Genomic DNA, 60,948 nt, shown 5'->3' on the forward strand with positions numbered 1-60,948 from the left:
ATGGAGAAAAGACAATCTCTTCAACAAGTGGTGCTGGGAAAACTGGAGAGCTACATGTAAAAATAAAATTAGAACATTCTCTAGCACCGTATACAAAAATAAATCCCAAATCGATTAAAGATCTAAGACTAGATACTATAAAGTTCCTGGAGGAAAACAGAGGCAGAACACTCTTTAACATAAATCACAGCGACATTTTCTTGGATTTGTCTCCTCGAGTAATGGAAATAAAAGCAAAACAAACAAACAAACAAAACAAAACAAATGGGACCTAGTTAAACTTGAAAGCTTTTGCACAGCGAAGGAAACCATAAACAAAACAAAAAGACAACCTACAGTATGGGAGAAAATATTTGCAAATGATGTGACCGACAAGGGACTAATTTCAAAATGTAGAAACAGCTCATACAGCTTAATGTCAAAAAAAAAAAAAACAACCCAGTCAAAAAATGGGCAGAAGACATAAATAGACATTTTTCCAAAGAAAAAGTCCGGATGGCCAATGGGCACATGAAAAGGTGCTCAGTATTGCTAATTATTAGAGAAATGTAAATCAAAACTACAGTGAGGTATACACCAGTCAGAATGGCCATCATTAAAAAGTCTACAAATGATAAATGCTGGAAAGGGTGTGGAGAAAAGAGAACCCTCCTGTAGTGTTTGTGGGAATGTAAATTGGTGCAGCCACTTTGGAGGACAGTATGGAGGCTCCTTAAAAAACTAAATATGGTTTTACCATATGATCCAGCAATCCCACTCCTGGGCATATATCCGCAGAAAATTCTAATTAGAAAAGACACATACACCCCAATGTTCATAGCAGCACTATTTACAATACCCAAGACACAGAAACAACCTGAATGTCCATCGACAGATGACTGGATAAAGAAGATATGATGTATCTGATAGGGTAGGTCTGTGCTGGACGAGGTGAAAACCACCACTTACATTTCACACAGAGCCAAAATACTAGAATATTCTTAATGTAATTAAGAACCATGTCAACTTCTTGAAATTGCCCAGCAAATCACTACTTCGTTTTCTAATATTAAAATGACAATAAAACAATCTTTAAAATATAATTTAGGTAATAAAAACTAAAAAAAAGAAGATATGGTGTGTGTGTGTGTGTGTGTGTGTATTCCACACACAATGGAATATTTCTCAGCCTTAAAAAATGAAATAATGACATTTGCACCAACATGGATAATCCTAGAGATTATTATATTACATGAAGTAAGTCAGAGAAAGACAAATACCATATCACTTATATGTGGAATCTAAAAAAAAGATACAAATTTTATTTACAAACCAGAAACAGACTCAACGACAGAAAAACTATTGTTACCAAAAGGGAAAGAGGGGTAGGGATAAATATGAGTTTGGAATTAGCCAATACACACTACTATATATGATAGATAAACAACAAGGACCTACTATATAGCACAGGGAACTATATTCAATTTCTTGTAATGAGCTATAATGGGAAAGAATTGGAAAATACATGTGTATGTATGTATATGTGTAACTGAATCACTCTGCTGTACACCTGCAAATAACACTGTAAATCAACTACACTTCAGTAATTTAAAAACATTGAATGCTTAGTGTATTAAAGAAGTGGCAGAATTTAAAAGGTCATGAGGCATTTATAGAAGTAACTTGCAGTATTCATAAGTCAGAATTATAGAGTACAAATAAAAAATACACGACTGGTTAACCATGTCCACTTACTGTGTCCATGAGAACTGCTGTGGGCCTGAGAGCTTTGGGGCCTGGTACCCGTAGCAGGCACAGCGTCAGAAACGACACGCGCATGCGATGCTGCTCCTGGAATGCTGTTGCCCCAGCTCCAGAAACATAAACCCAGTGTTTCTGTAAGAACATAGGTCAAGGATACCATCCCAAGGGATGACTTTATGCAAAAAAAAAAAAAAAAAGCCTAGCACCAAAAACTATAAAATAGTAATGAACCAAAAAACCCATTCGTGATTTGGCTTGTAGACAGCTGAACAATCTGCTTGAGGAACTTGGAGTTACGTGCATGGTCATACCTGTTACACATGGGAATACATGTGATAACATACACGTTACACGTGGGGAGGTCCGGTGACAAGCTGCGGAGGAGATTTTTTGGAACTCCTGAAAGAGATATACCTGCTTGTGCTGCTCAGATGAAAATTCCTACTCCAGCTTATCTGTAAAGTTGAGAACAAAGACTATGGTTTGGGGTTGGCATCCTATCCATTTCAACGTGTGAGCATTGCTCTGCAGGGGCTCCCACAGATAGTTACAGCAATCTTGAGCCAATTCATTTATTTCAGTAACACAGTGTCTTTGAGAATCACATTTGGCAAGACACACACTTGTCCACTTATCCCCAGAAAAATCAATTTCCAGAAATGAGTGTGCTATCTAGAGTACGCTCCTCAAATTGTACAGACTGAGATCTAATAGAAGTTCTCTGACTTCAGAACCGACTAGAGCTTGACATCATTTTTCTAATTAATATTAGCAGCAAAAATGAATAAAAAGCAACAAACAGAACAATGGTATATGATCGTGAAAACTAAATATGGCAACACTGGCATTCCAGAATTCTCAATGTATCAATGCACAGTTATCCTAAAAATAAAAACCATCAAGCAAAGAAAGACTCCCTCCATTTCTGGAGGAAACTTCATGTGAACAGCTGTTTCCCATCATGAGTCACTAAAACTGCATAAAGCTCCTAGTCGACAGTCAAGGCTGTACAATCTGTCCCATATGCAGCAAGAGGCAGATCTGACACTTGTGTCTTGGGAGAAAAGGAAAGATGGTGGTGGTGAGGACAGACACAGAGCGCATGCTTAGCCTGCACGAGGTCCTAGGTTCAATCCCCAGTATCTCCATTAAAAAATTAATAAGCCTAATTACCTGCCCCCCAAAAAAACCTAAAACAAAAAGATGTCATCTTCCAAAGGAGGAATAAACAGAAAAGAAAATTTTAATAATTTAATGATTAAAATATTTTTTATTTTCAACTTTGTTTTTGAAACTTTTTAAGTTCTAACATCAAACATGCTTATATAGCTATGCTGTTACACCGTAGTGGTTTATTTGTCTATTGATTTGTCTATCAGCCAGCTACACTGAATTTGCTGAGTTTGGTACCACTGCCTTATATCAACCTCTACTTGATTAATATAATCTCTTATATTTCAATATACTATTTTTAAAAAGGCTTACACCCCCAACTAAGGAGGAGTTTCCTGCTGGGAGGGACTGTGGATTGTCCCTTCTTGTCTCTACTCAATAGAAACACAGTGAGTGTTGAAAAGTGTACACCTCTCTCCTTTGAGAGACATTCTCCTGATCAGGCGTGGCTCTTCCTTCACACACCTCCAGTCCCTTGGTCCTTCAAACTTCATTCCAGACCTAGAACAAGAGAGGAGAGAAGACAGTATCTGGTCAGTGAACACACTCTTAGTGCCCGGCCTGCCAGCCCCTGCGGAGGGCACGGAGCTCTAACCCGGACCCAGTGCCTGCACGCAAGAGCACTCCCCCTGGGGAATTAGAGACGTACTCAGACGATCAAGCAAGTCATGACTGAGAAAGGAGAGAATGACTAACGCAACTGGGGCCAAGGGGTTTAGAAGTAGTTACTGATCAGCTCCTGAAGGCTGAGTAGTTGTCCTCTAAGAAAACTACCCATTTCAGAGCGAAACAGACCCACCTGGGCAAAGACTCTGAAGTGTGAAAAAGAGGATGAGCAAGTTGTCTTAACCAGAGCACAGGGAAAGGAGCTGGAGGCAGGCTTAGACCAACTCTGGGAACTCATGGGGCAAAAGCAGTGAAGTCACTTGAGAACCGTGAACGGGGGAGCAGCAAGTCACACTGTTTCAGGAAGATCACTGGCTGCTATGAGAAGAAAGGATTGGAAATGCGGGCTGAGCAGCAGGGTCTGTAAGAAGGCTGCTGCAATGCAGTAAATTAAGGCACATATTAAGGCTAAAGGGATGTCCCAGAGATGCCAAGATGGTGGAATGGAACTGCTGCCTAGGGGAGGGCGCATAGGCCCCGTGCCCACAAACTGCTCTCTGCAGAAGTGTTTGGAAGAGGCTCAGGATGGCCCTGGGAAAGGATCAGAGTGCCACACCTCCTCCTCTGTCAGGCCCACACCTGCATCCTGGAACTTCCTGGCCTCTCCAGCTGGGCCACCCTGGATTCTGGAGCCTATGCAGCTTCAGTGGAAGCCACTGAGTAGCTTTCTGTGGCCCAGATCAGACCCACCGAGGGTCCCATCCAGATGTGTGGCCGTCCGAGCCCTGGGAGAAATAACCATCCCCTCTGAGCCCAGGTTCTCACTCCCACAGCCCTCACTCGGCCAAGATCAAAGTTTCTCAGCCCTTAGGAAGTCTTTTTGGCTGGTAGGAATGTAAAGTTGATATTTTGCAATAATCAAACCAGGTAAGAAGATTTATGCATTATTTTCAGTAGTTCCCAGTTCAAAACCCAACTGAGAGCTTCTTACTTCCCTAATATAGAATCACAACACATAATATGACCTGCACAGTAAGTGCTCCCCACCTTTGCGGATCTCTCTGCTAGATCCTTGTCTTCAGGGTGACCCTGTGAGGCAGGGCTTATTGACCTCATTTTACTTAACTGGCAAACTAGAACCTGGAGAAACTGGTGCTATCAGAGAGGAAGAGGCACCCCCCTTTCACAGTCTGCTGGGGGACCACCTGGTGGCCCTCCGCCAACGCACTCACTGTGATAACTTTCCTTACTGGTAAAAATGAGGATAACAACCCTGTGTTTCACTTGATACATTTAAAATTATAATTACAGAATTCAGATCAGGGGCTGTTTATTAGTCTTTTCATGACATGATATAATAATGTATTTTAAAAGTAAAGAAATTTAATTTTCTCAACAAACTAACTGAGAGTACACTAAATGTCAAGCCATACACTAGGGGTATACACACGGTGATTATACAGTGATGACAAATTCCCTGCTCACAGGGGTAAGTGGGGTACGGGGTGGGGAGAGAAGACATTAAACAGACGTGCTGCGCCATCATTTTGTTAACAGTTGTGCTGAGGCCGAGCACAGAGGAGAGAGAAGAGCTCAGGCGCCTGTGACACCCGCGGAAGCGCAGGTCAGACTGACGCACTCCAGCAGGCACTTAGGGAGCACAGCCAGCTGCGGAGTTCGACTGGCTGGGAAGAAACAGCCCTGAGTCTGCAGTGGGAGGTTCCCCTCACGGAGAATGTGGCTCTCCAGGCAGGCCCCAGAGGGGAAATTCCAGAATATTCCAGAAGAGGTGGGATCCCTAAACCAACCTTTGGGGGTAAATCCTGTACACAGGCTCCCAGCGCAGGCCAACCACGCAGGAGGCCTGGACGCACAGATAGACGGAAGGACGGAGGGGCAAGAGGCTTTCAGAGAGACCCCTCCGAAGACCGCCGAGGTCACCGCCCCAGCGGCCAAGAGCGTCCTCGGAGGATCACGGATTCAGGGCGGCCCGACGCCCCCTCCCAGATTTGGGAAACCGAGGTGCTGAGGGCAGGGCAGGGCCGGGCCGCGGCCACCCCAGCGACTCCGAACCCGGCGCGGCCTCCCGCCCGGGCCAGGAAGCGCTGCCTTGTCCACCTGGTTGGCGCAGAGCAAGTGTCGAGCCTCCAGTAAGACGCGCAGCAGCTCCTGCGAGCCCAGCTGCGGCTCCGCGCTGCCTGCTGCCCGCCGCCCAGCCGCGCGGTCCCGCGCCGCCCTGCCCGCTGCGCTGCGGACCTGCTCGCCGCCTCCTCGCGGCCTCTCCATGGTGACGGCGCGCCGGGTGCTTCTTGGCCCTCGCCCTTGCCCTGACACCAGCCCAGACCCTTGCCCATCCCGTTACACTGACATTCCTCCTCGCTCTGACCTTTGCCTTTGCACTGACCCTCACGCTAGACTTTGTGATGCCCCTGAACTCCACACTAAATGAGCCCCTGCGCTGGTGCTGGCCCTTATCCAGACTCTGACTCTCTTCCTCAGCCTCGCCCTAATCATCACCATTGACCTCATTAGCATCTGACATCTACGGTACCCTGTTCCTACGCTCACCTAACCTTGACACACCCTAACACACACTTCACCCTGAACTTCGCCCTGGCTGACCCCCACTTCACGATTGCCTTCTCAATGACCCTCAGCCTCCCTTTTACCCTGGCACTGGCCCCCAACACCTGGCCCTAAACCTGGTGCCTCCCTTGTCATGGCCACTGCCCTGGCTTTCAGCCTAGCCTTGGTCCTGATCCTTGACCTCACTCTGGACTTGGTTGTGGCCCCGGTCAAAATCACACCATAGTGTGAGGGTGAGGATCATGATCAAGTTCATTGTCAGCAGGTCAGGGTCAGGACAAGGGTAAGATCAGGGACAGAGTGATGAAGATCAGAACCAGAGGGTGAGTATCCAAGTCAGGGTAAATTTCTGTGTCAGGTTAAGGGTCAAGATAAAAGAATTGTCAAGGCCATGGTGTCAGAATCAGGTTCGAGGACAAGATCGGTGTGAGGGCAATTTTAGGTCCAGGGTTGGGTTCGAGATCAAGGTCAAGGTCAATGTGAGAGTCAGGGTCAGGGTCTGGTTGAGAATCCATTAGAGAGGATCAGTGAGAGGATGAATTTCAGGGTAAGGATGATGGTTATCATCAAGGTGAAGGTAAGATTGAAAGTTGGATTCAGGTTGACAGTGAATATCCAGTTCTAAGTCAAGGATTCAGTGTCTGCGAGGATGAGGGTGATGATCAGGATTAGGGTCAGTGTCAGGTTCAGGATCAAGATTAATGTGCGTCAGGGTCAGGGTGAGCATGATGTTCATTGTTAAGTTCAAGGTCAATTATAAGTCAAGTTGGGGTTCCTTTTCTATTACTCCTGGAAGGAATTAAGTCCTCCTCTGCCACCCTCCTCCTCCTCCACCTCTCCCTCCCTCATCGTGTTATTTTGGCCCAAGCTGCGTAATTCAGGATATTCGTTCCATCTCAAAGTTTGTGCCCTCAATCACATCTGCAAAGTCCCTTCTGTGTGCATGCAAAGTACTTACAGGCTAGGTAGGACATGGGCCTCTTTGGTGGGGCATTATTCTGCCTATCACAGAGGGTCAGAATTTGATTCACGGTCAAGTTCAAGGCTAAGTTCAATGTGACACTGAGTCAAGGTGATGGTCATCATTAAGGTGATTAACCTGAGAACGAGGGTCAACATAATAATGAAGATCAATGTCAGTGTGAAGCCCAATTTCAGGGTCAGGGTCTAGGTCAGGTTCAGTGTCATGATGGGATTAGGGTGTCAGTGATGACAGCCACAAAGTGTGAGTCCAGGTTCTGTGTGAGGCTCAGGGTTAGGATGAGGATCCAGGTCAGAGTGAAATTGAATTCTAGGTCAAGATCAGTGTCAGGGTCATGGTCAGGCTTGTCATGCAGACTATCTTCGGTTTCAGCTTGAGTGTACAGGGTAGTTCAGCATCAGGCTCAAGTTCAAGGGCAGGGGGGGTCAGCATGATGGTCCTTGTCAAGGTGCAGATTGAGTCTAGGGGCAAAGTGAGGTTGACAGTCGGGATCAGATTGAGGGTGGTGTCTCATTCAAGATAGTGTTCTGAGTCATGATCAGTGTGAGAGAAGTTGTCATTGTCAAGAGTAAGTCAGGACCAGGGTGAGTGTGAGGGACATGTTAATGGTCAGCATCAGAAACCAGGTCATAATGAGCATCAAAGTAAGAGGAATGTCCATTGGAGGGTCAGTGTTAAGGTGAAGATGAGGGCCAAGTTCATGGACAAGGTGAAGTTCCAGGTAGAGCGGGATTGGAGTCAATGCCAAGATCAAAGCCAGGTATGGGTGGGGAAGGGACTGCCAAAGAACTGAGTGAGGGTGAGAGTGAGTGTATATGTCAGGGTGATAGGATCAGGTTAAGTATTAGGTTTAGGTTGAGTGTCAGGTTGAGTGTAAGGCTCAAGGTCAAGGTGAGGGTGGGGTAAGGTTAGGATCTTTGAGAGTGGAACTGGCTGAGGGTCAGTGGTCAGGGTGTGGGAGCAAACTCACATTCATGTGGAGGTCAGAGATACCAGAAAACTGAGCTAGACTGAAGCTTGGAGTCTACAGATGTGGCTGGACCAACAGGCAGAGACCAGATCCTTAAAACATCTTTAAAGACATGAGACACTCAGACTTTTCGTTGGAAGCAACAGCTGGACTTTACTGTGCTTTGCCCTCTAAGAGCTTGGAGAGCAGGGACTGGCAGTGCTAGTCACCTCTGTGACCCCAGTGCTTACAGAAGTTTAACCGCAAAATGAATACATTAAAATACTGAAGCACAAAACGAATACTTTAAGAATAAAAGACTGCTAATAATAGATTGATCTCATTCATCTGTTTTTATCTATCTGTGAACCAGTACCACACTGTCCTGTTTATTATAGCCTGATGGTGAGTCCTGGTACCTGATCGAGTAAGTCCTTTCACAGTTTTCCTCCTTTCCTTCTGCTTCTGTTTCTGCCTCCTCCTCTCAACGCTTTCATTTCCACATCTGTTTTAGAACCGGCTTACCAAATTATTAAATAAGAAAAAAAAGAGCCAGTTCAGACTGTACTGGGATTTACCGAATTAAGATGAGTTCTGGGAATGTCTGTCTCCTTATCTGCCCGGTGTCTCTGAGGAGGGAAGCGGCCCGTGTGGCCCTGGCTCACCCTTACCCTGAGGGAGATGTGGGTAAACCAGCGTGAGGTGTGGAGGGTCACTTACTGGGTCCCCAACCTGAGCCACCCCGGGCCTTGACTTCCGCCACCTCACCTCTACGTGGGCGCTCCGGCACATGAAGCACCCAGGAAGCCCCCCAGACTAAAGTCGCCATGAATGGGGACACTTTCCCAGTGACCACAGAGAAGCAGGGGCCGGGTGTGTCTCCTCGGCCATTTCCGTCAGTAGAAACAGGAAAGGGGCGCACACCAGGCAGAGCTGCTTAGGGCTTTAGTAATGAATCTCAAAATTGAACTAGTGTTTAATGTCTCTGAGAACAAAATCAAACCAGACTTTCCTTCCCACTGGGGTTTCCGACATGAGGACACCGTACACTCAGGGCTCCCCCAGGACCACCCCTGACCAGGAAGGCAGCCGCCAGAGAACCAGCACCATGGCGGGCGCGGCAGCGGGACGCGCTGCCTCCTCCTGATGGATCCGTCAGCAGCACCCGGCGGGGGGCCGACCGCACAGGGAACTGGGTGACCTCATCGCCTGGCTGGGGACAGGACCAGGCATGGAGTAGGCCCGCTGTGGCTGAATGAGGCTGGAGCAGAGGAACAGGAGACCTGAGTTGTCCAGGGTTGGAGGCACACAGGCGGGGCCTGGCCCAGCATCTCTGCCCTCTGGGATGAAGGGGTGAATCAGCTCCGGGTTCACCAGCGCCTCCTCAAGAGGCCGGTCCACATGGAAGTCATGGACATCGGGGGGCTGGGTGGGCCTTGGGGGCAGGTCCCCCTGGGCGCTGGGGAATCTGCAGCTCTGTGGGGCGGGCAGGCAGGGGAGCTGTGGAGAACTGGTGCAGGAGGGCCTGAGGGTAGCAAGCAAGGGACAGCAAAAGGAGACCCGTCCCATCCCCTCCCCGTCCCAGCTCACCTCCCTCCAAGTGTGGTTTCTGCACCTACATCAGTAGCTCGGTGTTACTGCACTGTCAAGTGTGTGCAAATCCTCGGGGCCGTGGCAGTGAGCACACGGAGGGCGGCCATGGTGGGGCTGGCAGTGGTGTCTTCAGATGACCCGTACTTCTAGGGACAGCTGCTGTTAGGAGAGGCTCGTGTGACTCCGTACTGACTTTCGCTTTTAAGCTGGAGGAAGAACTTCAAATAGTGAAGACGGAATTTATCCCCTTGTGGAATGTGGAAAGCTCCCAGTTCTTTCAGGAATATATATCCCCCCGGCGTCTGTGACATGGCATTAATTTGGCACAAATATGCCTTATAGTCATAGACCGGCTGTCTTCTTTCCTCTGTAGATAATACTTGTTTTTAAAGAAACTGTAAATTGTGTTTATTTAAGTAGCGAAATGAACCCAGTGTAGCTTCTTTGCCCAGTAAAATATCCATTGTGCCACGTTTCTTGCATGACAAATCATGAAAACTCCTCTAAAGGTCTTCTTTTAAACACCAATTTGATATCTGCTTTATTGTAACTTTTCCAAAACATGCTCTTTAGAAGTAGAAATCCTAAACACCCTCAGAGTATGGGTTTATAGCAAGCCACTGACATAAGCCATTTTCTGATGTTTGTTTTTGAAATGATTGTTAGCACCTGGAGTTGTCTTAAGAAAAGACCATTAGTATTCTTTTTGTTTCCCATTTGAGAGACCATTTTTATGGTAACTAAAAAATGGCAGGTTGACAGTTTGGGGAACTGGAAGAAACCATAAATAAAACTGTATCGACTGTAGTAAATTGTACACATCTCCTTTTCCATCGTGTGTGAATTCTCCACACCACAGACATTAACAAAGGCTGAGCTAAGGCAGAAGCTCTGATGCTCCAGGTCCTTCCTGCCTCCTCGCTCTCCTCTACCTTAGTTTTGATCTGAAAGAAAGTGTAATGAGTGGCTGAATTGTTCCTCCTTCAGTTCTGGGGGTTCCTACCAAAACTGACAAGTCTGTCTGCCATCTAGGTGGTTATGTTTATAATGTGGACACCTGCTGTGTATGAACTAAATTGGAACCACAAGCTTATTCCATGTACTACCTCCCATAATTTGCATTATGTTGTTCAATTTCCAGCTGCTACAGGCAATAAAAATAGTGTCTCCTGACTACAGAATAATGTCAGTTCACATTAAGCGTATAAGTTGAGTGATTTAGCAACCAAAATCCTAGTTTACTAGGGTCTTATGGTTCTGATTTTTCTTGGTGACACTGAGAACAATGAAAGTTTCTAGAACCATGATTTAAGAAGCAAACTGTCAAACAGTCTAAGAGAAACAAAACACCTTTTGTGACTATGAAACAGTCTGATTTAAGAGGAGTACATATTCTAAGTAACAGTGATATTACTGTGTAGAAAATTATTAGATTAATTCTATTACAATTTGGCATAATGATTTCCAACCTTGATTTGAAGTGTTGAAAAGCAGAATTAATTCTAAGCCATTTAAATTTTAAAATCAGTACCTGTGGCCACTATATATAAAAATAGATTAAAAAAAACAAATTTCTTCTGTATAGCACAGCAAACTATATTCAATATCTTGTTATATAACCTTTAATGAAACAGAATGTGAAAATGAATATATGTATGTACATGCATGACTCGGACATTGTGCTGTACACCAGAAATGGACACATTGTAACTGACTGTACTTCAATAAAAAATTAAAAATAACTACCCAAATAAACAAAATCAGTGCCTGCCATATAACACTTCGAGGAAACAGTGAAATTCAAAATTTAAAGAAGAAATATTAGGTATAGGACTGGAAAGTACTATGAAGGTTGCTAATGCCGTCTCTATACATTAGATGAAATTTGATAATAATATACACCGAACACTAATATTTATCAGTATGTAACATTTCTCTTGTGCTTATTGCTTAACATCTGTAGCTTATACTTGGCATCTTCAGGTGCACACACTCAGATTTGTATCTTGAATTTCAGATTGGATGTATCCAGTGGCCTACGTAACATCTCCACCAGGGTGTCTAATGGGTACCTCAGCCTTAATATGTCCAAAGTAGAATTCCTGATTCACCGCCACCACATCCAACACCCAAATCTTCTCCTCCCCCATCTTCCCTACATCATGCTGAAAACCCAGAGGGAGCATGTTAGTTTGATTCCCCCTCCTCCCACACTCGGTTCATGAAGTTCTGCTAGTGTAACCTCCACAATGGATCTTAATTCCAGCCACGTCATGTTTACTGCTACCATCCAGCGGGAAGCCACCATCATCTGTCTCCCAAGACCCCAGAAGCCTCCCCGAGGCTGGGCCTTCTCTACACAGCAGCCATAATGGTCCTTTAAAACCTTAGGTCATTACATTCCTTTGCTTAAAACCCTTTAATGGCACCTAATTACACTTGGACTCTCATCCAGGAGCACAGGCCCCCAGGACCAGGCTCTGCAGAGTAAAGAACAGCTCTCAGCTCCCAAGGGCCTGCTGACTTTTCTCCTGCCCCGTCCGGGTCCTGGGAGCCTCAGGCCAGGAAGAGAGGTGCCGACATCCCGGAACAGCTTCCATCTGTCAGGGACCCTGAGGAAGGAAGGCAGGTGCCTGGGGCTGAGCAGAGCAATGGCCTTGGGAAGCCAATGAGGGAGCTAAATGGGGGCACTGCTCCATGGGGTGGGGGCGGCTGGCCCTGGCCTGGGAAGGAGGAGGAGAGGGGCACCCGGCCCACCACCTGCACCCCTGGGTCTGATGGCAGGGGGCCCCCGGCATGTGCACAGCAGCGGGGGCGGACACAGCCCGAGAAGGGGCCTGTGTGGGGCCCCGCGGGCCCCGACCTGGAGCTGGACGTCCCCAGTGACGGCGGGAGCAGCAGCAAGTCTGAGAGCTGGCTGTCCCCCACTGCCTCTGACCGCAAAAGCGAGGAGAAGAGGGCCCGGAAGAAGACCAAGGCCCCCCCGGGACGCCGGCACAGGTGGCCCTCCCGGCGCGGCAGCGGACAGGCCTGCAGGCACCAACCACTGCAGGGAGCCCACGCCCGGTGCCCACCTGGACGGCCAGGAGGAGGGCGAGCGGGACGGCCTCTGCAGGCTGGGCAGCAGCTGAGCTGACAGGAAGGAGGCCAGGACGGAGCTGTACAGCAGCCGGCAGCCTGGCATCACGGTGGGCGATTCCCTGGACCAGAGCGTGGGGGAAGAGGAGGACGCTGAGGACGACGACCACCTAGGCACCTGGAGGAGATCCTGGCCCATATGCACTCCGACCACTACACCAAGAATGACCGCTTGCTCCGCGGGGAGGCCTGGGAGCCCCCGACATCTGGAAGATCGTGCCTGAGCTCAGGAGCAGGGTGCTGGCCACCATCGCCATCATCTTCAGTGGGCTGCATGGACTTCCGGTGAAGACACAGGAGCACTACCACCCACGGCGCTCAGCGCGCATCCTCACCCAGCTGGTGCCAGACCTGGACACCCCCGACAGGGCCACCCACCTGATCGCGGCGCGGGCCGGCAGCAGAAGGTGCGCCAGGCACAGGGGTGCACGCAGCAGAACGTGGTCAACCCCGACTGGCTGTGGAGCTGCCTGGAGCGGTGGGACAAGGTGGAGGAGCAGCTGTTCCCGCTGAGGGACGACCACGGCAGGGCGCAGAGGGAGGACCGCCCAGCAGCCTTTCCCGACAGGCAGGGTGCGCTTCCCACCGCTCTGTTCCACCCAACGCCCGTCTATCCCAGGGCCTCACCCAGGCCCCGAGGCTTGGGTCTACGACGCTAGCACAGGCAAGCTTATTTGGAAGGGCCCGGGGCCCCAGCTCCCTGCCCGTCCACGCAGAGCTCTCCTCCTCCAAATGGCCTAAACTCTGCACAAGCGGGCGCACCAGCCATGGGAGGGTACAAAAATATTAAAAGCAGCAAGCCTTTCCATCCCTGCCAGAGAAAACTACCTTATAGAGAGAGCCAGTCACCACCTCCGGGGCTTGTGCAAAGTACCCTCCTTCAGGCACAGAACTGAGCACTTGCACATCATCCTGCGTGGATCCCCGCAGGTGCCATCAGGTGTCATCCCGGCTCCGTAGGTGGGCTGCCTACAGCGCCCAGAAGACTCAGCCCTGCGTCCGGCGGCTGACAAACCAGGGCTGTACCTGAGATTCCCTGTCTTCCTCCAACGGTGATGCCTTCCTCCTGCTTCACCCAGCTAGCTTCCCAGGGCGACACACAAATACTGTCACTATTTCATTCCCACATTAAGTCCACCTCCAACAGTCCCTAACTAACATCTGGAGTAAGTGTGATAAATCTCCTGTAAGACCAGCCCAAACACACAAGTCGCTGTTTGTGATGTCTAAAGAATTTAAATGCTGGGGGAGGGTGTTGCTCAGAGGCAGAGCGCATGCTTAGCATGCATGAGGTCATGGGTTCGATCCCGAGTATTTTCGTTAAATAAAAAAATAAATAAGTAAACCTAATTATCTTCCTTCTCTCCAAAAAAACAAAGAATTTAAATGTTAACACAATAAAATAAAAAATATTAATGCATCTAATATAGGAACATTTGTCCAAAAAAAAGTGGATGCAAAATGAAGTCTCCCAAAATTGGTGCATCTAATAGTGTAAAAACTACACATCTGGGCCATGCAGAATAGGCATGTCAAAAAGCCTAAGTGAAAAAGCCAGAAATACACACAAGACACTAACATTTTAAGTAACTCACGAGACGGGAGGATGTAGCTCAGTGGTGGAGCACATGCTTAGCATGCACCTGGTCCTGGGTTCCATCCCCAGTACCTCCATCAAATAAATAAACCTAATTACCCAACACCTTCCAAAAAAAAAAAAAGAAAAGAAAGAAAGAAAGAAAAAAAGGAAAGAAAAAAGAAAGAAAACAAAGTAACTTACTAGAAATACCTGAAGTCTGACCAACACGTCCTCCTGGATGAGGTTTACTGAGAAGTAGGTGCTGAAAACGCAGCAGCAAATGCGGTGGCGCAGATCTTCCACGACTGTGCTGCTCAGTCTAGACGTGACGATACCCGACGGGCAACACCTTTCAATCTGGCGACTGAGAAGCGATGTTTCTATGGAAGGGAGCAGAGGATGCAAAGCTCACACGCCCAGGTGAGCTGCAGCTGGCTTCCTCCCCCTGGGTGTCAGGTGTACGTGCAGTGAGCACACCTCAGCCAGAGCTAATAAGCAGCGGAGCTCAGAAGACACAGAAGACAGAAGGATACCCTTTGCTCTACAAATGTGCTCCTAAGAGCTGCGGGGAAGGGCCCAAAATGATAGAAAACTCCTTTACAAATCCTCGAAAGAAAAAACAACTGTGTTACTATTTTTGGTCCAAAGTTGCATTTCAGACATAAACATGACACTTTTCTTAAAGACAAGATCCACCCGAATTTCTGCATCTGCCTCACAAGTCTGCCTTCAGACCTATTCAAGGGAGCACCCGGGTGGGCCATGTGGGAGACGCCCAGGGCTCAGAAATCACAGGAAGGAAGAGCAGGGTGGGTACAAACAGGACAGGTCAGAGTAAGAGGTGGGCCAGGAACACAGGAGCAAGGACAGGGGCAGAGGATCCGATTCCAGCTGCAGGATCCGACGTCATCTGAGCAAACGGAGAAAGCAGAAGGGGCAATTAGAAGAGCAGTAAATGTTCTGGCTCCAGGGGCAGAATGCAAAGGACCAAGGGCAGCGAGTTCAAGACAGGACAAGGAAGTGGGGGGCCGCAGTGGACACGGTGTAGGTGATGGGGTGTCGGGCTGCTGCAACTAGATTCTGCAACACTGAGCCACCGAGGTTTCACTAGGAAAGTGACATCCTGTTTGTGTCTGATAAAGGTAACTCTGAAGTCAGTGTGAAGGCAGATAAGAGGGCACGAGAAACATCAGATCAGAGCCTGCCAGCCAGGGACAGCCCCAGCGCCAGGGGAAAGAGGCCTGACCTGCGGTACTGAGAACGGAAGGAGGAAGGGAGTTAGTGGAGGAAAAGAGCCAGCTCTGAGCCTGGTCCTGGACCCACCGTCAGAGCAGCTCCCCGACACCAGCCCCGTCCCGGCCAGGAGGGCAGGGCCAGGGGCCCACACTGGCCCTGCCACTGAGGCGGCGAGCCCGGGCCCTCCGCACAGCACCGGGCCGTGGACGGGCATTCTGCTCCGTTTCTTTGATTCCTGAGGTAAGAGCAGGTTTGCGGAGAACCTCTCTCAGCTGCACCTGCCCCCGGGGTTCAATCCAGGAATAACAGCGGTGGAGTGAGGACGGGAGCAGGAGACGTTAGGAGTTCAACTCACGTGCACAGCGTGGCTGAGAAGGAGCAGGGGGAGCCCCGGTGCCCGGCGCGCTCCCGGCCACACAAGGGGCAGGTGGGTGCGCAGGGGCCTCGCCTGTGGTCCCCCTCCTCTTTCCGCTCCACGCCCTGGTAACCGTATCGCAATAGGAGACACAGGCCCAGAGTCTGGGTTTTGTGCCATATAGGATGGTGCAAAAGACAGCAATGAAACACAGTATAAATGCTGACTTATTTCCCAAGTATGAAACTCAGAACCATAATCAAAGTGTGTGACTCAGACAAGAGTTCACTAACTGAAAAATCTTCATAGCTCTCTACTTTCCAGTATAAATGGTTTTCCAACATTAGAATTACTCTGAAATCTGTTTCAGGTCTTATTTTGGGCAAACTGCAGTTTCTCCAACCTGTTTTCCCAAGGAATAAAGCACGTGAAATGTCTCCAAAATCTCTTACATCTTTAGACTATTTTTCAACAATTGCATCAGCTAAGTCAACACACTGAGTCTCCTTCAACCACAAACCCTTCAAAACCTTAAGGTAAGAAGTAAACGGTACAGTTGGCCTCCGCAAGGGATCGGGCACGTTATCTGTGCTATGAAAAGCGCCTGGATCACAGCATCCTGTTGGTGAGAAAGCTGTGGACACATTTTCTCTATTTTCCAAAAGTGTTTAAGGTGCTGTGTCCCTCCATGTTTCAATTTTTGTTTTGTTTTCCAAAGAGGTACATCTTCATTACACACCTGCCGTGGAGCCAGCTCCTCCCTGTGGGCCAGAGGGACCGAAAGGAAAGAGGAAGGTTCAGGAGGCAGCGTGTGAGGCCGGTCTAGAGAGCGCTGCCCAACAGAAAAGTGCTGCCCGGGAGTCACCCGTGTAATTTAGAATGTTCCACCAGTCCCACACATTAGGATGGAAAGAACTTGAAAGATCAGTACTCGTAAGGTATTTACTCCAGTGTAGTGCAAATATTATCACTTCAACATAAAACCAACTAAAAAAGCACTGAAGTATTTATATTAGTTTTCCCACACAGTCTTCAAAAGCCTTTGTCATTTTGTGCAGATAGCACATCTCAACGCGGGCAAGTGATTTTCACTGAAAATAACGTGATGTGCACTCAAGACTCATAAAAAGGCAGAGTTGAAAAGGTAAACTCATGGCCAGCTTACTCCAAACATACAAGTTTTCTAATAGCTGAATCAGGTCTCAGTTTTTAAATCTGAATTTTAGTTACTCAAAGTAAAAACTCAGCGTCTCAGCTACACTGGACGCATTTCAAGTGTTCATCAGGCCGACGTGGCAAGTGGTTGCCAGGCTGCACGGCACAGGTGCGGGCAGGTAAGATGGACGGTCTCTCTCCACACCCAGGAGACAGAACAAGCAGGAGAGCGGGAGAGCCGGCCCCTCCCTCGTGAGAACAGGACCTTGTTACAGAACAAGGACAGGAGCCCAGCGTTGTCTCTCCGCCAGCGACGCCGGCGGGCCTGGGCACAGCCTCCTTGGTGAAGGAAGGCAGCTGACCTCAGGAAAGCACTTCTCTGAGATACATGCTTTTTCGCCTTAGAACTTTTTACCTTTTAATTCCAAAGCACTCAGTGTCCATTTTTTCACTTGATCATTAATTCACTCTGCAACATGAACACTGCTCTTGTCACTACTCCCAGTTACCAAACTGGGCAGAGTTTCAGCTGCCGGCTTTATTCGAACAGTCACAACTGACGTTGTCTCGGAGCAATTCCCAAGCTCTCTTCACTACCACCAACTGCACTGAAGTAATTCACTTTCTTTCAGATCATTATACTGAAGATCAGAACGTGTAATTATCAAGCAAAGAAACCCAACCATCAGATTAGGCATAAAAAAAATAGGAAAAGGGTTTTTTTTAGTTAGTATGTACTAAAAAGCTATGCAAGGAACTAGCTCTAAAGCTTCCTCTTTTGAAAGCTCACTGCGTGCCCAGTAAATTCTGGTGTCCCCAGCTGTGGGGGGCAGGCTGCCCCACACCAGAATATTACTTGCCACTGCTCTGGACTTGGGTGTCTGAGGCAACCCTCCAGGGCTCTCTTTCCTCTCCGTGTGAAAAATAAACCAGGAGCCAAGTTCACAGACAGCAAAGCTGTGTTACATAAAGGAGCAGTCATTTTTCAGTATCTAACAAACGCCTCCCAGAAACCACCTCGCATTTCCGCTCTCTGTGAAGGGCCCTGAAGCGCAGGCTGACGTTTTCTCAGTAGACGGGGTCTGGCTACCTCAGCCCTTGTCCAGGTCGGCGTCTGTTTATACTCTTGACTCTGACTCTTACCTCCTCCTGATCAGTCCCTTCAAAAATAACCCTCACCATTCTTTTATTTACTCCCACTTTTAACGGTTGTCTTACAAATTAAACAAATGAACCTATGATCCACAGAATGTGGCCATGACACGACTAGTTTAAAAAGAAAATGAACTTGCCTTGGTGATGTCCGCTTCCATCTACCTGCCTGCTAAGGAGGGCAAGAGTCTGCTCTTCCCCCTAAAGCCTGTCCTTGGTGATTTTCAGAGCATTTTCTCAACAACCAAACACATTTTTGAGACGACCCCAGCACTACACCTCACTATTGTAATATGAAAACCAATCATCCTCCCGTTAAAATATTTACCTAAGAAGCTGTTGTATGAGTTGAACCAGAGGCAAACACTGTTTTCCAGAAGATTCATAGATTCCTGTACTAATAAGATCTTCTGTGAAATGTCGAGGCATTCGCTTCCTGTTCATCAATTTCTTTTTCCTTCTGTGCTGCTTTTTTGGCTTCAATAGCCTGTAATTCAAGAAACAGGAAACAGAAACTGGTTACCAGCTGTCTTAGCAGCAGGTGTGACGGCACCCTGCACTGAGCCCTAATCCCACAGCCTGGCTGTGCACCGACTCAACACCGCTGGTGACACAAGCCCACACCCACCCATCACTCACTGCTCAGTTCCTAAACAATTTGTCCTACAAACCCAGTGTCCAAGCGGCCAGTGCCGATGGTCTGCAGCCTCCTTCAGTGAAGTTCCTAAACTCTCTACCCCTGCTGTGATCACCGAGGCGGGGTCTATCTGTTTTGTAAACAAGAAGCAATAACCCTCAAACTAAGAGGAAATGTGCCTAAGCCAGGTGTCTGATACACGACGGCCACCATACAGAAAGAGTTCTTACAGCTTGACGACTGAAAGGTAAATAACCTGATTAAGAAATAAACAGAAAAGAATTGAATAGATCTACCATGAAAGAAGACATGCAAATGGCTAACAAGCACACGAAGAGATGCTAAGCACCACTAGTCATCAAGGAAAGCACGCCTGCTAGGACAGCTGTCATTAAAAACAAGATGAACAGCAGCATGCGTTGGCAAGGATGCAGAGAAGCTGGAACCCTCACACAGTGCTACTGGGAATGTGAAACGGTACAGCCACTTTAGGAAACAGTCTGGCCACTCCTCGAAACATGAAACACAGAGTCACCATAAAACTCAGCAACTCCACCCCAGGCACATCAACATGGATGCTACAACCTGGCCGAACTTTGAAAACACAAAGGGCCACATACAGTACAAATCCACTTACATGAAATGTCCAGAACAGGGAAACCCCTAGAGACAGAAAGCAGGCTGGTGGCTGTCAGTGGCTGCGAGGAGTGGGAATGGGGACTGACTGTTAAAGGGCACAGAGTTTCTTTTAGGAGTGATGAAAATGTTCTGAAATTAGACAGTGGTGATGATGGTTGCACTACTCTGTGAATATATAAGAAAAATCATTAACTCACACACTTTAAAAGACAAAACTTTATAGTAGGTGAATAATATCTTGATAAGGCTATTATTTTTTTTAAATTTAAAGGAGGTTGCCAATCAACGCAATCAATATTCCTGAGACCTACCAAGCATCGTTCTAGTCATCAAATTTACTCTGAAAAAGCAAACAAGGTCTTTCCTGCTCGGCTTTATTTTCTAATGGCAAAAGCCAGACCAGTCTAGACTCACAGACATAGAAAAAAAACTTACGGTTACCAGAGGGGGAAGGGAGTGGGAAGGGATAAATTGGGAGTTCGAGATTTGCAGATACTAACTAATTAATATAAAATAGATAAACAACAAGTTCATATTGTTAGCACAGGGAACTATATTCAATCTCATAGCAACCTATGGTAAAAAAGAATATGAAAATGAATATATGTACGTTCATGTATGACTGAAGCAGTATGCTGTACGCAGACACTGACACAACATTGTAAATCAGCTATACTTCAATTTAAAAAAGAAAGCCAGAACTGCCTAAATACAACAGCCCTCCCCACCCTGAGGGGTGTGGGCATGCAGACCATGACTGATGGCAGGACTGGAGCCGTGCCACCCACTCTAAAGGGTAAGAGGGCAACATGGATCACTTTAAGAATGTGTGTGCTTTTGACCCAATTTCATTTCTAGAACTCCTTCCTAATGATCATTCTTATACTCAATGACTTATAATCTACAAGAATATAGTTAAAATTATTTATGGTATTAAAAATATCTAAAACCTAAATGATCAACAATAGAAAATTATTTAAAGAAAAAAGAAGAAGAAAAAGTGATTCCCCTTCTATACGACAGTCTTCCCCAAAGCAACCGAACAAACGGACTTAGCAGCGGAACAGTCAACACAAAAGACACGGCGACCTGTGAGTGAAAAGGACGCAGGTCACTGGGACCAGCTCTGGCACCACAGGCAGTATCGTCAGCAAACGTCTGCACTTTTGAAATTCTGGAAGACTGTGCACCAAAAATATTAACAATGATTATTCTTAAGTGATGAGGGGTTTTGTTTATGCCTTTCTGTAGCTTGGAGACATTCTTGGCTTCAAATACATGGCCTTCTGAGGAGAGAGGAGAGAGAGGAGAGAGGCCCCTTAATTTTTAGGCACCCTGATTATGATCTGAGGGATCACATATCTCTACAGCCCTCCCCCCCCCCCAAGTCCCGCTCTGCAGCAGGAAGCACAGAATAAACATACGTGCTAACCAAACTAACAGGTTCTAAAAATACTGCTTGGATCGCGTCAAGGTTACCATCCAGCCCACGTGAGGACAGTCTCTGCCCATTTGCTGTCACTGACCCAGCAGGCGAGCTGTCACACAGAGCCACATGGGGTGCAGGAAGATGGCAGAGGTTGGAGTCAGCAAACCTGCCACTCACCAGTCAGGACACCTCAGCAAATCGGTGGTGCTCCTGTCCACATCTGTAAAATGGAATTTTGAGACAACTTTTCCCACTCGACACAGTGGACTAGGTTAAAAGAGAAAAAAAGTAAAGTAACCAGCACAGGTCCCTGAAAAATAACAGGGTACACAGAGAATGGCTGTTGCTACCAACATCATTACGTATATGATTTCCTCTGATTGTTTTTCAATTTAATCAAAGTGTATTTTCAAAAATATTTCTAATACACTCACTCCGTCTAATTTTAGCAGCGTAAGTTTTTAAATTGAAAACTATTACAACAATGAAAGTAATAAAAGAGGCTATGATGGCCAATTAGCACATGCAAATACAAACAAACGCCCCACCCTACCCCCGGAGGAGCCAAAGCTAAGAAGATGCCCAATGTTGATGAGGTCGAGGGCTGGAACGCTCACACAGGCTGGTTCCAATGTAAATGGCACAGCCACTTTGGGAAGCTGTAACCACACGCTCACCCTAGGATCCGGCAAATTGGAATTCAAAGTATTTACCCAAGAGAAAAACTTGCATTTGCAAAATACACAGCATGATCATAGCAATTTCATGGAGTTAAAATCATCTAATGTCTATCAACAGGAGAATGGACAGACCAGCAGTGCCATAACCATACAGAGGAACACTGCTCAGCAGCAGAAACAACACACCCAACACAGATGAATCTGAAAGTCATTATCAAGGCAAAATAAAGCTGACATGAACGAGTATATACTGTATGATTCCGTTTATGTGACATTCAGAACTGGCAAAACTGACATCATCTGAGGGAGGCAGGACAGTGTCCTGATTTCAAATGCAAGGGGGCACAAAGGCACTTTCTGGGGAGATAGAAACAATGCATATTATGATCAGGGTATCTGTCAAATTCATTAAATAGACACTTGAAGCAGGTGCATTTTATCGTATTAGTAACAATATTTTTTAAAGCTATGTAAGATAAAAGTTTTAATTACAGAAATATTTGGACGTTACTAAAAGTCTTGCTTGTGTTTCAGTTTTTAATAATTCTGGCAAAAGGCTGTTATTTTCTCACGAGTACGAGCACAGCGCACGGCGTTTCCATCTCAGCTCACTGGCAGGTAAGCTCACCTCTGTCAGCTCGCGAGCCTGGATTTCTGCAGTGACGGCTGCGTTGAAGGCAGACTCTAAGCCTCCATCAGCCATCAAGCTGCCCCGAGACTGATCATGAATCACCGACCTGGACTGATGTTAACTTCGTTGCTGGAAAGTGGAAAACGGAAAGTGTTTTTGCCAATGTGAGGTAAGCCCCCTCCCCTCCTGGCAGCCTCTCCAGTGCGCACCTGCCCGGCCCAGCCCAGCCCAGCCCAGCCCAGCCCGCCGCGCCCCTGCTCTGAGCCCGAGCCCACCGCGCAGGGCAGGAGGGCGCAGAGCACCCGGGCCGCCGCTCGGCGGTGGGCAGCAGCGCCGACCAGCCGCCCTGCGGCGCAGCCTGGGCGGCTGCCTGCACGGTGCCCAGCACGCCCGCGCTGCTGGCCAGGGCCCCCACCGCCTGCTTCAGGCTGTTGAGGAGGGCACTGCCCAGACCTAAGCCAAGGAACTCCGGGTCAACCTGGTGACTAGTGGCAGCATGCAACCGAAAGGAGAGAAACAGTTTTCACTTAGAAGCCCTAAGAATGAGTGCTTTGCACATCTTATTAAAGATGAAATAGTATTTCAAATTGAGTTTTATTCAAACAATAAGGGAAAAACCTCCCAGCACACATACTATTTTTAACTAGATTAAAACACATTTACCCACAGTAGGTGAGAATCCACAGTAAGGTATTTTGTAAGAGGAATTTTGTAAACCCAACAACAAGTCTGCACATGGAAAAGCTCCAAGATCAACAAAGATGTTAACCCACGTGGGAACAGCAACCTCCACCCGCCCCCCAACCATCTGCACCAAACAGAAATAGTGACTATAATGTAACCAAAGAGCTGCTTACAAGTTCTACAGCCAGGCTGCGGGTACACGAGGAAATGCCTCCAGGGCCAGACCAGAGCTCACACAGACAGGCGACGGGAGCCCAGGGGTTCTGGGCTCTGAGAGCAGATGGAAGCCTTTCGGGACACAAAATGCCACGTCAGCCCACTGAACCTGAGCTTCCTGCAGAAGGTGGGAAGGCCCCCTGCCTGTCAGCCACCAGGCCTGAGGCCAGCACCACTGCCCACACAAGGCTCTGGGCACAAAGAAACCCCACAGGAAATCAGAGACCCGGCCTGCCTTGTGAACAGGTGTGAAATCAAATTTATACCACCCAGGGGGGTGGGGCAGAGCTCCGTGGTAAAGCGCATCCTTAGCGTGTGCAAGGTCCTGGGTTCGCTCCCCAGTACCTCCAGTAAAATGAAAAAAAGTGTATACCCACCATCCAGGAATGGGTATCACAAGTCAAGAACTGAACAATAAAACTCACCTAGAGCCCAAGGAACTCGTGGAACCTCAGGGACACAGATACTAACTGCCCTCTAAGGACATCTCCACAGCCAAGGGCAACGGGATACCCCACAAACCCTCTCCTCAAAGTGGCCTCACGGTCAGAACAAGCCACACTAGGTCACCATGAGGGAGAGGTCCAGACAGCTTAAGAGGCAAAACACATGCCCCAAAAGATGGCAGCAATAAAAAAATCTTGGAATGAATCCATAAAGGAAGTAAATGTTCTTACAGCTCAAGGAAGAAACCCAGAAGATAAGACTATAATGAGCAAAATGAAAGCCTTGGAAGACACCAAAAATATAAATTCTGACAATGAAAAAAACAGATACAAGAGTAAAAACCTCAACGCAGATGTGTGAAGAGCCTGGGCCCCAGGTTCCAGCCCTAAACCCTGGGTACTGGGTACCTCACCTGGGTGATGTTCCTAAACTCTGTGCCCCCATCTGTGCAGCACAGTGAAGGCTCTGCCCCCAGACGGCTGGTCCAGGGATCTGATTAGTCAGTATGGGCGAAGCAGTGATCACGGAAGTGTATTAAATGGACAATTCAAAAACATGGGACATTTAGCTAAAGGAAGGATTTGTGAATTGAAGAGGAGAATTGAGTCATCCACCCAGAAGGCAGAACAGGAAGATTAAAAATGTGAGCAGTAAAAAAGATAGAGAGACTTTAACATACCAAGTAAGTTGTGATACTTGGGAAAATAAAATGAGAAAGTTCAACTTACATTTAGTAGGACTTTTTCCAAGGGGAAAAGAAGAAAGAAAAGGAGAGAACAATCTCAGAACTTAAAGATGTGTAAACTCAGGTTGAATGAGGGTCATAATCTCAAGTTATTCATACAAAAATAAATCCTGACCTAGACATAATGTATTACAATCATAAAACAAAGATAAAAATCTGAAAGGCTACCAAAGAGAAAGACAAATTAGCTACAAAGAAACATGATTGCACTAATATTTCTCATTGTCAGCAATAAAGGTCAGAAGACAACAGAACATGTGTCTGTAGACAAAGTGCTGATAAAATAACACACATCCCGGGGGATACTGACTGGTACACATAACACAGACAAACAGGTTTACACTGCAGAGCACAGTGAGATACACTCCATACCCCGCAGTAGCTTACAGTGAAAAAGAATATGGAAATGAACGTACGTATGTTCATGTACGACTGAAGTGTTGTGCTGTACACCAGAAACTGACACAACATTGTAAAGTGACTATACCTCAGTAAAAGATAGATAAATAACATATTCCCTAAAAAGCTAAGCCCCATTAAATTATCTTAAATAGTGTTGAAGCAAACAGAATTTTCAGACAAAACTCATAGACCTTAACGAAGAAACTTACTGAAGGAGGTACCCAGGAGGGAGGGGTTACAAGTAGAAATGACAAAACAAATTGGTTTAAAAAAAAAAAAAGGACTATGTATCTGAGTGAGTATGGTCTCTTACTAAATAATGATTGTGATGATAATGATTAACTGAAGGAGAGTTTAAAATTATTACTATATTTTACCAATCCTAAGAGGTATTTTTTCATGTCTTAACAACTCCAAAATCAGAATGTTATCTATATGTTGCAATTGGGGGCATTTTTCTTTTAAAAAGACACACAAAAAAATAGCGTGCCTTGGATGTAATGTGATACACCTACTGGACAATTAAAACACTGAAGGTGAAAGGGGAGCTGAAGTTCAATGCATCCTATAACCCTTACATTTTCTCAGGAAGAGAAGTACTAATTAACAACACTTTGTGGAATTAACAAATACTTAATTTTTATGACATGATTTATGTCCAGAAATCACACTTTAAAACTTAGGAATAATTAAAGGGACTTGAAAGGAAAAAAATTTAGAAACTTGATTAGAAGAGAAACAAATACAATAATGAACTTAAACTAAATTCAAATACATTAGTAGTCACTGTAATTGTAAAAGATTAAACTCACATACAGAATAAAGACTCTCAGATTGGGTTCTTTTTAAGAATTGAGCTTTAGAGTCAATTTTTTAAAAGACACAACTAAAACAGAGACCTAGGAAGACAGGATAAAGCAACGGAAAAACATACGGCATCAGACAAATACGGACCGGATGGAATGGAGCCTGGGACGGACACAAGGTCTCCTCCACGGCACTGAGCCCAACAGCAATGTCCCTACAAAGCCACGGGAAGCGACAAACAGCTGAGCGGACCCACGGCAGGGACACGACACCCCTGTGTCCTGCTGAATGAGTGCCTGTAGAAAACCTCTGGGGAAGGGAGGGACTCTCCAAACTTCTGCCAGCTTCATTTTGCAACTGAACATTACATTCAGTTCTGCACTTTTTGGAAGCCAAGGCCAAAAAGGAGGACATGATGGGTCACACGGAAACTCTTGGATTATAAACGGGGAAATTACCTTGTTGAGAAAAACTGTTCTCTTGACATTAAGTCATAAGGCTGTATTACAAAGACAAACATGATGATCAAAGATTTCAGCTATAACATGTTACTATAAATACAAAACCCTAAAACGTCCACACAAAAACTACTAGAGCTGATTGATGAATTCAGTAAGGTAGCAGGTTACAAGATCAACGTTCAAAAATCAGTTGCATTTCTTTACACTAACGATGAATCAACAGAAAAAGAAAGTAAAGAAATAATCCCCTTTAAAATAGCACCCAAAGTAATAAAATACTTAGGAATAAAACTAATCAAGGAGGTGAAAGAATTATACACAGAAAACTATAAACCATTGATGAAGGAAATTAAAGAAGACTTAAAAAATGGAAAGATATCCCATACTCTTGGATTGGAAGAATCAATATTGTTAAAAAGGTCACACTGCCCAAGGCAATCTATAGATTTAATGCAACCCCTATCAAATTACCCAGGACATACTTCACAGAACTAGAACAAATCATAATAAAATTTATATGGAACCATCAAAGACCTAGAATTGCCAAAGCATTACTGAAGAGAAAGAAAGAGGCTGGAGGAATAACTCTTCCAGACTTCAGACAATACTACAGAGCTACAGTCATCAAGACAGCATGGTATTGGTACAAAAACAGACATATGGACCAATGGAACAGAATAGAGAGCCCAGAAATGAACCCACAAACTTTTGGTCAACTAATCTTCGACAAAGGAGGCAAGAATATACAACGAAATAAAGACAGTCTCTTCATCAAATGGTGTTGGGAAAACTGGACAGCATGTAAAACAAGCTAGAACACTCCCTTACACCATATACAAAAATGAACTCAAAATGGATCAAAGACTTAAACATAAGACAAGATACATACAATAAACCTCCTAGAGGAAAATATAGGCAAAACATTATCTGACGTACATCTCAAAAATTTTCTCTTAGAAGAAATAAAAAGCAAGAATAAACAAATGGGACCTAATGAAACTTACAAGCTTCTGCACAGCAAAGGAAACCGTAAATAAAACAAAAAGACAACCTACGTCTGGGAGAAAATCTTTGCAAATGAAACTGACAAAGGCTTCATCTCCAGAATATATAAACAGCTCATATGACTTAATAAGAAACAACCAAACAACCCAATCCAAAGATGGGCAAAAGACCTGAACAAGCAATTCTCCAAGGAAGACATACAAATGATCAATAAACACATGAAAAAATGCTCAATATCACTATCAGCGAAATGCAAATCAAAACTACAATGAGGTATCACCTCACACCAGTCAGAATGGCCATCATTCAAAAAGCCACAAATGACAAATGCTGCAGAGGCTGTGGAGAAAAGGGAACCCTCTTACACTGCTGGTGGGAATGTAGTTTGGTGCAGCCACTGTGGAAAACAGTATGGAGATTCCTCAAAAGACTAGGAATAGACTTACCATATGACCCAGGAATCCCGCTCCTGGGCATATATCCAGAAGGAACCCTACTTCAAGATGACACCTGCACCCCAATGTTCATAGCAGCATTATTTACAATAGCCAAGACATGGAGACAGCCTAAATGTCCATCAACGGATGACTGGATAAAGAAGAGGTGGTATATTTATGCAATGGAGTACTACTCAGCCATAAAAACCGACAACATAATGCCATTTGCAGCAACATGGATGCTCCTGGAAAATGTCATTCTAAGTGAAGTAAGCCAGAAAGAGAAAGAAAAATACCATATGAGATCGCGCATATGTGGAATCTAAAAAAAAAAACAAAACAAAACAGCAAACAAAGCATAAGTACAAAACAGAAATAGACTCACAGACATAGAATACAAACTTGTGGTTGCCAAGGGGGCGGGAGGTGGGAAGAGAGAGACTGGGATTTCAAAATGTAGAATAGATAAACAAGATTATATTGCATAGCACAGGGAAATATATACAGGATCTTACGGTAGCTCACAGAAAAAAAAATGTGACAATGAATATATGTATGTTCATGTATAACTGAAAAATTGTGCTCTACACTGTAATTTGACACATTGTAAAATGATTATAAATCAATAAAAAATGTTAAAAAATTAAATGTTACAATTTTTTGGTGTCACTCTTATTAGGAAGAATACAGTGACTTCACAGGCCTCTCTGAGGAGCCCCTCCTCTCTTGTCTATCTCAGTTTAGCAGTTTGATCTCCTGGTGTGATTTTCACTGCATGCGCTTTCTTCCCTGTGTACAGTCTTAGCCCATGTCCACAGATGGTATTTCCTCCTTAGTCTGAGAAAAATGAATCCCCCCATAGATACTTATTCAGTGAGTGAATGTGGGTAACGCTACTCTAGAATGGTGACCACCTCCCCTTAGGGAACCCTTCCCTTTTTTTCATCGGAGTTAAATTGACAAAACAAATAAATGGCTTAAAACAGAGAAGTTTCACTAGCAGGTAAACTCTCCTGTTTTTCATAGGCCTTCTGATGATTTAAAGCCCACAGAACTGTTAATGTTTTCTATAACTTTATAAATTCTATGTATGAATTAACCCAATTGCTGATCCTTTCAAACCTATGGCCAACCTATGATAACATGGGTCAGTATCTGTAATTCCTATGATTACTTTTCTTTACTATTGTTATAAACTTTTGTCTCCCAAGATCTACTGGCTAGATTTTAGCAGGTTCAATGTGTTCTTAGAAGGGTTAATACATAAAATCCTGGAAATTAACAGCAATAAGCTTTCAAAGACATAGTTGCCATTTCTGCCATTTCTGGGATTTATTTATTTATTTAATTTGTATCTGGTGGCATTTGAGGGCTGAAACCCACACAAGGCAGGAGAGAAATGCAGACAGGAGGACTTGTATCTATGCAGAAACTTCTGGACTGCAGACAACTAATGACAGCATCTTGGGGAGAGTGGCTGCCCACCAAAGAGGACCTGGAGAAAGAAAATATCATGAGAACATTCATGAGAGTAGAAAGGAGTCCAAGATGTGGGGAACTGCTGGGCAGCACTAACTCCCTTCCAGCTGGCGACCAGGAACGTTGACTGGCACCGAGGCTGGTGCCGAGACCCTTGTCCCTTTCCCACATGAGTGTCAGGGAGCTTGCCTGCAGCCCGTGGGAGTGTGGGTTGGCCGCTACTCCACTGAGACCCACTCACTCCCCTCCCCATATTCCCTAACTCCTGTCCTAGGCCTAGAAGCTGGCGAGAGACAGAAGGGTCACTCCTTCCTTCCCTTGGGGCTCAATCCTGTGGACAGAAGCTGGCTCTGGCAGGGCCTGGGTAGCAAGGACTGCCACAAGGAAAGTCTTGAGTACTCTGTGGCTGAGGAACGTAGCTGGACCCCGGGCAGTCACGATGCATGGCCATCTGGTTGGTCTGAGCGCGGACTGAGGCTTATAATCCAAAAGTCCCCCTGATGTGGGGTCAGGTGGCAAGAAGGACAGAGAAAGACAAAACCCAAGGGGGGCCGGGGGGGCCAGGGCCCAAGAGCTTATGACTGTCCACTTACTTGTAGGTGCCCTCAAGTTGGAAGCCACTCTCTTTATCAGCTCTCTCTTTTACTCAGAATCATTTAAGCATTATTATACACTTACAAGTACATATATGTTTTTATATACATGGAATAGGTAACTGTTTGAGGACAATTGCTTACTGGACAATTATTTTCTAGAAGAGTGAAGTATGGAAAATAACAGATTAATTTACAAGATAAAAACTATGCACGGACATAAAGGGTGAATATAGGTTTTCATAATCAAAAACAGTATCTTCACCCCTCTCTTCCTGCCCAGGTGTTCACCATAGGGCAAAAAAAGATCAATAAAGGACAGAGCTGCAGGGCGCTGTTTCCTAGACTGTAGGGGAGAGAAAGGACGGGAAACCAACAGGCACTTTGGTACATTGGCTACAGTGCCTTCCTGTGTCTGTGACGGCCCCAAAGCCCTGCGTGGTTCTCCCACTGTCTGTCTGTCTGTCTGTCTGTCTGTCTGTCTGTCTGTCTAATGGAGGAGGAGTGTAGTCTGTCTATCTCTTGTAGCAGGAGGAGGAGCCTAGTGCGTCTATTTTTCTATCAAATGCGGGCGGAAGAGAAGTCTAGTATGTCTGTCTATTTGTCTCTGTCTATCTATCTAAAGGAGGAGTTGTTTAGTGTGTCTGTCTACCTAATTGAGGAGGAGGAGGAGGCTAGTGCATTTGTCTGTCTATGTTTCAGGCACAGCAAGTCAGGCACAGAGGACAGACACCCACACTCGGACACAGCGAGTCGGGAAAGAGGAAGAACACACCCCACGCTGAGACACAGCGCGTCAGGGAAAGATGACAAGGATACCCCACACTCACACACAGCGAGGCAGGGACAGAGGATAGAGACCCCCGACACTCAGACACTCTGTCCTGGGAAGGTCCCACAGAGTCCCACTCATTTCAAAAGGACTTACCCAAAATATATAAAGAATTTATACAAATCACACAAAAAAATGACACAAAATTATGTTTTTTTAATGAGCAGATTTGAAGAGGCACCTCATAGCAGAAGATACTCAAAAGACCAATTAACTTCTGGAAGCCAAAATGGGAAACCAGTGCAGATATAAGAATGATTAACATTAAAAAGACTGAAAATTGAAAAAAAAGAAGAAATGGGGGAGTAAGACTATACATTCATATTTGCCAAATGAGAAACCAGTAACAAGGGTTACGTGCAGTGTGCAAGGAAGAAGGAATGGATGGGAAGAGGGGTGAGGAGAGGTTTCTCAGTGCAGTTTTCACGCTGTTTTGATTTTTGAATCACGCCGATGCATTTTCTATCAAGAATAAGAACAAGACATATTTAGAAGATGAAATGGGGACAAAAGGGGCAGTGGTGGAGAGGTTGCCCAGTTCCCCCTTTCTACCATTAACTCGCCACCTCCACCCCACCAACAACTTCATGGATCTCTCAGGTTGTTTTTCAATCTGAAGTTAACTGGGATAAACCTAACCCTCCAATAGCTCTCTCTTTACATGGATTCACTTAATATTCCTAAAAACCTAATCATGTAGACTCTATCATTAACATCCTCGTTTTTCAAAAGAGCAGAGCTGTGAGAGGTAAAGTCACCGACCTAAGATCTCATGCAGCCAGGAAATCGAATTCGAACCCATTGTCTATCAAATCCTGGCTCTCCCAATATCCCTCTACAAATATCTTTGAACACATGTTCTATCATTTTTTTCACCTCTTTTGGCTACATCATTAGAAGTGGGTGCACTGGGGTCAAGGATCTTGCACTTTTAATGTTTTCTTTTCTTTTAATTAAAGAATGCCAAAATGTCATTATGTAAATTTGCATTATTTTACATTTCCACCATAAGGGCGTGAGAATGCCTGTATCTTCATACGATGGGCAATACAGAGCAGCAGCAAAATTTAATCTTCTCCTTAAGCTACCTGACGAAATATGGTTTATCACTATTGTTTTCATTAGCTGCTTGGCACTGAAAAGCTCAGCGACCCTCTGGGGGACCCACCGGCCCAACGCAAGGGAGCTCCCCGGCGCCTCTGCGCCGTCCGCGCCCGCCTGGGGAGCGCGCCGGCCGCCGCGCGCCGCCCTCCTCTGGGCCTAATCGGGTTCCCAGGCGCAGTGCGCACGCGCGCGCTTCGCCCCAGGCGTCCAGCTTTGTGCCTGATCGCTGTCTCCACGGCCGCGTCCGGGGGGCAGCTTTTAACCCGGGCTGGTCTTCGGGGAAGAGCAGCGTGTCCCCCGGACCCAGCGCGCCTCTGGGCCTCAGCGGCGAGAGGGCCCGGGGCGGGGGGCCTGCGGGTGTCGGGCGGCGCGTCGGGCAGCCCACGCGGGCGGGGCGGGCCCCCCGCTCGGGCCTGGGCGTCGGTCGCCGGTGGGGCCGGAGCCCGGCGCGGAGCCCGGCGCGGAGCCCCTGGCAGGACAGGTACGGAGGCGGCGACGCTGGCAACCGTCTCCTCCCCACCCCGTGTCGGCGAGGCTCCCGGCGGTGCACTGGGGGCTCGGCGCGCGGCGGGGCGCGGCCGGGAGCCGGGGGCGCGGGGCGGGGGCGGCGCGTATGGGGGGCCGCGGCGGGGGTGGGCGCCCGCCTGCGTCTGGGCCGGTCCCACCCGCCCGAGCGCCCTAGCCTGGCGGTGTTCTCCCGGGGTCGGAGTGCTTGTGCCTCCCAGTTCTTCCGAAACTGCCAGGGTTCCTCTCCATTCCTGGGAGCGTCCGAGGCACCCCTGAACCCACTTCGAGCTACAGGTTTCCTGTGGGGCACATGGTTGAGAAGTTGTGTCACACGGAAAAAAAAAACAAAAAACCCCAAAACAACATAACAAAAACACAGCCCAAATAGATTCAAGCATGGGGGCCTGGATGTGCGTTTAGTGTGTCTGTTTCCCACCCACTCCTGGGGCCCGCCTTACCTGGAAGGATGACCCTTGGGAAGTCGTCTTGCGCATCCTCCCAACGAAATCACTCAGACGAGGAACTCCGCTGTTGTTAAAGAGGCGGTCACGTGGAAACTTGCCTTCATTTTTACAGTGAGCAGAGCAGCACGCCCATACTGACGAGTTACGAATGCATGTGCTTAAGGTCCTGAGAGTCGAGGAGCTCTGAGGTGGAGACTGACACTTTACCTGACTGACTGCCAAAGCCCAAGCCACGGGACGTTAAGGATAGTAGTTAACGGTAACTGTTTTCAAAAGGCGTTTTGTGCTCAAATATGTTTAGAAACTTCATGGTTAGGGTTTTCTCTACCATAGAATGTGCCAGTTTTCAATATGCTAATGATATTTACCTTGAACTTCCCACTGGAAGTAAACAGTATGGAGAGTTTCCCAGATTTGAATGGAAAATCTTGGGCACTGTTTCCGTTTAACATATGAAACGGTTTGGGAAATGGAGTTCCAGCATCGAAACTAAAGGTTTGGAAGGGTGTAGTGTAGGTCAGTGCTTTTTGAACTTTAGTGGCGCATGCATCTGGCCGAGGGGAGGAGGGGGGGTTTCTTGTTCAATAAAATACAGATTTGGTTCCCAGGTGACGCTGAAGCTGCTGATCCGTGGACCACACACACTTTGAGCAGCAAGGATGTGGATCACTGGATTGAAGGAGACCGTGCTCTGCGCCCTGCTCTCCACAGCAAACTGGGCTGCTTCTGAGTGATCGCTTCCCTGTCCGGGCCTATAAAATAGCAGACTGGACTAGAAGATCTCTAAGATTCCTTTCAGATCTAACATGCTGTGGTTCTAGTCTGGTTACCCCTGTGACAGTTGAGTTCCATCTAAAATATCCTTGCCCAGTGGCTGGTCTGGACTTGCACGTTTCTAATAGTGGGGAAATTACTGCATGCATATAAGGCGTCCATCCCGTTTCATCTTGGAATCTCTCAGTAAGGAACTTTTTTGTTTTGTTGAAATACGTCTCTGCAGCTTCCATACTGTTGGTCCGAGGTTATCTGTTAGAATGCAACAGAAAAGGAAAATGCAATCCTCTTTTAAATAGGTGACTCTTAAAGCGTGAGATGACGGTGTTTCTCCCTAGTTTCCCCAGACTGCATTATCCTTTACTCTTCCATGATGTTGTTCCAGATCCCTCTCTTAAATTCAGCCCTTCTGCGGTGCGGTGTAGTGGGGCTGTAGCTGGACTTTGAAAGGTGGGTGGGGCTTGCAAAACTGGGGAAAGCATCCTGAGCAGCAGACAGTGGTGCAGAGATGACACTGCATTTGTCAGATCCAGGATTGTTTGATTAAAGTAAGAAATGGTAAGATTTCTTACAGTGAGATTGTAAGGTTACTTACAATGAAAGACTTTGGGCAAAGCAGTATTTTAGAGTGTGTGGTTGTCTTACTATGGTGGGCAATGTGGTTGGAAATGGAGAAGCAGCAAGGCAGGGGGCCAGGTCTGTTTCATCGATCAGTAAAGAGAACTTAACGTTGATGGTAACAGTAATGCCTTATATTTATGTGTGAGATTTTACAGATTACAGAAGGCAGTCTTTTCTTGGGAGGTGGGCAGAGCAGCTGTGACCCCGTTTTATAGAGGAGGCACCAAAGAGGGTAAATGATTTGCCTTAATTTGCAAAGCTGTTGAGTGGCTGACCAAAGTGATGACAGTGGTGATGGAGGAGGAAGTAAGGATGCGGGAGAAATACCGAGAAAGAAGTGATAAGTTGGGCCTGATTGACCAGGAGGGTACAAAGGAAAAGAAGTGGTCAGGGAGGAGTCAGACTAGTTGGGAAAATCGTAAGGCAAAATTGCCAGCTGCTGTGGGTTGCACTCTGCTGGCTGTCCCATTCGCTGGTGGCCGCCTGGAGTTACAGGTTGGGAGGGACCGCGGTGGAGGACTCCTCGGGTGTTCAGCCTGCCTACAGCCGGGGGTGCTGTGTGGGGCTGGGGCTGTCTGTCCCACACCAAGGGCGTGGGAACTGGACCTTCAGTGTCCCCTGAGGAGGTGAGTGCTGAGCAGTTACCCGATTCAAATCTTAGGGTCCTTGCCATCCTGGAGACACTGAATTTGGTTTTATATAATTTTTCTTTAGAGGTTCTGGCTAGTTCTGGTCACCCTTGGCTGATGGACAGATGGGCTGTCCAGTCTGACCTCCCTGAGCGCCTGCTTGTCCACTGAGGGCGTCACTGAAGCAGCGACTGGGCCCTTGTCCCTCCCAGAGCCTCACTAAAGCTCTTTTCCCAGAAGATCTGCACTTCTCCTACGGCCTCGCGGTCTCCCTGTGCTCCTTTGACCCTGGACGCGTGTGAACTTGAGTTTTAGTGTCGCTACCACCTTCCAGTCCCTGGCGCTGTCCCTGCCTTTGTGGTTTCTTAGGTGCCTCTGTGGGGACGACGGAGCGACATGTGCGGGACTTCATGTCCCTCCCGGCGTCTCTGGGAAGCCTGTCAGAGCCAGCCTGTGCCCCAGCGCCTGGCGCGGTGCACATCCAGGCTTCTGCTCAGCGTCGAGGGCTGTCTGTGCTCAGTGCTTAGGAGACTGCGATGAGTAAAATCTGTCTGCCCTGGAAGAATTGATGATAATGAGACAACGTTTTAAATACACTGTGATACTGTAGTGGAGGTTTTTCCAAAGCGCTACGGGAGGGCAGAGCGGGGAGTGACTAGCCCCACGTGGAGACGTCAAAGGAATCTTTGGGAAAGAGGTGATAACTGAGTCGAGCCTTGAAGATGAAGAGAGAATGGACCTGGTGACGCTTGCAACATTCGCAGAAGCCTAAGGGAGGTAGATTCAGGTGGCTGGAATGTAAGAGAACTTTGGGATCAAAGGAGAGGCGACTGATGAGACTAGATTCATAAGGAGGCCAGGTTTTTAACGGCCTGTAGTTTATGCTAAGATTCAGTTTTGTGGGAGGGAAGCCACTGGAGGTTTTCAGGCAGGGAGGTGATGTGATTGTATTTTGGGAAGCCAGTTGTGGAACTAGGCTGAAAGGGGAGAGTCTGGATCAGGGACGTCAGGAAACTCTTGTAGTAACCTAGGCTTGGCTGAAGGCTGAGTTAAAGATTAGGTCAGTGGGGGTGGGAAGGAGGGTACGAGTCAGAGAGACTGCAGAGACAGAGTTAACCTGACGCAACGACTCGTTGAGAACAGGAGACAGGGAGTTGTTGAGGATGACTCGGTTTTCTATTTTGGGTGGGTGGAGGTGCCAGTGGTAAAGGGGGAATATAGAAGAGGAATGTTTTTTTCTCTTTTTTCTTTGGGGGGGGTAATTGGGTTTATTTATTTTTATATTTGGAGGAGGGACTGGGGATTGAACCTAGGACCTCCTGCATGTTAAGCACGCACTCTACCACTTGAGCTATACCCTCGCCTCTAGAAGAGGAATGTTTTTGAGGGGGGAAGATAGCACGTGTTTTGGATCGTGTTGAATTTGGGGGCTCTTTGGCACTTAGCAGACAGGTGGAAATGTGGGTCTGGTTCAGAGGAGAGTCTGTGCCCTGGGGGTGGCAGGTGGAAGTGGTAGTCGGTGCTGTTGGAATGGATGAGCCCAGCCACGCTCCTCGAAGGCTGAGGATGCCAGAGGAGAGGAGAGGGACTGGTGGGCAAGGTGAGACAGAATGTTGTCCAGGGAGCGACAGAGGAAAAAGTTGCAGGAAGAGAATCAGCAGCCTCTGTTACTAGTGGGAGGTCAGGCAGGATGAGCTTGGAAAATGTACCTTGAGACTGGGCAATGAGGAGATTGTGGTCACCAGGGCGCTTTTTATGTTTTTTAGCGTGAGCAGCTTCTTTGGAGTCATAAGGACAGGAGCCAGGTGGATTGAAGAGTGGACAGGAAGTGAGGATGTGGAAGATGCCCTCACTTTGAGGTTTTTGGCGGGGAAGGAAGGAAGGAAGGGAGATGGTGGCAGCTTGTGGAGGAGTAGCAGAGACTAGAGACAGATTTTCCTGGACTAGAAGCCTTGAGCATGGGTTATCTGATGATGTGTAAGAGCCAGTAGGGAGGTGGCATTTGAAGGCACAGAGGAAAAGGTGATGGCTGAATCAGGTCCTTAGAGGAGGGGCGAGGGTTGCCTCTGAAAAGAAGGGGACATCGTTTCCTTGAAGAGCAGTGACAGAAGAAAGGAGAGAACGTGGGGAGAAAGAGGCGGTGATGGATGCATCTAAAATTGCAAAGGAATTCTCATCGATAGGCTCAGTTTTCCTTCTCAGCAAGTTTACCTGCTGAGGGGTGGGGACCCTGGTGGGGGCTCGAGCAGAAAAGGGACTTGAAAGTGGGGAGGGAGGCTTGAAACAGCTCCCCAGAGAGGAGAGGGGACGAGCGCAGACCCGAGACGGGCTCCGGGAACGCTGATTCCCTCTGACCTTGAACCCTGCACTGTAGCCTTCTCTTTCCTCTTCCTGATCGTAATCGTGGCTGGCAGTTAGTAAGTGCTTGACTCCAGGCACTCTTCTGAGTGCTTCCCAGGCATTTTCCCGTGATTCTGACAACAATCCTGTTAGAAGGGTGTTGCTATTATCCCTGTTTTACAGAAGAGGGAATTGAGAGGATGACTTACTTACGCTTAGTGGTACTTACGTCCGATGAGTCTCTAAGCTCTGCAGAAATGGCATTCCTTCCACTGAGGCCTCAGAGAAAGGCAGAAATCTAATCCCAACTTCCAGTTTCTGGACCTTGAGGGGCTGCAGTTTAGGGCTGCTGAGGAGAGCATGTTACCAGGCCAGTCTGTGGGTGTGATGGTGGCCTGGGTGAGCAGGGTGGTGGGGTCAGATGGTGGCCTGGGTGAGTGGGGTGGTGGGGTCAGATGGTGGCCTGGGTGAGCGGGGTGGTGGGGTTAACGTTGCTCTTGTATTTTTACAGCTACGTAGGGAACTCTGAAATCCTTGTGTGGTTTCCCAGCAACCTGACTAGAAAGACAAGTGATGGATATTGATTTGTTAGGTACTGCAGGCTGAGAAAATAATTTTTTCTGCCAGCTGTGGGACAGGGCAGACTCATAACCTTATATAATAGCATAGATTATTAATACTCACCTTTTATGTTTTCGCCATTGGTGTGATAGGTAGAATTTGTAGGTAAGGCGCACGCCTGGCTTGAGCGGAAGGGGAGAATGGTGAGATGGCATGGGTGGAAAATGGACTTACCTTCTCCTGCTGCAGCCGCTGGAGCATCGTTTCTGTGTCCTTCCTCTTGAGGTTGCCATGGATACGCCTTTGCGTGGTGACTTGAAGAGATTGATTTCCATGATGATCAGATGATGACGTGGATTTAAAAAGAGAAAGGACAGAATGCCCTGCTTCTGCGGAGTGGCCCGTGAGCTGCCCTGACGGCAGAGCCCAGCACAGCCGAGGTGGCCGTGGCTTTGTTGGCTGCTTAGCTTTTGCTGAAGTTGTGAAATGGTGCATCTCTCTCTTTAGGGCGCAGGCTCAGGGTTCCCTGTCTGCAGGGTCCTAGTGCCAGGGACTTGCTGGTTGATTCATGGGGAGGAAGCAGCAGGAACTTTGCATAGGCAGTTGAGGAGGACTCCTGCCAGCTCTGGGAGGGTTGCAGTTCCTGCATACAGGGCTGCCTGCGCTCAAGGGCCTGTTGCCTTCCTGCAAAAGCTCCTTCATTGAGGAAAAGGAGTAGCTTTCCTTCCTGGCTCTTGGAGGTCTGGGCCCTGTGGAGGTGGACCTGGCAATTAGTGGGTACTCCTGGGGGGAGGGGGGTACCGTGGGAGGGGGTAGCCCTGTATTCAGATTAGGAGTGGGCTGCAGATATTTCTGGGGATAATGGGGAGCTGGAGAGGTAAGGAAAGTCCATGTAGGGTCTGAGTTCTGTCTGTCTGAGACCTGCAAGGCAGATGCTGGAACAGGACCTGGGAACCAAGGGCTCTGTGTGCGTCTTCTCTGGGTTCCTGGGCACACCTGGCATCCAGCCTTCCAAGCTTCCAGTCCCTGAGTGTCTGTTCTCCTCTCCTTTCCTCACTCCTGGGGGACTCAAGTTCACGCTTATCCCTTCCCTATTGGTGCCTTTAGAGATGTACAACTTCACCCTAGTTTTAAGAAAATCTGTATCTTGCTCATTAGCATTGTGTTTCATTTTATCTCTTCGCAACCAAATCAGAATACCCAGCGCCTATGCAGTTCAGTTCAAGTTCAAGTGTGCGGTCCCTGCTTTCAGACTGCCTGGATTTCAAACCTCTACGAGTGGGATCTGAGAAAGCAAACAGCTGGGTTATCCCAGGATCAAGGTTAAATGAGGTGAAGCAAGAGGAAGTCAAGGGCTCCAAGGTTGCCGGGTACCAGTTAAAGCAAGAAACGGTGCAAGCTGGGTGCGGAGGGGCTGGTCCTCCTTACTCGTTGCGCCTCGATTCCCGATAATCCGCTGGTTTTCCTGTCATTTCTGAAACTTGCTCCGAGACTGCTGGTAACCTGTTTACCAGACAGAGACTCTTCCCTTCTCTCTTCCCATTTTCCTAGACTTTGTAGCAGTATTCAGTATCACTGAGGAGGAAACCAGAAGTCCAGGGGGTATCTGTCTTCCGGCTGAGGGAACGTGGAACTCGGCGTTGTCCTGTGTGACGAGGGGTGGGGCCCGGCGGTGCTGTTGCAGGGCCGCCTCCCTCCCTGCGCAGCTTAGTCAGATGCACCCCCGCCGCTGACCGGCCGTGAGGCTTGGGTGAGGCGTTTGGCCTCTGAGACTCAGTTCCGTCGCCTGTAGGACGCAGGTAGTGGGACCGGTGTTGTCCGCATCACAGGTTCACCTTGGAAGGAGGGCGTGAGATGCATGTGTTAGTGGCCACGGTTACAGCTGCCCCGGAGAAGATGCTAAGGACAAGATGATTATCTCTCTGCTAACACGCTCAGTTTCCAATTCTGTTATCAATCATTCTTCCATTCCTCCTGCTAGAAAACGCCCAAGTTTTACTCATTCCTTCACTTCCTCATGCATTCATTCACCCACCTATTTATGCATGAAACATGTGTTTGTACTGTTACCAGCGTCCCCTCTCAGCAATGAGAAGACCATGTCTGTAATTTGTTGAGCACGTACCCTGTGGTAGGCGCTGTGCTAAGTACTCCGGTCTTATTTATTTAATCCTCACAACATCCCTGTGAGGTCAGCTTTACTTCCCCCGTTTTTTGTCAGATGGGGTAACTGGTGCTCTGAAAATACCTCCCCCGGAGTTGATGTGCAGGTGAGGAACTAGGAGAAGCAGAGCTGTATCCAGGTCTGTCACCTTCAGAGCCCGGACAGGCTCACCGCTGCTTTCCCCATGTCTGATCCAACGTGGGGCTTTCTCCAGGCTCTTTTGTACTGTCCCTGAATTGGTCCATTTCCTCTTCTCTGTCTCCGTCTCTCTCAGGAACCGGGTTTAGACCATCCTCACCCCTTGCTCTGTTGCCGCGGCCTCCGTCCTGTGCGTCCCTGTCTTCACCAAGTCGCTCCCGCCTCTGCTCCGCCTCGTTCTCTGCCACCTGCTGATCCTCCTCAAGGAGCTTTCATCATGCAAGTCTCCTGCTCAGGGGGGTCTGGCTCCCCGCTGTTACCGGAGCCAGTTCATCTCTGGCTGGTGTTAAACTCCCTGACTGTCCATACTTACCTTCTGATACAGCTCAGTGTTGACGCGCTAGGCCATTCAAGAAATGTTTGACTCCCTGCACTGAGAGTGACGAGAGCGTGAAGAGGACAGGTTGTGGGCTCCGGTTTGAAAGGCTCCTAGTCTGATAGGAGAACTCATCTAGAATTCTTCACTTCAGCCCAGCCAGTCATCTTTCATTTTCCCCAGGCAAGCAGAGTCCTGTGTCGCTACTCACACTGCGCCCACAGTTTGCAGTGTCGCAGGCCTTCCTGCTCCACAGAGCCACGGAAGCAACTTGTAATTCAAGGCATAGTCGGGTTTTCCTTTTCTTTCCAGCTCACCTTCTTCTTCTCTGTGATTCCTTATAATGTTTATTGTTGAGACATTTTATTTAAGACCTATTCACCACTTCTTATCCAGCGAGGTAGTTCTCTGTACTCCAGCAGCCTCTGCACGTGTTACAGAGCGCTTTGACGTGTGTTCTCTTATTTGAGCCTCACAACGTACGGCAGGTGCTGGTCGCGTTTTCACAGGGGAGGAAACAGCCTGCACGGACTTAGGTGGCTGTATATGCTTGTGTGGCTAGTGAGTTGTGCTGTGGCTCTTCGATCTGAGCCCTTTTGAATCTTTGAAGGCTGTGTGGCCCCGAGGAAGAGCGCGGCTTTGGGAACCTAGAAGCATGTGACCCAGTGAGCAGACTGGAAAGCCCAGGGGGTTCTGGTTCAGGCTTTGCTTGCGGTTTTGGCTTCACCTCTTGCCTTCTGTGTAGCTTCAGGGAAGTTGCTCAGTTGTCTAAGCCTCAGCTTCTCTGTCAGCACTGGTCCCGGCCTGCCTCTCTGTGGGGGATGGAGGTGTCCAAACCTGAGGACGACGTTGCCAGCTCCCTGGCTTTGAGTTCTTACTCTGCACTGTCCGAAATGTTTCACGTGGATTATCTCAGCTAATCCTCGCAGCAGCTCTCAGAAAGGTTCTCTGCTTGTTCCCAACTAACAGGTGAGGACATTGAGGCCCAGAGATAGGAAGTGACTGGACCGAGTTTATGTAGCTACCATATGCTGAAGCCAGGAATCGAACAGAAGCAGCCCCCGTCTAGAACCGGAACTGCGGCGCTAAACAAGTCTTCTTGAAGGTCCTCTGTAGACTGTAAAGTGCTGTGCTCCTGCGGAAGCCCAGACTGCAGGGAGCTGCGCGGCCCTGCCCACCCGTGTAATGGGGATAGAAGGGAGGGGACAACATGGAGCTTTTGCAGGGGAGGAGAAGAATGGTTTCTTAGGGAGTCTGGCCAGGATTGGAGATGTGGAGAGGGGTTTGGGAGCCGTGTATCTGGCCGTTGGCTATCACTCTACTGTTAGGCTCTCTGGCCTGCCTTAGCAAGAGGGTGGAATGGAGGAAGACCCTGCTCGGCCAGTGAAGCCCAGTGCAGACAAGACAGGTACTTCAGGCCCAGGGCATCTACATCCACGCTGCGCCCAGTGGAGCCAGAGGTCAGCGCCCTGGACAACCCTGTTGGCTACTTCGGGGCAGGGACCCTGAACTGCTGGCTTACAGCCTATGCTAGATGGGTACATGAATGCAGTGGTCTGGGGTACAGAGCCCTCTGGAGACCTCTCACTAGGCTGTATCATCTTACTAAATTAAACATTTTAAATGATAAAAGGAACCCATGGTTATTTTTAAATACATTTTGTGCAATATAGAAAATCAGCTTTTTCATGGTTTCTGTTCAGGAGATGCCTGGGCAGCAAGGCCAGGAGCGCAGGGCGCAGGGGCCAGTGCTGTGGGGGCTGGGGTACGTGACTTGCTGTGTGTGTGGGTGTGACATTGCCGCCATTGCTGCCCTTCCTTTGCTGTGTATTGGGCAGGGGTCCTGGCTCCTCTGGCCCAGGGTACGATTGAAATCCAGACCCTAGTCAGGTGGGTCTGGCCCGGAGGCCAGAAGTTAGAAAGGGGAGGGAGAAAGGAGAGTGAGATACCCTGTTCTGGCCGTGTGCAGGCCCTGTTTTGAAGTGCCACTTGATGCTTGTGGGTCTGCTGAGGTCTCGGATCCTGGGGGCGGGGGTGGGGGTGGCAGGGATGGTGAGGGCGTGCAGACTAGGAGGACCGCCAGGGCTGTGCTCCCGGCCCTAGGACGGTGGGCCCAGTCCCGCATTCCCTGTCCCTCTTGTCCTGGCCCCGGTGGAGCAGGGGGGCATTAGGACCCAGAGGCCAGCGCGGCTCCTGACAAGTCTAGAGCAGCACTAGCGCAGAGTGAGACTCATCAGCTGGCGGCAGGACTCCTGTGTCTGGGTTCAGGAATCCTCCGGCAGCAGGGGCTCTGGCTGCTCAGCCCCCATCTCTGTCCCCATCCCTCCCCCAGCGGGCCACCCAGTGAGGTCCATGGACTGGGGAGGGCCATGCCTGCCGGCTCCTGCGCTTGTCCATGAGGGCCCGGAGCCCTGACCCTCCTGCCTAGCTTTCTGCCTTTTCTCTCTGTCGCTGGCCACCTGGGGGAGGGGGTGGAGGCCAGGGGAGCAACATGGCCCAGAGCAAGAGGCACGTGTACAGCCGGGTAAGTGGCCCTGGTCTGGGAGGGCCCTGGAGAAGGCCTGGGTGCCTGTGGACATTGCTGTGGGGGCTGGGAGACAGGCTGGGGCCACTCGCAGCCCCGCTGGTGCTGGACCGCACAGGCTGCCCTTCCCAGCGCTGGGCCCTCGGTGGATACTGGCAAGGCATGACTGCTGACTCTGATTGGAGCTCGGGCCAGAGGTTCCTGCGGGTGGCCAGACCGTCCTGGGGATTCCGAGTGGGGTCGGTGGGCTGGAATGGCCTTGCAGTGAAGCCTTTCTTCCGAGCAGCTTTGTTGTGTGTCACTTGCTCTCCCGCTCTTCTGGCCGAGGCTGAATCCGGAGTGTCCACCCAGTGTGTCCACCCGGGTCTGGGAGGCTGGTTAGGGTTAGGAGGTTGGGGAGAGTCTCTGAGTCTGAGGCCAGCCCTGATGTTACGGTCAGTTTCTTTTATTGTCGGGTCCATGAGAGCCACTCTGCTGTCTCAGGTATGATTTGGGGTCCCGGAGCCCCTGGGAATGTTAGCATCAGCTTCCCAGATGAGCTCTTTGGGGGAGAACGTTGGGGAGTGACTGGCTCTGGCCAGGTTCCCTATGTAGCCAAGTGGGGCGTCAGAAGGGAACCCTGTGGCGTCTTCAGGGCCTTGCTGCCACTTCATGCCTCATTCACCTGTTTGCAAGGCCCCTGGTTCTTGGAGCTGGTATTGCTAAAAATGGCTTAGGTGTGATTTTCTTCTAAACCCTGGGCCTGTTTGGGACCTAATTTCATGTTGTCCTGTCATCACGGGTGTGTCAGAAGCTGAGAGGTTCCCAAGGACAGCGTTCAGTCAGTCCTGCGCTTGTCCATCCGAGGGGTGATAAGGCATCCGTTTGGCCCAGTGGGCGGAGTCTGGGGACAGATCCGAGGTACCTGCCTTACCTGGCCTTCAGTTTTGTTTCCATAGCAGCAACCAGAGTGAAGACTCTCCAGAGCTGTGGGTAGAGAGTTGGTAGCCCAGGCTCAGGCCGGGAAGAAGGGAGTCAAATGGCTGAATGGGCTCCCTGAGGCGTCTGGGAGTGTGACGGGGGGGCGTGGGGGTGGGGGTGGGGGTGGGGAGTCAGCCCAGGTAGGAGTGGTGGTGACCTGAGGGCTAGAAGGGGAGGCGGTTGTGTGCCGCTGAAAGGGAGAGGCCTTAGAGAGCCACCTGAACCTCAGGGAAGACAGGCAGCAGGGGGGAGGGGAGCAGGGTTCTGTGGGGTCGCTCATGGACTCGCCTGGCCCATGAGTCAGGGCACTGTGCTGTGGGGAGCCTGGTCTAAACCACGTTATTTGCTTGAGCAGTTCCTCTCCTGGGGGCGGTGTTCCTGAGGGAGCAGCCATGTGGGGTGACACTTACAGATCTATCAGTGAATTCTGATTTATTGTTAAATTTAAGTATAAACTTAAAAAAATTTCTGGCAGATTCCAGAGGAGTCTAGAGAAATTTTAGAACACATCACTGACATTTGTCAAAGGGGAATTTGACAGGGGGGACTTCACCGTGAGAAATGGGGTTCAGGCCAGGGTCCTGACTGGGGCCTTTCTTACCATCAGGATGACACCTCTGACCTGAGGCTTTTAACCCTGCACGTTTGCATGTGTCTTTCAGACTCCCAGTGGCAGCAGAATGAGTGCGGAGGCAAGCGCCCGGCCCCTGCGAGTGGGCTCCCGTGTGGAGGTGATTGGGAAAGGCCACCGGGGCACCGTGGCCTATGTTGGAGCCACACTCTTTGCCACTGGCAAATGGGTAGGCGTGATCCTGGATGAAGCAAAGGGCAAGAATGATGGAACTGTCCAAGGCAGAAAGTACTTCACTTGTGATGAAGGACATGGCATCTTTGTGCGCCAGTCCCAGGTGCTCACCTCCTTTGTGTGTGTGTGTGTGTGTGTGTGTACACGTGTGCAGGAACGCACGTGGGCGTGGACCCATGCTCTGTTGCATGCACAGCTGCTGTGCTGGGGCTCCCGAGTCCTGGGTATGAGCTTAAGTCTCTGGATGGGAGAGTGGGAGGTAGTGGGGGAGGGAAGACTGAGAGCCATCCTTAGGGAGACTGCCCTGTACCCCAGGCTTGCTTAGGACCTGGGCAGGGGCCCCTGTTCCGTCCACCCATCCGTGATCTGGCTATAGTGAGTCTGTTCTGTGGCCTCAGATCCAGGTGTTTGAAGATGGAGCAGACACTACTTCCCCAGAGACACCCGATTCTTCTGCCTCGAAGGTCCTCAGGAGAGGTGAGCGCCACCTGCTTGCATTGCTCCTCACACCCGCGAGCCCCCAGGACTTCTCCCCCGAGCAGGGGCCGCGGTGGATCCTGAGATTCTCCACCAGCGCCGTGTGCCCTTGTTACACCCTGCCTGCCCGGCCGCGGTGCTCTGTGCCCCTGCGCCTCAGTGCACACACTGTGTTTCTGTTTGCATTCTGCAGAGGGAGCTGACTCAAACGCAAAGACCAGCAAACCGGTAAGTGGTTGGGGGTGGGCGTGGGGAGCAAGAGGGAGAAAGCGGGAAAGGAGGAAGAGGGGAGGGAGACCCCATCCTAGGCAGGGAGAAGCAGTAGGTGAGTAAACGGAGTTAGCCTTCCAGCCTCCATTCTCCCTGCGAAGGAAGCTTTCTGGGCGTGAGTTGCTGCCTTAGCGCTAGAGGCGGTAGCAGAGCAAAGCTGTTAGGGCCCAGAAGTTCTGGATCCATTGGAACTGAGGCTCAGGGGCCTAAGGAGGCCAGGTCTGACCCTAGTAGTGTCAGCTTCCTGCCTTTTGGTCCCCAAGGCTGCCGACACCTGAAGGCTGTAGGGTAGGGGGAAGGTAGGGACTGGAGGAGTAAGGCGCGCTCGTATTCACAGGTGAATGGAAGGGAGCCGGGCCCTCTGCCACCTGTTGTAGGCTGTGTGCGGAGGGCCCGCTGTAGCTCCCCTCTGCTGCTCTGTCCAGGGTGTGTGAGGTGGGGCTCCAGACTCTCCAGCTTCCCTGGGCCAGGTAGTGGACCTCCTGGAAGCTGATCCTTGAGAGACCCCTCTTCTCACTTAACCCTGGACTTGACAGTGACCTGACTCCCCCCACACCTGTGTGTGCCTGAATTGGTCCTAACACCTGTACCCAGGATGTCTGGCCAGCCAGCGCCGTGTGACCTTCACTCTGTTCTCTAACTCTGCCCTTTCCTACTCCTCATGCAGCGGGGACTGAAGCCTAAGAAGGTGGTGTGTTTACTGTTTGTGCCTGGGTGGGTGAGGGCCATGAGCCCCCTCCCCAGCTGTCCTGCATGTCCCTGGGCTGCTGCATGCCTGTGCGTGCGTGTGCGTGTGCGTGTGCCCTTGGGACTGGGGTGGCCAGAGGACATGGCAGCCTGGCTTTCAGAATTCCTCTGAGGGGTGCAGGGTCCTCAGGCTCAATGTCTAGGCCCAGGTAGCACTGACTGGGGGTGATCCTCACCCGTCCTCACACCCCTGCCCCCGCCTCCGGACTTCTAGTCAGAGATGCCGAGCATTCGACCGGAAACAGCAGCTGCATGGAGTAGAGCGTTTACTGGGTTGCAGTGGCTTCTCACTTAGCCTGAACTGAGGGGTAGTGGCAGGGGAGACCGGGGGTTCGGGAGTGGGGGACGTAGGAAGTGAGGAGGTTGGGTCAGGAGGCGGGCGGTCAGGGAACAGAGCACAGGGGTAGCAGTCCTGAGCTCAGAAGCCTGCGCTGTGCCTGCCTCTGGGTGGGGCTGCCGTGACCGCCCCGCCCTCCCTGCATCGTCCGTCCTCTGGGGCCGCGCCCACCCGCCTCCCCCGCCGCCCCCGCCCCGCAGCCTTCCGCGGCCAGCATCAGAGTGCGGCTCAGCCCTGCCGCTCCCGCTCCCGAGGCTCTGGCCTAAGTCGCTGCCATGACCACTTCACACCAGCGCCTGCCCTGGGGGCTGTCCCCAGGCTGTCCCCCCCGCATGTGCCTGTCTGACCTGTACGCCCTGTGCTGTGTGTGTGTTTCTGTGGTTTCCGCGTCGCCAGCCTGTTTCTGGCCCTTCTGACCTTGCATGGGGAGCTGCTAGGTTGAGGCAGTGGGGTGGGGAGGAGATGTATTTTGACGTCTGTTTGGTGGCGGGTCCTCACTTGGGAGTCTTGCCTTGGAGGAGACAATATGCTGGGGTCCTGGCTCAGGACGGAACAGGGATGTAAGAAGGAAAATACCGCCCTTAAGGATGCTGGACCCGCTGCAGACACTTGGCTTTTCCCCTTGATTGTTGTCTCCTGGCTGCGGGTCCCATCTTACCGCAGGCCCCCGAAGAGAGCAGAGCAGGGACCTGCAGTCTGGGGTCTGTGGAGGAGTTCTGGCCGCAGTCCCACCTGGCCCTGGGTGGGGCCTGAGCCGTGCCCGAATCTCGGGGTTTCGGCAGCTGCCTGGGGAAATGTGGCAAAGCCCGGCCTAGGCTCCCTTGCTGCGCCTTGGCTCCCGGTGGGTGCAGAGTGCCAGCCAAGTAGTCCAGGCCCCCACTCGGTCTCCCTCCGCAGTGCTTCTCTCACAGGGAGCAGGGAGCTGCACCAGAACAAAAAAAGGGCTTTTAAAGGGGGAGGGCGGGAGAGAAACCAGACGTCTCTGCAAGGTGCGCAGCCCTTTCTAGAAGCCCGTTACAGACAGACGCAGCCCTGCCTACAACCAGGGGAGAGTTGGGAGAGGAGCCAGACACTGTCATTAGCGCTGCCGCTGCCCAGATGGAATGTTCCCCAGGGTTTCATATGTGCCCTGCAGAGCTGGTGTCATCACAGGAGGGGTGCTCTGGGCGCCCGCACCTCCTGAGCCACCATTAGGGTGTTGTCTGTGTGTATAAGAGACAGAAATGGAGATGATGGGGTTGTGGGCAGAGGGGAGTGAGGGCATGAGAGAGGCTGATGAAGCAGCGAGGCCCGGTGTCCCTGTCCAGTGATACCCTGGTCCCAGAGAGGTCATCGCAGAAATGGGATGGCCCCCAGCCCAGTTTCTTGGAGCAAATTCTTGGGGGTGGGATCTCGGGAAGGGGAGGGAGGAGCCAGAACCAGTTCTTTGGAGGAGGAAGCAGGGCGGGTTCAGGGAGGACTTTGTCCAGTCATGAGGAGGAGGAGGAGCCAGCAGAGCCTGGCGGTTGCTAGGTGACCGAGGAGCAGTGACTCCACCCACAGTGGAGAAGAGGAGGGTGGGTGCATGACGTCAGGCGGAGCTGGTGCTGCGGCCACTGAGGCTGCCATCAGCCTAAGCTGGCGAACTAGGCCGGGTGCCTCTCCGGTGCCTGCCGGAGCCTGGCTGTCCCCACCGCTCACCTGTGGGGGCTTCTGCATCTGAGCTGCAGCCCTTGGCCAGCTGGGGAGCTGCCGGGCCGGGAAGCTGAGGCTGCATTGTTGGGATTTGATGCACTAATCTCCTGTCTCCGCCGCCTTTCCCTCTGTTCGGTCTCTTTCCCTCCCTCCCTCCCTCCTTGCCTCCGTCTGTCCTTCCTCTGTTTCCTCCCCTGGCTCTCTCTGGTTTTCTGCAATGATGAGACAGGCACCGACAGCCCGAAAGGTACTCTTGCTCGCTCTGGTCCTGCTGCCGGGTTGCCAGCGTGATGGTGGCAGCAGGCTGCTGGGGTGGGGGTGGGGGCTGGTTGCCTTCCTCTGTCTACCTGGTCGGGGGAGGAGGACGGGGATGCAGGTGGGGGCAGGGAGGGGCGTGTGTCGCTGCCGTGCCCCGTGCCCTGGGCGTCTGCTGACCTGCCTCCTTTTGGCTCTGAATCTCTGTTCCGGGCCTTGTACCCAGTGGCCTCACAGGTTTGGGCTTCACGCATCTTTTGCTGTGAACTGGCTCTGGGAGCGATTCCTGTGAGAGGATCTGGGGAAGCAGGTCCACATGTTCATGCCTCTAGCAGGCCTGCCTCACCCGACCTTTGCTAGAATGACCCTTGGTTGCACTGCCAGCATCCCACCCTCGCTGGGGTTTGTACCAAGGGGCTTTGCCTAGAGTAGCTTTTGACACACAGCTATGGGGGTCACCCAGGGTAGTAGAGGGCGGGGTTAGTCTCCTGGGGAGACCTAGAAGCAGGGCCCAAGGGAAATCTTGTTTTTGCCAGATCTGTGAGACTCTGGGTGGCAAGATCACCGTTTGGGTGTTGGAGTTAATCATCTGTTTCCCACTTTGCAGTGACCTGAGGGGTTTCTGGCTTTGGCTCCGGGCAGTGGTTTCCCAGTGCTGCTGCCCGCCCCCACCTCCTTTCTTGCAGGCGGGTGGGGTTACTTTGCTGAGCTCTGAGCTTCTGGCTAATGCAACATTCATGGTGCTGACACCTGAGCCCTCTGCCCTGGGCTGGGGACTGCTGCGGGAACTGGTCCCGGGGAGGGGGTTGGGGGGCGGGAGGACAGCAGCGCTCCTCTGCCTCGGGGACTTGATCTCCCTCTGCAGGTTCCTGTCCCTCACGTCACATGGGATTTCTAGGGAGTCCTCTGTGGAGTCTGGCACTGGAAGAAAGGGGCTGACCTGGGAAGGTCCTTGGGAGTGGTGGGCGGGTGGGGCTCTGGGCTGGAGTGGGAGAAGGTGTTGCAGAAGGCTGGTCTCTGGAGACCTTCTCTGCCAGCTGCTGCCCTTGGTCTCCTGTGGTTCAGCTTAGGAGACAGGGACTTCTGGGGTTTCCAGGGTGTCTGAAGGGGTGAGGTCTGCAAGGGTAGGACAGAAGCGGGGAAAGGAGCCAGTGGGGAATCGGAGTTCTGAGTTCCTGGAGTAGGACACAGAGATTCACTGGAGGAAGGGGATGGGGTGGGGAGGGAGGGAGCGGGGGGACCGCTAGCCGTGGCCTCATTCCTGTTGCTGCTCCTGCTCTCATTGCTGTCCCTTTTGCTGTCTGTCTGTCTTCCATTGTCCTTTCTTTCCTGACTACTTCTCCTCTGGCTCCTGTTGCCTGTCCAGACCACAACTCGGCGGCCCAAGGTGAGAAAAAGCAGGCCTCTGTACAAGCCACTGCTGAGTGTACACACATTTTAGGCGTGTGCGTGTGTGTGGGCAGGTGTACAGGCAAGTGAAAGTTGGTCACAGTGCATCCTGGCTTCTCTTTTCAGGGGAGTGAGGGGACCGAGGGTAATGACAGGCCCCTCCTGAGAAAATGACTCTTGGCTCTCAGAGGGGGTAGCTTGAATGCAGAAGAGAAGTTAGAGTGGTTGTGGTTAATCCAGGCAGGCTTTCTCGAAGAAGGGCATTTTGACCAGCTTTTGGGTGTGTGTTTGGGGGGCAGGGGGATTGGAAGAGAGGTGAAAAGAACTTGGCTGTGTCAGTGTCAGGGAATGAGGAGGTGGGTGTGTCTGTGAAAGGCTTTGGGTGGCGGGGGGCAGTCTGGCTAGCGCGCAGTCTCTGAGTGTCAGCCCAGCTGGAGAGCCTGGAGGCTCAGCCCTGCGAGGAAGAGCACGGGCAGGCCTGCCTGCTCGGGGCCTCACTCCACGGGGCCGGGGGAGCGTCCTCTGATTGGAGCCCCTGTGTGTTGGGAGAGGGAGGTGACAGGTGGGTTGACTGTACTGACCTTGTTTTGGGGGGAGCCATGGATTGCAACTTTTACCCTCGCCCTTTTACCTGCCGGCTCCCCTGAAGTAGACCAAGGGAAGGAGAGTCAGCTTCATTTAAAGAGCGGGGAGGGCCTCACAGGGGCGGAGAGCCTCGTACCCCCACTTCTAGCCCAGCCGTCTTTGGGAACGTGAACGTTAGAGATCAGCCTGTTCTTTCTCTCTGGGAAGGACACTGAGGCACTTTTCCCCCTGGGGGAGGAGGGCACAGGCCCAGAGCAACGATAGGATAGTGTTAAGAAGTCGCTAGAATGATCACAAGTGGGTCACAGAGGGGAGGTCTGGGAGTGAGGGATTCCGCCCCAAGGGGATAGTGCCAGAGCTGGGAGGAACGTGGGGTCAGTGCCAAGGGAGGAGCCTTATAATCTTATGTGTCCTTCCATCCCTTCCTCTCCCGCCACCGCCCCCTCGCCCCGGTCCTGTGTCACTGTCTCTGGCTGTGTCATTTTCCGTCTGCCCTCCGCTCTCTCTGTTCTCATTGTGCTCTGATACTCTCTGCCTTTATCCTCCTCTGTCTCTTCTCTCACCATGTCTCATATTCCGTCTCTCTCTCTTTACCACCCCTGCCCCCTGCTCTTTCTGGTCTGCCCCTACCCTCTCCGATAGCCCACCCGCCCAGCCAGTTCCGGGGCGGCCGGGGCCAGTAGCTCCCTGGGCCCCTCCGGATCAGCATCCGCAGGCGAGCTGAGCAGCAGCGAGCCCAGCACCCCGGCCCAGACCCCGCTGGCGGCCCCCATCATCCCCACACCGGCCCTCACCTCTCCCGGAGCAGCCCCCCCGCTTCCTTCCCCCTCTAAGGTAAGGACTGGGGTCAGCGTGAAGAAGAACCAAGACACAAAGGGGCCTGTCACCCTGGCAGGAGCTTAGACGTTTCCCAGGGCTGGGGGAGGCCCAGAACTTGGGTCAGAAGGGTGGGGACAGCACATAGGCCTCTCGTCACTGACCAAGCTCCCCTTTCCTCTCTGCCCCTCTCCCACACTTGCCCCGTACGCGTTGGGCTTCCCTCGGATGTTCGTATGCCACTTCCATTGACCCTGCGCCTGGAATGACGGCTACATACGTTTCTTTCCGCTCAGCCTCGGTGGGGAAGGTGGGGTGGCTGTGCATAGACCAAGGGGTCTCTCCTTTGCAGGAGGAGGAGGGGCTGAGGGCCCAGGTGCGGGACCTGGAGGAGAAACTGGAGACCCTGCGACTGAAACGCGCAGAAGACAAGGCAAAACTAAAAGAGTTGGAGAAACACAAGATCCAGCTGGAACAGGTGCAGGAATGGAAAAGCAAAATGCAGGAGCAGCAGGCAGACCTGCAGCGGCGCCTCAAGGAGGCGCGGAAGGTGGGGCCTGGGATGAAGGGGGCGTCTGGGGAGGCCCGGGGCCCGGGGAAGCGCGCTGGGAACTGGGCTGGAACCGGAGCCTGGAGTGTCCTGTGAGAAAGGGTGCCTGCTGCGCGCTCGTGCCCCCGCCCACCTCCACCGCTCTTCAGGAAGCCAAGGAGGCGCTGGAGGCCAAGGAACGCTACATGGAGGAGATGGCCGACACTGCGGACGCCATCGAGATGGCCACTCTGGACAAGGAGATGGCCGAAGAGCGGGCCGAGTCCCTGCAGCAGGAGGTGGAGGCGCTGAAGGAGCGTGTGGACGAGCTCACCACCGACTTGGAGATCCTCAAGGCCGAGATTGAAGAGAAGGGTAAGGGCCAGGAGCAGCCGGGCACCGAGTGGCAGGGTCGGAACCTTGTCTGAAAGTGTCGATGGTCTTCCCCAGGCTCGGACGGGGCTGCGTCCAGCTATCAGCTCAAGCAGCTCGAGGAGCAGAACGCGCGCCTGAAGGACGCCCTGGTGAGGTAGGGCCCTCTGCTGCTGGGCTCGCCCGGCTGCCTCCAGACGGGTCAGGGCGGCCATCACGCGGGGGCTCTGACACACGCCCTCTCTCCTTCTCTCTCCACTTTCCCCCAGGATGCGGGATCTTTCTTCTTCAGAGAAGCAGGAGCATGTGAAACTGCAGAAGCTCATGGAGAAGAAGAACCAAGAGCTGGAAGCTGTGAGGCAGCAGCGGGAGCGGCTGCAGGAGGAGCTGACCCAGGCAGAGAGCACCATCGACGAGCTCAAGGAGCAGGTCTGGGGGCCCAGCGCCTTGCCTGGGGCACCCCCGCCGACCCCCCTGCTGGCCTGGGGGGCCCAGGACCCTGCCCGGGGCGCCCCCGCCGACCCCCCTGCTGGCGCCGCCTCTGGGTGCTGTCTGGGCCCCTTTCAGCAGCCTCCTCCCTGCCCCCTCCCGGTTACGCAGGTGGACGCCGCTCTGGGTGCTGAGGAGATGGTGGAGATGCTGACGGACCGGAACCTGAATCTGGAGGAGAAAGTGCGGGAACTGAGGGAGACCGTGGGCGACTTGGTGAGAGAACAGCAGGCCCCTGACCTCTGACCCTGGGGGGGTTGGGAGGGACTTGCTGAGGGATGGACTGACCTGTGACCCCTGACCTTGGAGCAGGGCGTGTGGTGAGTGAACCCGCCCCGGCCTGTGCCCTCCCCCTGACTTTCCTTCCCACCACCTCACGGCCTCCCAGGAAGCAATGAACGAGATGAACGACGAGCTGCAGGAGAACGCGCGCGAGACGGAGCTGGAGCTGCGGGAGCAGCTGGACATGGCGGGTGCGCGGGTCCGGGAGGCCCAGAAGCGGGTGGAGGCGGCCCAGGAGACGGTGGCAGACTATCAGCAAACCATCAAGAAGTACCGCCAGCTGACCGCCCACCTGCAGGTGCCTGGTGCCCCCTGCGCGCTGCCCGCGGCCGTCCCGGGCCCCTCGGGAGCCGGCCGGGCCTCACCGTCTGTCCCGCCCCAGGACGTGAACCGCGAGCTGACGAGCCAGCAGGAGGCGTCTGCGGAGAGGCAGCAGCAGCCGCCGCCGGAGACTTTTGACTTCAAGATCAAGTTTGCTGAGACGAAGGCCCACGCCAAGGTCAGGGGAGTGGGTGGGCCGGAGACGGCTGAGTGCCGGGGCGCCAGGCCGGGCGCGGCTGTGCGCTGACTTGGCCGGGGCTTCTGGGCTTCAGGTTCCTGGGGGGGGGGGGTGGTTTGGAAGCCTCCTGGCCTGGGCTTGTCCCAGAAGCAGGGCACGGGGTGGAGCACGGCATGGCGGTTACGAGGTTCTCTCCAGACTGGCTGAGAGCCCACCTCTTCGTCTGCCTCACAGGCAATTGAGATGGAATTGAGGCAGATGGAGGTGGCCCAGGCCAACCGGCACATGTCCCTGCTGACAGCCTTCATGCCCGACAGCTTCCTTCGGCCAGGCGGGGACCACGACTGCGTCCTGGTGCTGCTGCTCATTCCTCGTCTCGTTTGCAAGGTACAGTCTGTCCATCCCATGCTCCGCCAGAGTCTGTTGACCTTGCTCTGAACCGGGCCTTGCGGATGCCAAGGAAAGGCATCAGGCAGCGCCCCTGCTCGCAGAGTTCGCGATGCAGTGAGGAGCACAGTCAGCAGGGGCCCAGGCAGACGTTTCTTACGCGTGGCGGGTGACGGTGGGGAGGTGGCTGCTTTGAGAGAACACAGCTGGGGATCTGACTTAGATAGAGGGACATCACTGAAGGGATAACGCTTGAGGTGAGACCCAGAAGATGCCTACGAGTTAGTGGGGAGATAATTGTCAGGAGAGCATTCTAGGGAGAAGGGCAGCAGGAGCGGCGGCCTGAAGGCTTGGGAAGGAGCTTGATCCCACTGGTCCTGCTATCCGTCCATCCCCACATCCCAGATCCCCAGAACCACTGGTGACCGCGTCAGTGCCCTCTCCCCGTGTACGGCTCCTTGCCCGTCTGAGAGCTGTCTCTGCTTTCCCCCTCACGTCTCCGTGCCCCGCGCATAGTTGCTCAGCTCCGTGTATTCCTAAGTCTGCGTTCTCCGTTCTCTGCCCTGAGCCCAAGGTCTCTGGTGCTTCCTCCCACAGGCAGAGCTGATCCGGAAGCAGGCCCAGGAGAAGTTTGAACTAAGTGAGAACTGTTCAGAGCGGCCGGGGCTTCGAGGGGCTGCGGGGGAGCAGCTCAGCTTTGCTGCCGGGCTGGTGTACTCGCTGAGTTTGCTGCAGGCCACCCTGCACCGTTACGAGCAGTAAGTGACCCCCGAGCCCTACGCCAGGGCCATGGGCCTGGGACTGGCTGGAACTGACATTGCCTGGGAGACCCTGGCCTCACAGGGCCCTCCGCTGGTCTCCAGTGCCCTCTCTCAGTGCCACGTGGACGTGTATAAGAAGGTGGGCAGCCTCTACCCCGAGATGAGTGCCCACGAGCGCTCCTTGGATTTCCTCATCGAGCTGCTGCACAAGGATCAGCTGGATGAGACTGTCAACGTGGAGCCTCTCACCAAGGCCATCAAGTACTACCAGGTCTGGGGCGAGAACCCCGGCTTGGCCCGGGAGGAAGGGAGGGTTTCTTCTGCTGGGCGCCCTTGCTCTCTCATACCCCTGGAGTCCCAGGATACCTGGGGCTCAAATTGCAGTTTGGGAAGAATTCTCCATTCTTCCAAGGCCTGAAGGCCGTCTGCCTCTTTGTCATCCGTCTTCAGCACCTGTACAGCGTCCACCTCGCCGATCAGCCTGAGGAGAGCACCATGCAGCTGGCCGACCACATCAAGGTGAGGTGTCCGGGCCGGCGGCTGAGCCCCTTAGAGAGACCAGAAACAGAAGATATCAGATCAGGCCCTTAAGGGGTGTCACGTAGGACTGGGACAGGGTCACTAAGGCCAGATCAGGGAAGCCAGAGGGCCCACTATGTACGGGGGTCAGCCGAGGGCGGAGACTCCTTAGAGGTGGTGACGGGGCAGAGGGCCCCCTGCTGAGGGCTGAGCGCCGTGCCTCCGTCCTCACAGTTCACGCAGAGCGCCCTGGACTGCATGAGCGTGGAGGCGGGCCGGCTGCGCGCCTTCTTGCAGGTGAGAGCACAGCTGGGTCTGCGTGGGCTCCTCTTCTTTCTTGGTCCCCGCCTCCTCACCCTCAGCCCCAGTACTGACTGGGTTCCCCATGCATTTCCTGCTCCCTGAGCAGGGTGGGCAGGAGGCTTCAGATATTGCCCTCCTGCTCCGGGACCTGGAAACATCGTGCAGCGACATCCGCCAGTTCTGCAAGAAGATCCGAAGGCGAATGCCAGGGACGGATGCTCCCGGGATCCCAGCTGCACTAGCCTTCGGCCCACAGGTTTAGGGCTGGGAGGGGGGACGGGAAGGAAGCTGAGTAGAACCAGGAGGGGCCTGGCATGGCAAGATCGGGCTCTGGTTGGGGGACAAGGATGGTTTTGAGAGAGCTGGGGGCTGTGGTGCTGGGCCCAGGGTGGGCTCCTGACTCTGACCGGTTGCACAGGTATCTGACACCCTCCTGGACTGCAGGAAGCACTTGACGTGGGTGGTGGCTGTGCTGCAGGAGGTGGCAGCTGCCGCCGCCCAGCTCGTTGCCCCGCTGGCGGAGAATGAGGGACTGCCTGTGGCTACCCTGGAGGAGCTGGCTTTCAAAGCAAACGAGCAGGTGGGCCGGGATGGCTGGGCTGAAGGTGGTGCTGGGGGAGCCAGCTGGGCCCCCTGTGTGGAGTTCTCACTGTTGCCGTGGGCTCCTACAGATCTACGGGGCTCCCTCCAGCAGCCCCCATGAGTGTCTGCGCCAGTCATGCAGCATCCTCATCAGTACCATGAACAAGGTGGCCACGGCCATGCAGGAGGGAGAGTACGACGCAGAGCGGCCCCCTAGCAAGGTGGGTGGGGAGCCCCTTGGAGGCCTCCGGGGGCCTGGAGGACCTGGACTGCCAGAGCTACTGCTGTTACAGGAGGGCTGGGAGGCCGAGGGAAGAGATTTGGAGAAAGCAAGGAGATTTTCCCTGTGACCAGATCTCTAAAAGGAGCACCTTGGTGACCTTCTCTCCCCGCCCCACCCTCTGCCCTGACCCTGACCCTTAGCCTCCCCCTGTTGAGCTGCGGGCGGCAGCCCTTCGTGCGGAGATCACAGACGCTGAAGGCCTGGGCTTGAAGCTTGAAGATCGAGAGACAGTTATTAAGGAGTTGAAGAAGTCACTCAAGATTAAGGTGAGGGCAGGGAAGGCTCAGGACCTGGGGGGCCAGGAAGTACTGTGGGGCACAGGGCAGCCGTGGTGTGGGCTGAGGGGGGGCTTGGTGCCTGTGATCAGTGGGAGTTCTTGGGGGGCCTGAGGGAGCCTGCTGTCTCACGGTCTAGCCGGGTCCCTGGGGGGCCGTGGGGGTGTAAGGGGACTAGACGCGCTCTGCCCTCGTCCAGGGGGAGGAGCTCAGTGAGGCCAACGTGCGGCTGAGCCTCCTGGAGAAGAAGCTGGACAGTGCGGCCAAGGATGCAGATGAGCGCATCGAGAAGGTCCAGACCCGGCTGGAGGAGACCCAGGCGCTGCTGCGGAAGAAGGAGAAGTCAGGCACCTCCCCCGGGCCCTGCTCACTCCAGCCCTCCCTCCTGCGGCAGCTCTCTGCCCCCCAACCCAGGCCCCCCCGTAGTGAGACTCCCCCGGGGGCACAGCCCCATGGTGTGGTCCCAGTCTGAGCCTCTTCTGCCCCTGGCTCCTCGCCGGCAGGGCCGCTCCCGGGACCCGCCGGGACTGAGGAGTGGGGATGGGGCCCTGGGGAAGGGGCTCTGCCCAAGCCCAGCTTCTCCTTCACAGAGAGTTTGAGGAGACGATGGATGCCCTTCAGGCTGACATCGACCAGCTGGAGGCAGAGAAAGCAGAGTTAAAGCAGCGGCTGAACAGCCAGTCCAAGCGCACGATCGAGGGGCTCCGGGGACCCCCTCCCTCGGGTATTGCCACCCTGGTCTCTGACATTGCTGGGGGTGAGTGCAGTGGGGCCGGCCCAGAGGAACCTGAAAGGCCTCCCTCCCGCCCTTGGTCGCAGTTTGACTTCTGCCCCCTCTTACCCGCCTGGACGTTCAGCTGGGAACGTGCTTGCCCGGTGTCACTCCGTGGCAGCTTTCACCAAGCACTTACTTCTCCTGAGGTGTGTGGCGTTGTCTGACCAAGTGGGGGCAGTGAGGCATCAGCGAGTTGTCCGTGAAGCTCAGCGTTACAGCATCAGTTAGACGCTGGTAGATGTCCCTTCTGGTTCTGCGGTCTGGCCTTTCTGTCCCAGCCGTGACTTACGAGGGCCACCGGCCTGCAGCAGGCGGGGCTCGCGGCCGTGGCGCCCAGCAGGGCGCGGTGCTCGCCCCTCGTTCCTCCTCTGCGTGGCCATTACGTTTTCTCCGCTGAGTCCATGTGGCTTCACCCTGTGGTGTGGTTGTCCCTTCCATTGCTGAATTCGCCCAGTGTCACCTGGGGCTTGTGTTCTGACCTTTGCCTGGTCTCTTTGTGTGGCCAAGGCTCCTTACTTGGAGTTTTTCTGGCTTCCAGGCCTCATCTCCCCAGGTTCCTAACCAAGGTCACGGTCATTGCCATCGTCGTTCCCATCTACTGTATAGTTTGCTTTTGTTCTCTCTTCCGCTTCTTGCTTACCCTCCTCACCTCCAGCAGACAAACTCATTGTAGTGGAATTAAATCCTCAGGATCTCTAGATCCCCCTGCTGGGCCTCTCCTGTCAGCTGGCCTCACCTAGGGTCTGCTCCTCATTCGGAGGCCCCATCACTGGTGCTGCTTGATACCGGAGGTCACCAAGTGTCTTCTTGACTGTACAGTCTTCATGGTGCAGATGTGTCCATGTTCCTTGGGAGAGGAGTTTCCAGAATTGCCACATTGTGTTGTTTTAGCATGAGTTCTTTAAACAAATATTGGTTCTTAATCTATGAAACTTCCCACCAAAAAAAAATGGTGACTTTTGCCTCAGAGCAGTGGGGGACCTGAGGGACAGGGAGTGTGTCTGCATCTTCAACGTAAGTTTTGCCGCTAGGGGGCACCGAGGGTCTCGGGAGCCTTCCGTCTGCCTTTCTTGGAGATGGAGTACGAGGCAGGAACGGCCTCATGCCCCACGTGCTTCCTCCAGCGCACACTCCCGCGGCCACTCTTCCTCGCACCCCGTCTCGTGGCCTCGCTCCCCTTTCTGTCTTTCACACGCTCTTTCCCCTGAGAGAGGCAGGGTCTTGCTAGAGAAGGTGTGGTGATCAGGAGAAAGGTTTTCCCACACACCCGGGATTCCTCTGGTGTGTCCCCCTCACGCCCAGATCATCTAATTCCTCTCTCCTCTTTTCCTGCTCCCCGTGGGCTGTCCTGAGCACAGAAGAGCAGCAGCGAGGTAGAGACCCATCCTGGCTGGGGGTGAACAGGGCTGGTGGGAGTCGGGGCTGGGGGCGCAGGGTGAGACTTGCCCCTGGGGAGCAATCAGGACTGGAGGTAGGAGGGGATGATTGCGGGTGGAGGCCGTCTTCAGCCCTCTCCACCTGAGCTGATGACATTTGCTGTGGTCCTCACAGGTGGTGCCCCCGGACAGGCTCCGGCGTCTGTGCCAGGCCCAGGGCTGGTGAAGGACTCGCCGCTGCTGCTTCAGCAGATCTCTGCCATGAGACTGCACATCTCCCAGCTGCAGCACGAGAACAGCGTCCTCAAGGTGAGGGGGTCCCGGGGAGGACGGGTCGAGGTGGCATGTAGCTGCCTCACTGATGACAGGCAGCAGGGCCTGCTGTCACCTCTCACTGCCACCCCTCTTCCTTCGTCCCCTCCTTCACAGGGAGCCCAGATGAAGGCGTCCTTAGCAGCCCTGCCCCCTCTGCACGTGGCGAAGCTCTCCCTCCCACCCCACGAGGGCCCTGGCAGTGAGCTAGCCGCTGGAGCGCTGTACCGCAAGACCGCCCAGCTGCTGGAGACGTTGAATCAGCTGAGCACGCACACCCGCGTGGTGGACATCACCCGCGCCAGCCCAGGTATGGACCTGCCAGCTCCTGGGATGAACCACAGATCCCCGCCTTGCCCCAGAGATGCAGTCCCTGCCCAGGCAGTTCTTACGCCGGGAGGCTCCACCAGCACTGCTCCGTGGCCTCTGTGTTCAGTTTGCTCGATTCGCCTGCTCTCTTCCGTGTCTGCCCAGTTGGAGGGTCCAGCATTTGCACTCTTGACCCTTAACCCAGCTCGGCTGCCTGCCTGGGCCTTGGTGGCCTCACTGGCCTGCTCTCCCCACAGCTGCCAAAAGCCCCTCGGCCCAGCTCCTGGAGCAGGTGGCTCAGCTCAAGGCCCTAAGTGACACCGTCGAGAAGCTCAAGGTCAGTTTGGACCCCGCCCTTTCTCACCCTGCGGTGCTCATTTCAGAGCGCTCGCTGGGGGGCCCTGAGCACACTCACTTCCACCGGAGGTGCCGGGGTTCCTGGAGCCCAGCCCTGTGCTCGACAGCCCGCTGGGGACGGGGTGGCAGGGAAGGCGGGGTTCCTGCCTTGGGAGCTCACTCGGTACAGATTCTCATCAGCAAAACAGGTTGAGCATGTGGTTCAGGTGCTGCTTCTGTCAGAGCTGAGGTCACTGCGGGGTAGGATGGTCGGGGTGGCTTCCCAGAAGCTGCAGAGCCTGAGTTGGGCCTTGAAGGATCTGTAAAGTAAGAATGTTGGGTAGCGGTGGGGTTGGAGTTGAGAGCAAAAGTGGGTGATGAAGAGGAGTGGGTCCCTGCTTCCTTGGTCTGAGTGTTCCTGTGAAACCACACTGGGCTAGCCGGTGGGGTCCCCTGAGTGAAGCCTCTTCCCCTCCTCCACCAGGATGAGGTCCTTAAGGAGACCGTATCTCAGCGCCCCGGAGCCACGGTCCCCACTGACTTTGCCACCTTCCCCTCATCAGCCTTCCTCAGGGTAAGGGGGAGTGCGGGGAGGAGGGTGGGCAGTATGGAGGGCTCAGGTGGGCCCTTCCCCTCTCCCCAGAATTTGAAGAGGCCCCTGGGGTCTCAGGTCCAACAACTGCACATCTGAGTTACCTCGCCCAGCCTTACTTGGAAGCAACTTAAGAGTGCTGGCAAGGCTTCCAAAAATTCCAGTATTTTCGCAAACATCTTCTATGACTTTCGATATCAGGATGGGCTGAAAACTCCCTTGTCAGGCTGTGTACCCCAGTTCTGATTTGGAAAAAAATGTGCTCGTCATAACCGAGGAGCCTCAAAGCCTCAGGTCCTGAGAGGCTGCCTCGGTCTCAGCGCTCAGGACCGTGTCAGGGGCACACGGCACAAGTGAGCCCCTGACCTGGGGCCTCTTCCTCCCCCAACCCCCAGGCCAAGGAGGAGCAGCAGGACGACACTGTGTACGTGGGCAAAGTGACCTTCTCGTGCGCGGCTGGCCTTGGGCAGCGGCACCGGCTGGTGCTCACCCAGGAGCAGCTACACCAGCTTCACGGTCGCCTCATCTCCTAAGTGCTCCTTCCCCCGCGGTCCCCTTCTCCCCTCAGCCCTCCTGGGGCCGCTCTGCCTGCCGCACAGCCACCTCGGCCAGCCCCCGGGTGTGGAGAGCTCTTCCTGCCCCGGTCAGCCTCACCCCCACCCGTCAGTGTCCCGCCCCGGCCCCTTGACGTGGGTTGCCCTATTTCCATTCCCCGGCCTCTGCCAAAACCCGCTGTTTAGCTGCTTCCTCCTTCCTGAGGAGCCTCAGGGGCCATGGGGGGCAGGCTGAGACCCCACCACAAAGGTTGAGTGAGGTCCCCCTAATGAAGGACTTCACGCCTTGATCGAGGCCACCTCTGCTTCAGTGCTTTCTTTGTGGTGTTGGGAGTGGGACGTGGGCCATTTGATTCGGAGCAGGAGTGGAGGACAGGGGATGCGAGGAGGCTTGGCTGTGCCGGATGGGAAGGCAGTGATCTGTAGAATGCTGTGTCCCTCAAATTCACATGCAGTAAGTTTCTCTGAGCAAGGGGGCAGGGGCTAGACTGGGCGCTCGGCACCTGAGTTCATTTACGGAGGTAG

The 60,948-nt window shown here is 51.9% G+C and overlaps 1 protein-coding gene, 2 long non-coding RNA genes and 1 pseudogene across 16 annotated transcripts; 2 read left to right on the forward strand and 2 right to left on the reverse strand.

Annotated features, from left to right (window-relative positions):
- Positions 1–8,991: 8,991 nt before the first annotated feature.
- On the reverse strand, positions 8,992–37,839 carry LOC135323043 (uncharacterized). 2 transcript variants are annotated; one of them, XR_010384146.1, is made up of 8 exons: positions 37,606–37,839; positions 32,441–33,472; positions 22,261–22,392; positions 21,130–21,172; positions 18,576–18,734; positions 14,551–14,729; positions 9,630–9,838; positions 8,992–9,515 (listed from the first exon to the last, which is right to left on the reverse strand). It is a non-coding gene; the product is annotated as an uncharacterized LOC135323043 (long non-coding RNA). The 2 variants fall into 2 exon arrangements; XR_010384145.1 differs by lacking the exons at positions 8,992–9,515; positions 9,630–9,838; positions 14,551–14,729; ... (1 more) ...; positions 21,130–21,172; positions 22,261–22,392 and adding an exon at positions 32,091–32,281.
- On the forward strand, positions 11,882–14,557 carry LOC135322988 (RNA polymerase II subunit A C-terminal domain phosphatase-like; annotated as a pseudogene).
- Positions 30,508–31,765, reverse strand: LOC116157535 (uncharacterized). Its single transcript, XR_004141669.2, has 2 exons — positions 31,540–31,765; positions 30,508–30,833 (listed from the first exon to the last, which is right to left on the reverse strand). It is a non-coding gene; the product is annotated as an uncharacterized LOC116157535 (long non-coding RNA).
- Positions 31,875–60,718, forward strand: DCTN1 (dynactin subunit 1). Of its 13 annotated transcripts, none has more exons than XM_064494349.1 (32): positions 31,875–31,956; positions 44,196–44,441; positions 44,737–44,815; positions 45,009–45,043; positions 45,753–45,773; positions 48,073–48,090; positions 49,465–49,485; positions 50,715–50,906; positions 51,241–51,438; positions 51,588–51,792; positions 51,868–51,946; positions 52,059–52,218; positions 52,390–52,494; positions 52,667–52,858; positions 52,943–53,059; positions 53,294–53,446; positions 54,044–54,204; positions 54,310–54,478; positions 54,658–54,726; positions 54,961–55,023; positions 55,136–55,285; positions 55,448–55,609; positions 55,701–55,832; positions 56,035–56,160; positions 56,369–56,511; positions 56,760–56,926; positions 58,303–58,317; positions 58,496–58,629; positions 58,750–58,942; positions 59,199–59,278; positions 59,762–59,851; positions 60,265–60,718. In XM_064494349.1, the coding sequence occupies exons 2-32, from the start codon at positions 44,214–44,216 to the stop codon at positions 60,400–60,402; spliced, it is 3,795 nt and encodes a 1,264-aa protein (XP_064350419.1). In that variant the 5' UTR covers positions 31,875–31,956; positions 44,196–44,213; the 3' UTR covers positions 60,403–60,718. The 13 variants fall into 13 exon arrangements, with proteins under 13 accessions (XP_064350419.1, XP_031323157.2, XP_064350418.1 ...); XM_031467297.2 differs by lacking the exon at positions 31,875–31,956 and adding an exon at positions 32,565–32,705; XM_064494348.1 differs by lacking the exon at positions 31,875–31,956 and adding an exon at positions 33,157–33,286.
- The last annotated feature ends 230 nt before the right edge of the window (positions 60,719–60,948 follow it).

This window comes from Camelus dromedarius, chromosome 15 (genome assembly GCF_036321535.1).
Source record: "Camelus dromedarius isolate mCamDro1 chromosome 15, mCamDro1.pat, whole genome shotgun sequence".
In the NCBI taxonomy this organism is placed as follows: Eukaryota; Metazoa; Chordata; class Mammalia; order Artiodactyla; family Camelidae; genus Camelus; species Camelus dromedarius.

Excerpts from the sequence above, each read along its gene's own strand:
- DCTN1 (XM_031467290.2), top strand. The coding sequence starts at position 42,541 with ATGGCCCAGAGCAAGAGGCACGTGTACAGCCGG. Across the intron at positions 52,219-52,389 it reads TCGACGAGCTCAAGGAGCAG|GTGGACGCCGCTCTGGGTGC; the intron begins GTCTGGGGGCCC and ends CCGGTTACGCAG. Across the intron at positions 54,727-54,960 it reads AGCTGGCCGACCACATCAAG|TTCACGCAGAGCGCCCTGGA; the intron begins GTGAGGTGTCCG and ends CCGTCCTCACAG.